At 41.5% G+C, this 55,025-nt stretch overlaps 1 protein-coding gene across 1 annotated transcript; it reads left to right on the top strand.

Moving 5' to 3' along the window:
- Nucleotides 1–5,371: 5,371 nt before the first annotated feature.
- LOC308265951 (adhesion G protein-coupled receptor F4-like) lies at nt 5,372–19,596 on the top strand (the record flags this gene model as incomplete). The annotated part of the gene is made up of 8 exons (XM_080699979.1): nt 5,372–5,458; nt 6,313–6,367; nt 8,127–8,278; nt 10,801–11,046; nt 13,272–14,657; nt 16,869–16,910; nt 17,346–17,405; nt 19,549–19,596. The coding sequence occupies 8 exons, from the start codon at nt 5,372–5,374 to the stop codon at nt 19,594–19,596; spliced, it is 2,076 nt and encodes a 691-aa protein (XP_080556105.1).
- Nucleotides 19,597–55,025: the final 35,429 nt, after the last annotated feature.

Consider the following 55,025-nt stretch of genomic DNA (forward strand, 5'->3'; position numbering starts at 1 on the left):
GCCACGCCTGACTCTCTTCCCAAGCTTTTGTAAGTGACTTAAGAAGATCTTCTAGGAACATATTGGCACAGGGGTTGGCCTTGGGTGGCCACCAGCTGATGCCTGGAAGCCTGAGTCTGATGGATGAATTTCTTTCCCTCCAATGTGACACGTTTTCGTCGAACAGAAGCTTTAAATTCCCCAAAACATTTTGGATGATGAAGTAATTTTGTTTAATCCTGGTGAATAGTCTTTTAACTATAAGAATTCTGAATTCTTAGCCGGGCATGGTGGCACACGCTTGTAATCCCAGCATTAGGGAGGCTGAGCCTGGAGGATCGTGGGTCGTAGACAGCCTCAGCTACTTAGTGAGGCCCTCTGCAACTCAGTGAGACCCGGTTTCAAAATAAAGAATAAAAAATTGGGCAGGGGGTGTAGCTCGGAGGTCGAATGCCTCTGGGTTCCAGCCCCAGCTCCGAAAAAAAAAAAAAAAAAAAGAAAGAAAAAGATTTCTGAATTCTTAGGACCTTTGGTGTGTGTGTGTGTGTGTGTGTGTGTGTGTGTGTGTGTGTGTGTGTTGGGGGCAGAATGGAGTTTGCAGTGGTGGTGGTGATACACCTTGTTCTCCTCTTCCAGTATAAATGGTCTCAGAATATTTTTGTTTTTCATGAGAACAATACTCCATACAATCCTAGTTTAAAAATGCAAGGTCTTAGTTGAATAGCATAAATACCTAAGACTTCCATTGTTTGCCTACTAAGAGTAGAGTGGGCAGAATTTCTGAATTGTAAGACCTCTTTTTTTTCCCCACAAACCATGTGTGTATTTCAAACATGTTTTCTAGAGTAGGAGACCAGATTTACACTCAGTGTCAGTTCAATTATTTCGTCATGAATGTAGGTGTTTTTTCTCTCTGATCATGGATACCTTGGGATGAAGATTTCTCTAAAATTATAAAGAAGAGCAAGGAGAAAGGATCAAAATTTCTATGTTAACAAAATGAATGAATAGTTTCCAACTTGACAATGAAAATGAACCTTTTAAAGCCGGGCGTGGTGGCACACGCTTGTAATCCCAGCATTTGGGAGGCTAAGACTGGATCTCGTTCACGGACAGCCTCAGCTACTTAGTGAGACCCTGTTTCAAAGTAAACAATAAAAAATAAGGCTGGGGTATATCTCAGAGGTAGACTGCCACTGGGTTCATCCCTAGTATGACAAAATAAATAAATAAATAAATAAAGAAAGAAAGAAAGAAAGAAAAGAAAAAAAGAAAGAAAATGAACCTTATAGCCCGTATTGCTGTCTTTCAAATTGTAGGCTACAGTCCATTCAAAGCTCAAGAATTTAATGCAGTGGCTGTCAGCCAGTCTTTGAGAGAATATTAAATGGAATAGGGTGACATCTAAGATAAAAATATTGGATCTACCAGAATAGCTTGCTTGCAGGTAGAAAGGATACATATTTTTACTTTTATTTTTGTTTATTTTGGTTAATTTATTCTTCTATTGGTGCACTGTAGTCATACATCTTAATGGGGTGTGAGCTGGTAGAAGCATACATGCACACATCACTCCTTTAGACCTTCCCCAGTTCCCACCCTGTTCCTTCTCCCCTCCTTTCTCATGTTTGGCTTAGAGATTGGCTTTGATATGTTTGTGAATGAAAATCATGTACATTGGGGAGTTTTCCTCTTCCTCTCTCCCATCTCACGCAGTTAGGTTGCCTTATTTGCTCATCTATGATTTCTCCTCCCTTTTCTTGAGTTCTGCCTATGGCCCTTTTTCTCCTTACTGTAACATTGAACTTGAGCTGGGGAGTTGTGAAGGAGGTAAACACCAGCCAAGTTATCAAAAAAGCTGCTTTAATTAAATCCAGGGACTTTGGGCGAGGTCTGCCGACCGTGGGGAAAGGGACCAATGAGCCATGCAGTCAGCAGAGTTGTGCAGTAGAGTGGAAGCACTGATGTTTAAAGAAGGGGTTTGGGGTGGGGCTAGCAGTGTGGGAACGCTTCTCTCGACATCCAGAGTCTCGCGATGCCTGGAGTCTGTCTCGCGATGTTTGGAGTCTCGGGACACCTGCAGTATCATGACAGCTCTGCTCTGGCTCCTGGGGTTCCACCTCCTGTCCCCACTGCGGGGTCCCATGGGGGAAAGGAGGGACCTGACCTATCACCTACCTTCTGCATATTAGGAAGAGCACCAGCTTTTCTTAGTTTTTGTGACTGACTAATCCCAGTTAGCATAATGTCCTCCAGTTCCAATAATTTCCCTGCAAATGATGTAATTTTGTTCTTCTATGTGGCTGAGTAAAATTCCACTGTGTACATATTTCATTGTTTTGTAATCTGTTCATCTGTTAATGAACATCTTGGCTGGTTCCATAGTTTGGCAATTGTGAATTGTGTGGAGATCGCTATATGCATGCATCTGGACAGCTTACTGAGTAGGATGTGTATGTACATAACTCAAGATCTTTTTATTTTATGGTGCTGGGGATTAAACCCAGGGGCATTCTACCTCCAAGATACACCCCCAGCCTTATTTTTTATTCTTTATTTTGAAACAGAGTCTCATTAAATTGTGGAGGGTCTCACTAAGAAGTTGAGGCTGTCTGGAAACCGGATCCTCCTGTCTCAGTCTCCCAAGTACTGGGATTACTAGTGCACACCACAATGCCCAGCTTAGATCTGTTTCTTATTGTGCCATAGTAAAAAAAAATATTTAAAAGTATGGCCAGATGTGGTGGCGCATGCTTATAATCCCAGCATTTGGGAGGTTGAGACAGGAGGATCACAGTTCACAGACAGCCTCAGCTACTACTTAGTGAGGCTCTTTGCAACTCAGTGAGACCCTGTTTTAAAATAAAGAGTAAAAAATAAGGCTGAGGGTGTAGCTCGGAGGTAGAATGCCTTTGGTTCCATCCCCAGTACTGCAAAAAAAAACCAAACAAACAAATAAAAAAAAAAACGTGTGTGTGTGTGTGTGTGTGTGTGTGTGTGTATGTGTGTGTGTGTGTGTGCAAAACTCATGGATACTTTGAAGACAATTTATACTGGCTTTTAAATTCATTTCTTTCATAAGGATGGGTTAAATATCTACCTTTGATAATATTCATATTCCAAATTTCTTAGAGGGCCCACCCACCACTTTACTACAGACATGAGAATTTCTGTCCACCCACCAGGTAAGATCATGAATTCTGTATATACAATGCCCACATCTATGCAAATTCATTACAACATTTTACCTGCCATTCTACCATGGTGTCTTTTCTCTGCTCAGACTTGCTCTACAAGGTGATGTTGTAAATAAAAATTCTAGGAACTTTAAACTCAAAGACAATTCCAAGCCTTCCCGTAAGTGCCTGTGGCTCACCATTTCGCCCATGGGCTCCCTGGCTTTGTGAACGTCCATCTTTGAATTTCTCTTAGGAAAGGTGATTAGACCCTTAGGGAGGGCCCAATGCCAGATCAGTGAGTTTTGCCTGCTTGCTGGCCACAGATAGCCTCGTGAGTATTGATAGATCATAGTTAGATCACTGCCCCCCGCCCTTAAAGCACAAGGGAGTTGAGGGTTGCTTAGGGCTTATACTCTGCCTGGCTTGTTCCAGGCAAGGTGCAGATGATCCCTCTTCTCACTGTTGGCTGGCATTGTGTGTGGTCCCCACTGAATACCCTTTGTGGAAAGGACAGCATCTTTTCTTTTGTATCCCCAAGATCTGGTACAGTTTCAGGCAAATAAAAGGTACCTGGTAAGTGTGAATGGGGAGAAAGAATCAACACCCATAATCTTAGGAAATGAAAGAAAAAGGCGGAGTAAAGACCAAATAGTTTATAAGTGGTGGAGAAGTGGTTTTAATCTAGCTCTAAGTCCAAAATCCTGATATTTTCATTTGGCTACTTCTGTACTTCCCAGAAACCATTCAAACCATTCAAGAGAAATTTGTGACCAATAAGGGGTCTAAACTGCTACTATCTGTGGGACATGGTGATGATCAGGGTGATATGTGGACAAATGTCAACTGTGGTAATGACACTTTCTTGGAGATTTGGCTTTGGGAGATGTTAAGGGAAAGGCAAGAAACAAAATCATGGCAATAGGACAGAGAGTTATCTTCCTGTTCCTCTCCTTCACCTGTGCAGTCATTTATTTATCTATTACAAGGAGTCTTAAAGATGCTCTAGTAATAGACAATCATGTATATTAACTTTGCTTTAAGTTACTTACCTTAATCTTCAAACCCTAGGGGGAAAGTTCATGATTCTCAGTAGGGGTGAGGGGTGGTGGATTTTCTCCTTTAGGGCTTATTTAACGAAGGTTTGGCTGTCAAGCCTGGGGAAGATGCTACTGGCATCTATTGGGTTGAGGCCACCGATGATGCTAAACACTGGGCAACTCACAGGACAGCCTCAGCAACAAAAAAACTTCTCCATCCAAAATGTCAATAGTATCACTGAGAGGCTCTGCTAGAGAAATTAAGAATAGCTCCCCAGCTGGACCATCTGGGTTGAACTCTTGGGTCTACCACTTTTTACCTGCGTGACCTTGGACTCACAATTGCCAAACTCTTTGTGCCTTGATTTTTCCCATTAATTAAATGAAAATAGCAATAGGATTTTCATTATACACTTAAATGAATTAATGCATAAAGAGTGCTGAGACTAGTGATTGGAAAACATACATTTTTGATAAACGTTACTATTTAAAAAACTTGTGGAAGCCAGGCATGGTGATGTACTGCTGTTATCCCAGTACTTGGGAGGCTTAGACAAGAGGAATGTAGGCTGGAGGACAGCCTTAGCAACATAGTGAAGCCCTCAGTAACCTAGCAAGAGCCTGTTTCAAATTAAAAAATAAAAAGAACTGGGAGTGTAGATGGGAGATAGGATGCCTTTGCATTCAATATCCAGTAACACACACACACACACACACACACACACACACACACACACACAAATACATAACTAAAAATAAAAGCAAACAAAACCCCCACTACCAACAACAACCACCATCACAATTTGTGGATCAAATAATAAAGAACCACACTTTATTGACCATACATCTCTCCTGGTGTTTCCACCTTTTGTAGATAAGTCAAGAGTGGAGAGTAAGTCTTTCTCTTTCTCTCTCTCTATAACATAAACATATAAACACACACACACACACACACACACACACATACACACACACATATATGTATTTACTGGGTTGAAAGAGGACACAGTTGTCCTTCCCAATGGCCGATTGTTTTGGTGTGGGTATCTTACAGCATCCTCACTATTCAGTTGGTTGTTGGCTAAGTATTGTGTTATTTATTAGTTAGGTAAAGTTATCACCTTTAGCTGGACTCTCTTCTTTCTCTGTTGCAGGTTAAGATCCTGACATGTAAAAATGAAGTCCCAGGCCACCATGGTTTGCTGTTTAGTGTTTTTTCTGTCCACAGAGTGTTCCCACTATCGACCCAAGGTGCACATAAAAGTAAGTTTGATCCAACCCTTTGTGATCCCAAGAGAAATCTCTCAGATCCCCTAGGTGGCTGGATTCCTGGCCAAAAAAACCTGTAGTTTTAATTACATTTTAAAAAATTAAAATTTTAATTTGTTAGTAGTAACTTTCTAAAGAAAGAGTCAGAGTTAAGAGGTGGCAGAGACTTGCACAGGGAGCGGCAGTACAGTAGAATTATCACTTTGCAAGCCTTGGACAACACAGACAGGCAGCTGTGAAGAGGAGAAAGTACTAGGCGGGCAGGAGAATAATTTAGATCTAGATCTTAATTTTGCTTCTCACTAGTTACACAAGCTCTTGCACTTATCTGAGTTTTAATTTTCTTATCTGTAATATGAGGTTTGTTTTTTAAGATAATAATTATTGCCCTTTATAGATATACAGGACCTGTGATTCCATCATTGCAACAAATTCTAGGACGAGTATCTATTTCTTCCTTCTAAGGATAAAAGGCTGGTGGTTGGAAGATCACATCAGCTGCATTTCACCTTTACAGCTAATATAGGCAGAGAACAGCTTGGTGGTGTAACTGTAGTTTTGATGTTCTCCCTGTACACTTTCTAAAGAGATGTACCCAATCCACTAACTAGATCTTCAGAGCACAGGAGACCACAGCGAGGCTCTAGCCTTCTTTGGAGGCAGTGTGTTCTCTGTCTGTGCTTGAATCTATGCATCTATGCTTTCTTCAGCAGGCGTCTGGGATCCCATCACATGGATCTGCTGCCGTTTTCTCCCCAGTCCTGGGCCATTTTATCTTATTTACCATTTTTCTCATATTCAAGAGAAGAGTCTTGCAGTATGGGACTTATGGGAATTATGTCTTTTAGGATGAAGATACACTTCAAAACTCTGAAGGGAAACTAAAGACTGGAAGGGTTCAAGGTATGTGCTCGTAGAATGATCTTCATTTGTTTGGAGACAGGGCAGGATAAAGGAAGGGCTCTGGAGTAGAAGGAATTACTTTGCAAAATTGATAGGTTTGGTAGATGTCATGCATGTCCTCGGACCATAGACCTTCCAACTAAATCACAATTTCTAATAAGTTCTCCCTGTTTACCAGTAGTGGTGTTTTACAATGGCACCATTATCAATGGTATAGACAATGAAGGCAGGTGAGCAAAATCTATGTGTTTTCTAGAGTAGCAGAGGAATGTCCATTTTCAAACCCAAAGGAGAAATAAACTTGTTCAAATTAAGAGCTAGCAGAAGGCAGAACAGGAAAAGATTCCTTCCTTCCTTCCTTCCTTCCTTCCTTCCTTCCTTCCTTCCTTCCTTCCTTCCTTCTTTCCTTCCTTCCTTCCCTGTACTTCCATGCAACACTGGTACTGCAAGGTCTTAGTTAGGATGGTAAGACTGGTCACTCCTAATAACTGAGAAGGAAACCGAGGAGGTGCTTACTAGTGGTAATAAGGCTCACATCCAAATACCGGGATAACTGGATTCCACACAGCCAAAACCAGGTATAATTTTGGTGGCAAATACATCTCTAAATAGATATAGACTTGGGAAGGGAAAAAGAGAGAAAGACAGTTACCATTTATTGGGCATTTATGATCACACTGATCTAGGTGATGGACCAGATGCTGCCTCGTCCATCTCTAATCAATGGATGGAGAAACAAGAGCTACTTCCCTTAACTACTTTGCAAAATTGGTAGATTTGGTAGATGTCAAGGAAAAATGGGGACTCACTTGACTCCTTCCCAGGAAACGGAGCCGTTTATTGGGCTGTCCGAGCCAATAAATGTGGGTGCAGCCCGTGACTCTCAGCCAACTGGTCACCTCATTTTTCTGACTTCAACACTTGAATAGTCCTCAGCATTGCCTACTACTTGCAATTAGACTATCACTATCTTAAAGCAAATTTTCTAGAAATAATTAAATAGCCCCATTCTTAGACTCTGTCTCAAACTTATCCACTCCATTCCTGGTCCAAATTTGACCTGCCACTGCTTTTTGTAAACATGAAGTCTTATTGGAGCATAGCCATGCCCATGAACTTACATGTTACCTTTGTCTTTTTGAGCAGAAGTTTGCAGAAACCTAACTAGACACCCCCAGGAGCACCGGTTTAGCCTTTGCCAAGTTAGTAGTATTCATGGTGACTTTATAAAACCAGATTCCCTTGAACAATGGGAATTGACAGTGTCTGAACATAACATTAACATTTTCATCTGGCAACTCCATTTATATAGTTCTGTGTAGAAAAGCCCTCTGTGCCCTGCTCCATGCTCTCAACTATCCTTCCAATAGGAAGGGCTAAATGACTGATGTGTATCATTAAGATGTATGACTGCAGCGCACCAATAAAAAAAAAGGAAAAGAAATGCAAAAAAGCAAACAAAAAACAAACCCCTCTTGTTTTCTGGTAGTTTCCACACTCACACAGCATTCGAAGACCCTTGTGACTTTCCTTCCTGTCCTCCTATCTTGCTGCAGGGCTCCTGCTAAGCCCTGCGACTCCTCTCCCTGCCTCTGTGGGCCCGGTGCACCTGTCCTGACACCACGGTCTGTTCTGTGGTCAGTTCTGCAGCTCTTCCTCGTGGGCCGGGGCCGGGTGGCCCCTGGATGGGGGAGCTGCACCTACCGAAGTGTGGAAATGCTCGCCTGGTCTCTCACTCACTTTTATTTCCCCTTTTCAGAGAAATGTCATGGGCCTTGCACCTCATCTTCCAACTGCAGCCAGCCCTGCGCTAGGCCCTTTCGTGGAGAAATAGGATTTACGTGTAATCAGAAGCAGTGGCAAAAATCAACGGAAACATGTACAAGTCTGTCTGTGAAAACACTCTTTGAGGTGATGCTTTTGCATATTGTTGGCGGTAGGAGGTGGTGGGACAGTTTTAATGATGTTTAGCATGGCATGGAGTCTCAGACCTGGATTTAGGAAAACCTATAAGAGTGGGTGGTAGAATTTGTCTCTTTATCTTTCCCTTCTTACACAAACTCAGGTATTCTCCTCCCTCCTTCCCCTCCACCTCCTCTTCCTCCTCTTCCTCCTCCTCCTCCTCCCTCCTCCTCCTCCTCCTCTTCTTCTTCTTCTTCTTCTTCTTCTTCTTCCACCTCCTCCTCCTCCTCCTCCTCCTCCTCCTCCTCCTCCTCTTCTTCTTCCTCCTCCTCCTCTTCTTCCTCCTCCTCCTCTTGTTCTTCTCCCTCCTCCTCTTCTTTCTACTTTTCCTCCTTCTCCCTCTCTTCCGTATTTATCTCCTCTCCCCTTCTTTCTTTTTATGGTACTGGGGACTGAACTCAGGGCATTCTACCTTTGAGCTCACCTCCAGCCCTTTTTATTTTTTGTTTCAAAATAAGGTCTCACTAGGTTTGTGAAGGTCTCACTACTTGCTGGGGCGGTCCTTGAACCTGTGATCCTCCTGTCTCAGCCTCCCAAGCTTTGGAATCATCGGCCCGCACAACCTTGCCCAGCTCAGCCACTCTTACTTCTCTCAACTCTCTTTCTCCCTCTCAGGATTCCCTCCCCCACCCCCCAAAATATTTGAAACGCATTCACACCGTGGGGTAAATGGCTTCTTAGAGGTTAAGTTTAAGTTTTAAAGGTAGATTTGTACACTTTTCATGTTAATCAGTTAATCAAATAAATACACTCAGAATTAAATTTGATATCTTTTAAAAAGTTTCCAATCCCTTGACTAAAGAATAAAAAAGAAAAAAGAAAGAAAACAAAAAGGAAGGGGAGGAAATGTGTAATTCAGAGGGAGAAAAATTTAATATCAGTGAAATGAGAATATCTTATTTTATTTTATTTTATTTATTTTCCTTGTGGCCCTAGGGATTGAATGCAGGGCATTCTACACCTGAGGTACATCCCAGTCCTATTTTTAACTTTTTATTTGGAAACATCATCTCACTAGTTGCTGAGGCTGTCTTCAAACACGCGATCTCCTTGTCTCAGCCTCCCAAGTACTGGTGACAGGCATGCACCACTGCGCCAAGTTTGAGAATCTCCTATTTTATATTCTTCCCTGTGGCAACTTCTTTCTGTATTCTCTCCAGTCTTACTGAAGCACGAGAATCGCTGTATCTCCTACAATGTTGACAGAGGTTTTATACGGAGATTGCAGGTGGAGTCTGTTACTTAGCCTGGACAATCACATAATAGTCCTTGCAACTACAAAGACCTTCAAAAGTGAATTAAAGAAGATCGATTATTGCTTTGCTTTATGCAAAGTCACATTTGGAGGAAAAAGCACCAGGAAATGAGCTAATAATTTCATCCCTCTGAATTGTAAACCTTTTGAAATTGTAATTCCTTGGCATTTGGTGTTTGAACTGTCAACTTCCAAACACCCTTTTAAATGAATTCCATTCACCTTATCTTCCCACATCTCTACAGACAGTTTTTTTTTTCTTCCAGTACTGGGGATGAAACCAGAGACATTCTACATCTGAACTACACCTCCAGTCCTATATTATTATTATTATTATTATTATTATTATTATTATTAATTTTGTGTGTATGTGTGTGTGTGAAATTGTGAGGGTGGAATCTAGGGGCATTCTACCTCTGAGCTACACCCCCAGCCCTATTTTTTATTTTTACTCTTTTTCTTGAAACAGGGTCTCACTGAGTTGCAAAGGGCCTCACTAAGTAGCTGAGGCTGTCTGTGAACCACAATCCTCCTGTTTCAGCCTTCCAAATGGTGGATTACAAGTATGCACCATCATGCCTGCCTCAATTTTTTATTCTTATTATTTTTTATTGGTGGTACTGGGGTTCCTGGAAACCTTTCTACCTCCGGGTTACACTCCCAGATCTTTTTTTTTTTAATATTTTTTATTTGGAAACAGAGTCTCTTAAGCCAGCAAGGCTGGCTTCGAACCAGCGCGATCCTCCTGTCTCCACCTCCCAAGCGCAGGGATTACAGGCGTGCACCACCACGGCCGGCATTTTTTTATTCTTATTTTGAAACGGGGTCTGACTAAGTTATAGAGGGTCTCACTAAGTAGCTGAGCCTAGCCACGAACCTGCTATCCTCCTGTCTCCGCCTCCCAAGTACTGAGATTGGGAGGGTGTACCACTATGCCTGGCTGACAGTTGTTTTGTTATAACAATACTTGAATTAAAACCACTGTCCCCAAAGCAAATTCCAGCAGGAAGGGTCAGAATCCGACTTCTGTGGAATGGGGTTGGCACTCCCTGCCTGCCTGTGACCACATCACCTTCTCTACTTCTCAGCACTGAAGCCCTTTTTAGAACCCTTTGCTTTTCTAGGTTTTCTCATGAGGATTGCTTGTATTTTCATTCCTTTAGTTGGACACATGTTACTGAGTCATTCTTTAATGGAACATTTTTTTTTAAACCAGGACCCAACTGGTGTCTCGCGTCTTTCTGTGGCATCTTCTATGCCTCTGGCCGTTCTTGACTTCCGAGCGCCCGAGCCTAAGAGCGTGGCTCAAGGAATCCTCAGGACCTGCCCCCTGGATTATGCCTGCATTATCGATGCTGTGAAAGCCTCAGAAGCCACATCTGGAAATATTGCATTTATAGTTGGGTTGTTAAAAAATATTTCTATGGACTTGTCTGACCATGTTACCCGAGAGAAAATGAAGGTATTCTTTATAATTTTTTTTTTCTTACGTGGTACTGGGGACTGGACCCAGGGGGATTCTACTACTCAGATACACACCTGGCCATTTTAATTTTTTTTTATTTTGAGATAGGGTCTCACCAAAGTGCCACACACTGGCCTCAAACTTTTGATTCCCAGGTCTCAGCCTCCCAAGTATTGTGATTACAGATGTGCACCATCACACCCGGCTTCTTTATTAATTTCATTAAACACTGGCCATAGTTTTCTTAAAATCTTGTACTTTAAGAGTTTCAAATGTAATTTTCAGGGTAAAAAGTACAGCCACAATAAAGGCAGGCATTTTATGTCAGTTTTACATATTGACTCATTCTACTGTATGGAAATTTTCAAGAAGTTAGAGGATCATGTGGTGTGTGTGTGTGTGTGTGTGTGTGTGTGTGTGTGTGTGTCTGGAGATTCAACCCAGGGGCATTCTACCTCTGAGTTACACCCCCAATTCCTTTTATATTTTATTTTGAAATTGAGTCTTGCAAAGTTGCTAAGAGTCTCACTAAGGTTCTGATCAAATCTGTCATCCCCCATCTCAACCTCCTAAATACTGTGATTATAAGCATACACCAGTACACCTGGCTTAGAGGATCATTTATGCATTGTGATTACCGTGAGCAGCACTGAGTTTACTTTGTTTACAAAATTATGTTCTAAAAGAACACAACTATTCTGAGAAATGTTAATGGGGTTTCTTTTTCTCTTTTCTTTCTTTTTTTCTGGTACTGGGGATTGAACTCAGGGGTGTTCTACCTCTGACCTAAACTCCCAGCCCTATTTTTTTATTTTATTTTTTATTTTGAAACAGGTCTCAGTAAGTTGCTGAGGCTGGCCTTGAATCTCCAATCTTCTCCCCAAGTACTGGGATTAAAGGTGCGTGTCACCATGCTCAGCTTGGAAGTCTCATTTTTAATTTTATTTATTTTTTTTGTGGTCTTGGGGCAAGGACCCAGGGGGATTCTACCTCTGATCTACACCACCAGCCCTATTTTTATTTTTAAACAGGGTCTTGCTAAGCTTCTGGGGCCTTGCTAGGTTTCTGAGGCTGGCTTCCAAACTGTGATCCTCGTATTTCAGCCTCTCAAGTACTGGGGGTTACAGGTATGCACCATCATGTCTGGCTTATTTATTTATTTATTTATTTATTTATTTATTTATTTATTTATTTATTTATTTATTTATGGTGGTGCTGAGGTTCCTGGAAATCCTTATACCTCCGGGCTACACTCCCAGACCTATTTTTTATACTTTTTGAAAATTTGGAAACAGGGTCTCTTAAGCCAGTGGGGCTGTTTTCAAACCTGCGAGATCCTCCTGTCTCCGCCTCCCAAGCGTGAGGATTACAAAGCGTGCGCCACCACGCCCGGCTTGTTTTGTTTTTAACATGTAATAATTGCACATATTTAGGGGATACCGTGTAATATTTTGATACATCTATACATCATGCAATGATCAAATCAGGGTACTTAACATATCTATCGCCTCAAACATTTATCATTTCTTTGTGGAGAGAACATTCAAAACTCTCTTTTCTAGTGAAGGTCTCGTTTTTAAAAGGAAAATCTGCAGGGCAGCAGTCATAGAAGTTCTGAGTCCAACGAAGTTAAGTTTCCCATGGCAGGATTTTCAGGGCCTTTCCTGAGCTGATAAACATTAGTACTTATTATTTAAAGATAGAGATGGCATGCCTGTATTATTTCTGTATATTATGGTGTACCTATGCATTATTTCTTGGCTTGGATTATTATAACATCTACCATGTTTGTGAAACAATGATTTATATCTCATGGGAAACCTAGTTTCAATGCCCTGTAGTTTAGGAATACTGCCTTGGGTACAGCAAAAAAGCAGGGAAACTTAGATGTATATTATCACTATCAATATTTACACACACACACACACACACACACACACACACACACACACACACACACGCACTTTTAATTCTTTGTCCTGTGTGAAGCCTTACTAACATGAGGTTCTAGTGTCTGTATACAGAGAATTTGAAAAGAAATACATTAAATAAGACCAGATAGATCTTTAGAATTCTAAGCCTTACTAATATGAGGTTCTAATACCCAACACCTGGGGAGTTTGAAGGACAAGATGTTGACTAAGATCAGAGGGTTAGGTCTTTAGAAATCTCTGATTTGGGGGGTAGATTCTGCAGAGTAATGGGCCTTTTCTCCATTGCAGAGCTATGGCGAGGTGGCCAACCACATCTTAGACACGGCAGCCCTTTCCAACTGGGCTTTTATTCCTGATAAAAACGTCAGCGCAGATTTCTTGCAGTCAGTGACCTGGTTTGCAGGGCGACTCCGTGTCCACAGTGAGTCGGAGGACGTGGTGGATGAACTCTTCATCCAGACGAAAGGCTTTCACCTCACCCACAACACCACGGAGAAGAGCTTTAATTTCTCCACGGGCACGAGGAAGAATACAACAGAGAATATCTCAGGAATCATAGAAATCCCCAGGCGGGAGCTGCGGAAGCTGCCCCCGCGGGGCACCTCCCAGGCCGTCAGCCTGGCTTTTCCCACCTTGGGGGCCATTCTGAACGAAGCCCACCTGCCAAATGCGAGTCTCTCCAGGCTCATCAATGGTCTGGTCCTTTCCGTGCTTTTGCCAGAAAGCCTGAAAGAGATCTTACTCACCTTTGAAAAAATCAATAAGTCCCGACATGCCAGGGCCCAGTGCGTGGGCTGGCACTCCAGGAAAAGGCGATGGGAGGAATCAGCGTGTGAGACAACGTTGGACGTCACCAACAGAGCTAAGTGTCGCTGCAACTACACCAATGCGGTGATGTCTTTCTCCATCCTGATGTCCCCCCAGTCCGCGATGGACAGAGTCCTGGACTACATCACCTGCATCGGGCTCAGCGTCTCCATCCTCAGCTTGGTCCTTTGCCTGATCGTGGAAGCCACGGTTTGGTCGCGCGTGGTGGTGACGGAGATATCCTACATGCGCCACGTGTGCATCGTGAACATCGCGACGTCCCTGCTGATCGCTGACGTGTGGTTCATCGTAGGCTCCAACTTTAACAGGAAGGGCCAGGACTACAGATGGTGTGTGGCAGTGACCTTCTTCTGTCACTTTTTCTACCTCTCTCTGTTTTTCTGGATGCTCTTCAAAGCCCTGCTCATCATCTATGGGATCCTGGTCATTTTCCAGAGGATGGTGAAGTCCCGCATGATGGCCATTGGCTTTGTCATTGGCTACGGGTGTCCGCTGGTTATTGCCGTCACCACGGTGGCTGTCACGGAGCCAGAGAAAGGCTACGTGAGGCCCGATGCCTGCTGGCTCAACTGGGACAACAGCAAAGCCCTCTTTGCATTTGCCGTCCCGGCCTTGGTCATTGTGGCCGTGAATATTCTGGTGGTTTTGGTTGTGGCCCTCAACACACAGAGGCCCTCGATTGGCAGTTCCAAGTCTCAGGATATGGCCATAATTATGAGGATCATCAAAAATGTCGCCATTCTCACCCCACTGCTGGGACTGACCTGGGGCTTTGGGATAATGACTCTCATGGAAGGCACGGCCTTCGTATACCACGTCATCTTTGCCCTGCTCAACGCTTTCCAGGTAAGTCTCAAGAGGGCGTCTCCATGTAATTCTGGCTAGACCATAACAAAAATAGCTATGCTTTTAAATTATAGGACACAAAATGTTCTTAGGGGTATTTGGCTGTGGCTTCTCTCAACCCGATTGATTGTCAGGTTGGATTTAGCTAATCAGGCCAAAGAGGTGGGGATCTCCTTTTCTCTCTCCTCACTGATCCACCTGTCTCCAGGTCTTCTAAAATTTCAATGTCAGAAGTTAACCTTCTCAGCCGGGCGTGGTGGCGCACTCTTGTAATCCCCGCGCTTGGGAGGCGGAGACGGGAGGATCGCGCACGTTGGAAGCCAGCCGCACTGGCTTAAGAGACCCTGTTTCCGCATAAAAAAAAGTATAAAATAGGTCTGGGAGTGTATCCTGGAGGTAGAAGGGCTTCCAGGAGCCCCAGTACCACCAAAAAAAAAAAAAAAAAAAGTTAACCTTCTCTGAAAGAGGACCCTTCTTTGGACAGGGATATGCAAAGGTGCGATCACATCACGCCTCATTTTTTTCCCTTTTCCAGTGGCTTGGGAACTTGGGAGCTAGTGATTTTTCAGTAGTGACAGACTTGGACACTCACTTGGGGACAGTCACCGAGTCTAATACCGAGTCCCTGCTCTTCCCTGTGAGATAAACGCAAATTGTAATTCGTGACTTGCTCTTGAGAAGGTTACTCTTTTCTCGATCTCAATTTTCCCATCTGTAAAATAAAGAGATGTGTTTGAGAAGGATCCTGTCCTCCTCACCCATCCTAAGATGCTTGGATTGGCAAGACTGTCTTTCTAAAAGTTGTTTTACTCCCTATTTCTACTAAATTTGCACTTTTAGAAGGCTTCCATTAGCCAGATTGTTTCCCATACCTATGACTAACAGAGAAGCTGGCAACCCCACGGTCTTACTACACTTTCATTTGGGGATTGGCAAACTATGTCCGCTGCCTGTTTGTGTCAATAGGGTTTTGCTGGAACACAGTCCTGAGTGTGTTTATGTTTCCTTGTGGCTACCTTTGAGCCACAGTGGCACATCTGAACACTTTGTGGCAGAGCCAGTAAAGGCTGCAAAGCCTAAATTACTATCTGGCTTTTTGCAGGAAAAAGTTTCAACTCCTGCTTTAAGTGATATAAATTTACCTATTTAATAAGGTGGCTAAGTATTTCTATTACCATGTCACTGTTACTCTATTTGACTTCAAGATACAAAAGACAGAATAGACTTTAAAGATATTCCAATGTAGATCTCGCATGTATTTTATTCAGAATTCTTTAATAACTGTAGAGTACATTTATTTCACTCTTCCTATTGCATAACTTTAAAGAGAAATCTGTTATTTAAAGGTCTTTTGTTTTCTTGGAAATAAAAACCTTTTAGATTCACATAAATTTCCCCACTCTTGAAGTTACTCTAGTAACCAATGATCTCATCCTCTTTCTTACTTCACAATTTAATTAAACCCCAGAAAGTTTTGCTCTTTTCCTTTTTCAGATAATTTATATTTTTTATATAAAAATATGCAACACTTTCAGTTATATGCAATCCTCTTTTCTCAGACTCACATTTAACATACATTTTTTGTCATCCAATAAGTGTTTTTTAGTGTGTGTGTATCAGTGTTTTTGTGTGTGTGGGTGTGTGCTATTGGGGATTGAACTCAGGGGCATTCTAAACTCTGAGGTATGTGTTTATTTGTTTATTTATTTATTTATTTATTTAGAAATAGGGTCTTGTTAAGTTGCTAAGGACCTTGCTAAATTGCCAAAGGTGGCCTCAAATCTGTAATCCTCCTATCTCAGCCTCCCAAGTACTGGGATGGCAAGTGTGCGCCACCATGCCTGGATCCTTCAATGCATTATCTGCACCAGTGGAAACACGTTTCTAATGTCTAATTCCTGCTCTAGAAGTTATCTAGAACCACGAAGTCGCAGTTGAGATGGGCGCGGTGGTGCACGTTTGTAATCCCAATAGTTGGGAGGCTGAAGCGGGAGGATCCCAAGTTACGACCAGCCTCAGCTACTTAGTGAGGCCCTCCCCAATATAGTGAAACTTTGTTCCAAAATATAGAGTAAAGTGTAGGGCTGAGGGTATAGCTGGGAGGTAGAATAGCCCTGGGCTCAATCCCCCCCAAATAAGAAAAAAATGGTTATGGCTGGGATACTGTTTTGAAAAAGAGGTTCCTCACAGTTCTGTTGAATTTTACCCCAGGGTTTCTTCATCTTGCTGTTCGGAACCATTATGGATCATAAGGTAATTTGAATTTGCTTCTTTCATTGCAAATGAGTTCCATGGAAGCCTAGAGGCGAGCCATTTTCATGGGGCGTAGTCCAGGGTGGTGAGTCTGTGAGGTTGGTTCAGGGGTATCTGCCACGGGGGGCAGGGTGGGAAAGAACTGTATTCGTTTCCTTTTCATCTTTATCACAGCAGCAGGAGGCTGTGTGTGAGTATTGTTGCTGAAAGAGTAGAAACCAGGGCTTCAGTTTTAATCTTAATCCTAAATATAACCACTTTTCAACTCTTATCCACATCCCAAGTCCCATTACTTGCCAGACGCCTGCGCTGAACCACCTAATGTTGGTTTTGCCAAGGTGACTGGTCTCAAAGTTGCAGGGCACGAGCCTGGGTCTTGGGAAGGCTGTGTCCTCCGGCATCTGTGAGGCATTTCTCCCTGCCATTGTTTTGTAGATAAGAGATGCTCTGAGGATGAGGATGTCTTCACTCAAGGGGAAATCGAGGGCAGCAGAGGTAAGACTCTCCTTTTTAGTCCACACACACACACACACACACACACACACACACACATGCTGGATGGTCTCTGTCCTGCTCAGTCATGCAGGGACCAATAGTATAGCTCAGAATTTAGTATTGTGAGTGGAAATAATCAGCAGAACACGTTTCATTCGACTCATTTCTCCATTTTGACAAATTCAGCGTATACTGCTAAAACCAAAGGTCAGCAGGATATACCCTGTGGAAGAATTTTGCACACTGGATGTATTTAAGCTTGGCATTTGGGTTTATTGAGAGAGGGCTAGGTGAATCCAGGATTATGGATATATAGAAGGCAAAAGCTGGAATGTTGAGTTAAAAAGCATAGTCTAGTCCAATCTACTGTGTGTGTGTGTGTGTGTGTGTGTGTGTGTGTGTGTCTGTGTGAGATACTGGGGATTGAATCCAGAAATGTTCTATCTCAGAGCTATATTCTCAGCCCTTTTAATTTTTCTTTTTGAAACCAGGTCTCACTAGGTTGCTGAGTCTTGCTAAGTTGCAGAGCCTGGCCTGGAACCTGCTAACCTTCCTCTCTCAGCCTCCCAAGTACTGTTACTGCAGGAATGCACCCCCATGCCTGACCCAATCCACTCAGCTTATAGGAAGGAAGTTGAGGCCCAGAGTAGAGATGGAGTGTGCACAAGGTCACCCAGTTAATGTGTCTGTTCCAGCATAAGCAGAGTCACAGGTGAACCCAATTGTCTTAAAAATAGCTTCCCAGTCTCCTTGTCCAGGGCTTATTTTAGTAGGCCTGATTCCTTGGAGAATTGATGTACTGATAGATCTTAAGACTTCTGATCTGGCCATCTGTTTTTTTAAGGCACCAACTAAAGTTGCCAACATTGCTATATTAATTAGAAGTTATTTGTTCAACCAATAGATCCTCACAAGAGCTACTTCCTTGAAAACAGACAGACTTTCTGGATGCACCAAGAACTAGCATATATGTTTAGCTGGTACTGAGTGTGCTGTTCAGTACCACATTTCATTAGTTTAAAAGGCCATCAGCCGGGAGTGGTGGCGCACGCTTATAATCCCAGCATTTGGGAGGCTGAGACGGGAGGATCAGGGTTCACGGAAGGAAAGCCTTAGCTACTTAGTGAGGCCCTCTGCAATTCAGTGAGACCCTGTTTCAAAATAAAGAATAAAAAATAGGCTGGGGTGTAGCTCAGAGGTAGAATGTCCTGGGTTCCATCCCCAGTACCACCAAAAAAAAAAAAAAAAAAAAAAAAAGGGCATTTTTGGCACCTTTAAAATTTTTTTTATTGGTGCATACATCTTAATGGGGTACGAGATGGTAGAGATAGTAGAGGCAGGCTTGCACACACCACCCATTCAGCTCTTCCCCAGTTCCTATCCTCCCCTCCCCCTTCCTCCTTCTCATGTTTGGCTTAGTGATTGGCTTTGGTATGTTTGTGAATGCACATCATGTACATTAGAAAGTTTTCTTCTTCCCCCTCCCATTCCTCTCAGTTAGGTCGCCTTATTTGCCTACCTATGGTTTCTCCTTCTTCATTTAGAGTTCCTCCTATGACCCATTTTTATCACCTTTTTTTTTGTGGTCCTGGGGATTGAACCCAGGGGCATTCTACCTTCAAGGTACACCCCGAGCCCTATTTTTTATTCTTTATTTTGAATCAGGGTCTCACTGAGTTGCAAAGGATCTCACTAAGTAGCTGAGGCTGTCTGTGAACCTGCGATCCTCCTGTCTCAGCCTCCCAAATGCTGGGATTATAAGCGTGCTCCACCACGCCAGGCTCTTTTTTTTTTTTAATCACCTTTTAACATGTCTTAAATTGGAACTTTTCTTCTGACCGATTAAACATGTCATAGCTTTATTAGTAAGTTTCATTTCTTTTTACATTTAGCAAATCATAAAATAATATTTTATATATTATTTATTTATAATAATATTATTATAAATAAATATAAAAATATTTTATATTTTATTCACTTGTAATATTTAATTCAGGAAAATATGACAATTTAATTCTTTGCAGCTGTACCACTTTGAGGATTTTGCTTTATGTCGTCATTTTCACGTGTTTACCTCGGGGCAGGCTCTACATAGACAAGCATCATTACTTATTCTCACTTCTATTACTTTCCCTCCATTTAGATTGCATCGTTAAGTCCAAACAATGGATCTAAGTTAATGAATCGTTGAGGATGAAAATGTGAGTATTAAAAACTCAAGAAGAAACTTCACCTGCAAGTTGACCTGAGCCACTCGGCGTCTCTTGGGAGTGCTCTCCCCTGCTGCATGGGGCTAGAGTGAGGAGGAGCGGGAGCAGGGAACACGTGCTTCAGCAAGTAGACACTTTCTTTATTGTCCGGCACATAAATAAATAAGATTGCATATGTTTTCCTTCAAAACGGCATTAGCATCATCTGAGTTTACATGATCAGATCTTTTCCTTTTTCTTTCCTTCCCTCCCTCTCTCCCTCCCCTCCTCCTCCTCCTCCTCCTTCTTCTTCTTTCTCTCTCTCCTCTCTCCTCTCTCCTCCCTCCTCCTCCTCCTCCTCCTCCCCCTCCTCCTCCTCCTCCTCCTTCTTCTCTCTCCTCTCTCCCCCTCTCCCCCTCCTCTCCTCTCCTCTCCTCTCCTCTCCTCTTCCTCTTCCCCTCCCCCCCCCCTCTCTCTCCCTTGCTGGGGATGGAACCCAGGAGCATTCTACCTCGGAGCTACACCCCCAGCCCTATTTTGTATTCTTTATTTTGAAACAGGGTCTCACTAAGTTGCAGAGGGCCTCACTAAGTAGCTGAGGCTGGCCGCGAACCCTGATCTTCCTGTCTCAGCCTCCCGAATGCTGGAATTACCAGAGTGAGCTACTATGCCCAGCTAATTTTTTGAATTTTGAAACAGGGCCTCACTAGGTTGCTGAGCACCTTGCATAGTCGCTGAGGCTGTCCTTGAACCTGCAATCCTGCAGTCTCTGTCTCCCAAGTACGCACCCCACTCACTTGACCAGATCTTAAGCGCACTTGTATTTTCTGCCCTCCGTGAGAGGGTGATGTCTCTGAACCTATGCTGAGGCGGGGCCTCCTTTGCTGTCCACTGTGCTCTGATACCTTAATTCCACTTTATTAGCAGATGAGGATACTTCTAATCGTGTGGAGAAGGAAGACTTTATAGGACTGGGGGTATAGCTTGGAGGTAGAATGCCCCTCGGTTCCATCCCCAGTACAGGAAAAAATAAAAAAGAGTTTAGGAGGTCAGACCTGGACTTGAAATTAGAACCCAGGCTTCCACTGTGCTTGGAAGCTCCTTTTAGCCCAGTAATCTCAGGTCAAGATTGTTTTTCTAGACCTGAGACGGTCATGAGACAGTGCCGATGGCGGACGGGGAAGGATGCCAGGTCTCAGAGGCATGATTGCAGGCTCAGGACTCTGCAAAAGTGTGGCAGCCCAGAGAAAACCGGATTGCAGATTTCCTACACAAGACTGGTTTTTTAGACCTGAGACAGGCGAGGAAGGGATGGCTGCAGAGATGTCAGCAACACACAGTTTGTTTCCGGTGAGAATTCTGATTGGGAGAGCCCATCCTGGAAAGCAGAGGAGCTAGGGCCACCTCCTTCCTTCCGAGGCTACTTTGGCACTGTGATCTCCGCTGTTTACATGGAAGGCAGGTTTTTAATTAGATTCCAATAGAGGCTGTTTGCCCAGTGTGATTCCAGGGATACCCGAAAGGTTCCTAGTTCCCCCAAGACAGCTTTCACTTCTTTTTGGTACTGGGGATTGAACCCAGGGATGTTCTGTCTCAGAGCTACACGCTCAGCCCTATTTTAATTTTTTTTTTTTTTTTAAATTTTGAAACAGGGTCTTGCTATGTTGCTGAAGCTGGCCTCAAACCTGCGAGCCTAGGTGGGCAGCACCATGCCCAGCTCGTCTACCCGTTTGCTTTTGGCCTGAAATTCACATCAAAGAATGCAGGGCTCATTCCACAATGAAAAAGGAGATGGCTTAACAAATACCGAGAGGGAAGCAACGTGGTTTATGAAGTCAAGTAGTAAATTCAGAGCGGCAGAGTCGCTCCAGAGACCAAGTTCAGGCAGAGCAAGAAGAGAAAGGCCCTGAGCACCCAGTCTAGGGCCGAGGAAGCGGTGGGGAGACGGCAAAGGACACAGAACAGGGGCTGGGAGAACACACTTCTTTCTCTTCCTCTCCTCCTGTGGAAAGTGAGGCTAATAACAGCATATACCTCTCAGGCTGGTTTCAGGATTAAGTGAGCGAACACATCAACGTCCCCCTAGCATGATACTTGTTCAAACTACGTTATCAAGAAGTATCAGCTGTTGTTCTTGCTAGTAACAAGTGTTCCAATCATTTTACCTAGGTGGTCCCATTCCCCACTGATGTCCTGGGTCCTGGGACTGAGATCCAGGAGGAGGATGTGGAAACCCAGCTGGGATGAGGAGAGACAGCCATGTTTCCGTGGGGGACTTTCTTCTCCTGCCAGGAGTGACAATTAAGAGGAGAAAATAAATTGATGATAACATTTGATGACCAGGTTTTAAAGAGGCCGATGCTCTCCTTACCCTGTGACTGGACCGAGATGTGCAGAAGACTGGCTTCTTGTTAACACTGGCAAGATTGAACACCAACCTGCAAGCTGACCATTGCCTTTGCCAGCCTGGGCTGGCGGGGCTTAGCTGGGCTAGGTCCCCAAGTTCACTGTGGAGGCCTGCTCTGTGGCTCCCTGGCTCCCGCATCCCTCCCTCTGCACGGATCCTGACTGCTCTGGGGATGGGGAGGTCCAGTTTCAAGCGTAGGGTTGTGGGAGAAATTTGAAGGTGGGTGGACAAAAGAAATGCTAAATCTACTTTGGAGACAGTTTATTCGTGGTAGATTTCCTATAGGGAATAGAAGAGGGCTATACAGTGTGTGCATCAGTTTAGTCTACTTAAGGATTTTCGTTTTCTCATTTGTAAAACTGGCAAAATGTTATTATAGGTATTACTCTTTATGTACCCACACACAGGTGTGTGTGTGTGTGTGTGTGTGTGTGTGTGTGTGTATGTGTTTCAACCACTCTATGTACAAAAAAATTCTGGTGGTTATTTTAGAAATAAACAATGAATCCATTTCAACCACTATATGTACAAAAAAATTCTGGTGGTTATTTTAGAAATAAACAATGAATCCGTTTGCCTTCCGTGACTTTCTCACGTGTGAGTTGTTCAGGGTGGACCTCTCTGTTGTTTCCACGATGTCCTTCGGTACCAATCATGCCATCAGCCCAGCTCTGCGCCTTCCCAGGAGGCCTGGGAATGTGATTTGGCCACGAGCCACGAGCCATGAGTGGCAACATGGAAGTGTTTGGCAAAGAAAACTATGCTGAGCTGTCTTGGGATACTCAAAGGAATCACTCTCACCGGTTTGGGTTTAATAGCAAGGCATTCGGTAGGGCCCAAGATGGCTTTATGGATGGAGGTAGAGTGATTTGTTCAAAGGAAAAGTCATAATAGTCACCTAGTCACTGTTTCACAAAACAAATAAATAAAAAACCCAGCCCCCCACCCCCCCAGCTGTCTCCTGGCAAGGCTGCAGTCAAAACATTTAGTATTGATTTTGAAGACAAGGACAGGTTTCAAACCAAATAATAATTATTCAAAGGATAAAAAGTTTTCCGTCACAATTTATTCCCTACTCGTGTTATTAAAATAAAATGTTCACGGGAGAGATATGAATTTAACTTCTAGGATTATAAACTTTACTATGCACTAATTTATTGGTTTACATTTCCTTCCTGATGCTTGGTACTATGAAAACAACTTTTACTTCTCTCAATCCAGAAGTTGCAGAGCAATATGTAATTTCAAGCCAAATAGTTACCTTTTGTTTGACTTTCACAAGGTCAGATTTATAATTTCCTTATGCTAAAATCATGTAGTCTCCTTTCTTTTAATATTTTCCTAAACTCTCCATCTTTTTAGCATATAGTAAGAGAAATACGGTGCTGAGCACAGCTGATTCTGTAGTTACAACACATATGTGTTTCTAAAAATCACCTCCATATACTAAATTTGTCATAGAAATTACAGAGTAATTTGATTGAGTAAAATGAATCAGGGACATAGCATGCCAAAACGTTGTGAGAGACACATTAAAAATAAAAAATAACTAATAAAAATGGCATTGCAGTTTTACTCTTGTTAAGTGGTTAAGAAATTCATAGATAAGCTGGGTGTGGTGATGCAGGCCTGCAATCCCAGTACTTGGGAGGCTGAGACAGGAGGATCACAGGTTCACAGCCATCTGCAGCAACTTAGTGAAACCCTATTTCAAAATAAGAAATAAAATCGGGCTAGAGGAGTAGCTCAGAGGCACAATGCCCCTGGAGGAGGGAGGAGAACGAGAGCACGTCACAAGAAAAGTGAGGACAGAAAAGGCACTGGGTGGACACTGTTGGTCACAGAAGGAGAAGATGTCAGACAGCTAGAGCTCTAGAATGCCTGGTGTTTGGGCTTGACCAGTATAAATACAATAAGCAGTAGAGCACAACTTTCTCTTTCGGAGAAACATAAGTTCACTTAAAACCAAGCAGAGAAATGGGCCGGGACAGCAGGTGGTGTGGCGGGGACATTAGTTAGGATGGTGCTGGCACAGACCCTTCCATAACTATCTTGCTCTGACTCCAGCATTCAGGCCTGAGCATTAGGCTGAACAGTAGAACTGTCCTTTCAGGAGTTTTACCTTCCTGGAAATTGTCATCTCTGCACAACTCAGTGACTCCAGGGGTGCGATCCCATTCTGGTCCTTGACAAAAAAGTCTATTTTTTTTTTAAGCTGAAGATTGTGGCCAAGCGGTATGTTGTCATCTTGTCCCGTCTTTTTGCATTCCATTCACATAGAGGCATGGCGGAAAGTCTGTCTGTATTCCTGACAGAAGGAGCAGCGTTGACCTTGTGGTTGGTTTCTCAACCTAGCGTTGCAAGAGAAAGAGAACAATATAGAGGGAGCGTAGAACTGGTTTCCAAAGCGTTAGAGAACCTTTGGGAATAGCCAGCCAGCAGCACCCCATCCTCTCTGTTCCTGGAAACTTCCTCTGCTAGGGGGGCTTGCTAAGGTGAACGTGTTCTCCTTGTAACCTATGATGGGCTAACAAAGAAAGGCTTTAGCTGATAAAAAACAGATGGAGAATGTTGAAATCATCAAACAGACAATGATTGGGAGTGTACAGAAGAGTGTCCTGCTGCGTTATGAGGCAAAGATACCCCGGGACAGTGGTGTCACGGTCTGAGATGTCTCCGTGTGTTCTTGTTTATAGCTAGAGCTGCTGCAAGCTTAAGTAAAGTTTTTATTATTGCAGATAGAAAAAGAGGACAGAACAATTAAAACCCCAGCTCAGAGATGGCACAGCGGTGCTTTGAAAGTGAGATACTGGTGTCCTTGAAATAGTCTTGTTTTGGATTTTATGACTTTGTTTTTTCTATTCTGCTTAGGACAGTAGAGGCCCAACAGGCTCTGGGGTCAGGTCCGCATGTCTTTGGAGCAGCTGTGGGCTCTACACCAGGCAGGACAACGGTGGGGTCTAGCGAGGAGGAGTCAAGGGACTTCTGTATCAGGACTTCTCTTATGCTCCAGAGCGAGAGCTGGAGAGGCCTCTGAACGTCCATGTAGAGGCCTGGCCCAGTCATAGCATAGGAGCGGGCACAGAGTTCCAGAGCAAGGAATCTCCTTTAGGAATAAAAATGAAAACTGGAGCTGGACCCTGGTGTAAGGTAATGGCTCCTAAGTGGGACATTTATTTTCAGAGGGACAAATTGTGGAGAAGACAATTTCTATTCGTAAATGACTGTAGCTACTCAACTCCACAATCTAAAGCAACCTTCAGGGAAGATTAACATTCAGGCTTTCTGTCTCTCTGTACGCTAACATTAATAAAGGTGAACAAGGGATTCCCGGGGCAGGATGTGCCCATTGTCACATTAGAGTTAAGAGGATAAAATCTTGGGATAAGAAACGAGCCATGCCTCAACACACAAAGGAGAACGCAGAGGACACTAACCCTGCCCACACCTTGATCTTGGCCTCTAGAAGGTTGAGAAATATATTTCTGTTGTTGAAGCCATTTAATCTGTGGCGGCCTTACCAAACTAATATATGCGTCCAGAGCTGTTTTTAGATGACTGCAATGCTTCACAAAAATGCAAACTTATTTTTTAGAACAAAAGACATTTTATGGCTGTGACACATTATTATCATTCGAATTTTGTTGTCACCCTCAATGAATAGATAAATAAATATTTATTTATTTTTGGTGGCAATGGGGGTTGAATCTACAGGTATTCTACCTCTGAGCTCTATCCCCAGCCCTATTTTACTTTTACTTTGAAGCAGTGTCTCACTAAATTTTCACACTCTGGCCGCGAACCTGAGATCCTCCTGTACTAGGATTATAGGTATGTAGCAGGCATCAATAAGCTTGCTCTTAATTTTTTTTATTAATTTATTTATTTAGGTGGTACTGGGGTTCCTGAAAACCCTTCTATCTCCAGACACCTATTTTTTATATTTTTATTTGGAAACAGGGTCTCTTAAGCCAGCGAGGCTGGCTTTGATCCTGCGAGATCCTCCTGTCTCCGCCTCCCAAGTGTGGGGATTACAAGCGTGCGCCACCATGCCTGGTATTTGTTTTTTTTTTCTTTAATTTAATCTCAGCTTTACTGTAGATTCTTTTATACATATTTTTTAAATCATGTGTCAATAATGGGACAGACTTTGATGAAGACAAACTGAATCCCTATTATGTTTAATCACCATGTTTATTATCTCTAAGAGTATCACGGCTCCCTACTAGAACAGACACAAAGACAGATGGGCGCAGCGCTGTGCTGCAAAGGTAACAAAGGCAGATGGTGCACTAAGGAATTGTGAAAATAACACATCTACTTGGTAAAGTAATCTAGGCTCCCAGGTGAAATAAAATTCTGAACTGTATTTTTTTATAATGTGAGATAGATGTATTCTAACCAATGCATACTAACAGCCTTATTAGACCAATAATCCAGTAAATCTAATTTTAATAGTTTTATATAAAATTACGAGGTGCTGAGACAGGAGGATCGCACAGGTTCGAAGCCAGCCTCAGCTACTTAGTGAGGCTCTCAGCAACTTAGTGAGACCCCGTTTCCAAATAAAATATAAAATAGGTCTGGGAGTATAGCCCGGAGATAGAAAGCCTCTGGGTTCTACTCCCAGTACCACCAATAATAAAAACAAATAAATAAATAACATAAAATTATGACATGATTTTTGCATTCATTCATTTTAGGATTAGCACAAATAGTAAGAGAATTGACCTTCATTTTTATCAAAACCGACCAATGAATTAAAAAAAACCCTCCTGCTCAGAAGGCAATATTAAACACCACCCCAATTTTTATCTGCTTTGCTTCTACAATTTGCATGTTCATCTTATCACAGCGCATTTTTTCAGAATCAAACATTGTAGCAGCTTCAGATTCTGCCCAAGTGTTTTTACAAGTAAACTAGTGGATTACATTTATTTACATTGTTTGAAAAATTGCTGATTCACAAATGCAAAACTGCATAGATAGATGCCTATCTACACCAGCAAAATAAAATACTCTGAGCCTCAGTCCTTTAACTGCCATGTCTCTTGGCCTAGGATTTCTGGGGTACAGGCTTAGGTAAAAGATCATGGCTCCTGGCGGGGCCATTACAATGCCATCCCGCCCAATTTAGAGACACACACTACCATTAATCTTAGTAAATACTCGAAATTATTTATGGCTGAGCATCTAATGCTGATACCCCTTCCTAAATGACAATCTTCATCATCACCTTTTTATGGTTATCTTTTTATATTTTATTAGTGGAACAGTTGTGGAAACATGCAAAAACAAGACTTTTCTACAGTATAAGGTTGATATAAGTTCAGATTAGACATACATATCCCAAGATAATTCTTCACTTCATGGCTGGCTATTTATTGTCCAGGAATCATATGAAAAAAATGTACTTGAACATCAACACTTCCTTCCACATGGAAGAGTGTAAAGATTATAGATAGAAACTCAGTGGAGTGAGCGTCTGAGGATCAATATTCAGGTTTTTCTAATAAGTTTAAAGCTTTCTCCAATAAAGCACTTTTCACCTAACATGCCAATATGATTGCATAGTTTAGAGCAAAACTTGAGATATATCAGTTCATAGTTCTATGTATTTGTCTACTAGTTATAGATACTCTGTAGACCTCAATAGTCTAGTCTACTCTAATCCTAGCCAGAGTTAGAAGTGGGTGGTGCCCACAGATGCTCGAGTTAGGTCTGTGTAACTTGCCAATATGACCCATTTATTAGAAAGGGTTTCATTCTATTCTCTAAAGCTAGATATAGAGCATCTATATCTAGTAGCTGTATAGTTTCAAATCACGTCTTCCAGCCATATAATAAGTAGATTTTTAAAAATATTATTAACTTGATCTTCGTTTTAAGCATCACTTCATTTTTGCAAGATATTATTATATGGCATATGTATATACATCATATACGCAGTATATATTACACATTAACCAAGTCCTTTCAAAATAAGCTTGTTCTGCTTAGGTCAATTTCAATCCTCCTCACCCTATTCCACTTCTGTCTTCCTGAAATGCCATTTAAGCTAGGGGGGATTCCATGAGTCCCATGCGTCTGTGGAAAGGAGTACTAGAATCAGTGGTCCTGACGTGTTATGTATCAGCATCTGCCTTGGTGATGTACTATCAGGTCTTTGGGCCCCAGCATCCCTCTGTGCTTCTACCTGCCGGGATTTCTGTGAACATGCTCTGTCCTTTGCCGACTGGTTCATCCCACTTGGGGAACTTCGTTCTCCTTTCTCTCTTCTCCTTACTTCCACATCCTTCTTTCAGCTGGTGTCCTATGTCTCTAGAGCCCTGGGGAACATAGTGAGGTTGTTTGTTCCTCTCTGCTCTTGACAATCTCCATAGCCATTTCCAGCCTGCACTCTCCGCCCCCATGGCAGATTGAGCATTTGTGAGTTTGCCACCACTCCAAACTGTAGGTAGGAGTGTGGAAAGATTCTCTTTTTACTTGAATCTCTCACATGTATCTGTTTTCTGCTTACGGCCTGACGACCTGGAATCTAACCTCAGGGTACCGGACTTTTCTCTGACCCTTCACCAGTAGCAAATGGTGTTCTTGACCCTCTATCTCTTCTCTTTCCTACACGCAGAAGAATTCTATCCTATTTTGTGGATGGAATGACCCATTTTGAAACCAGAGAAAAAGTTCTTCACGTCCTATTTTAAGCCTTTCCACTTTGTTCATGGATTAAGGTAGTCAAAACCAAAAAGATAGGAAGTTTATGTTTTGTTCCTTGCTAATAATTCTAGATGGAACTAATATTCATTTTATGTCTACAGACTTAACTGCGGTGAGGGAGAAGGTCCCTATAAAAAGGGTTTGTATATATAAAACACACAGATTAATGCATCGCATCCATTTGACCACCCATCCATTTACCCATTCATTCTTTGGGATTGGTACTTGCAACGCAGCATGCAGAGAAATATCGCAGAAAATATAAATCAGACGCTTCTCTTAATCAGCAATAACTAGGAGGAAAAGGGCAACAGGAAGAGGTTGAGCTATAGAAAGGGCCCTATAGTGAAGCAACTAATGTGACCAATCAGAGGGTATGTAATACTGGAGGACGGAGCCTCTTTAAAACGCAGGAGGTACATAAACAAATGTATCAAAGTAAATCACCAAAGAAGTGTGGGATGGAGGGAGGGGGAGGGAATGGGATGGGGGCTGGAGGAGGGCTAATTGGATGATGTGTGCTTGTATATCCTCTCAAGTCTTGTACTCCAATGTGATTGATATATGACTACAATGCACCAATTAAAAAAATAAATTAATTAAAAAAATAAAAATAAAATACTCTAGGAAAAAAACGTTAAGGATGTTGCTTTGACCTGGGTATTTTAATAAAAATATTAAAATCAAGACACATAAAAAGTTCCAGAATAGTCGGGCATGGTGGCACACGCTTGTAATCCCAGGATTCTGGAGGCTGAGACAGAAGGATAATGGATTTCCGGACAGCCTCAGCTACTTAGTGAGGCCCTTTGCAACTCAGTGAGACCCTGTTTCAAAATAAAGAATAAGAAAATAGGGCAGGGGGTGTAGCTTGGAGGTAGAATGACCACATAATATAACAGAGAAAGAAGCTCAACTTGTAAGTATGCAGGAAATAGCATTTTATTGGAAGGACATAGGACATAAATAGGATGCCAGAACCATTATTGACAGCACCAACAGCCAACAGGGACAACGTTTACCCCACCCAAACCGGAGCCGAGAAAGCGTATTGGGCCCCTATTCTCTCAGGGTTATCAGGAACAACAAATATGTGCTCAGACTCCCACAAAGTTTTAACCCTTTACCACTTTTCTATACAGAGAATCTGTGCCCCTTTCTGGATCCCATGCGCTCAAAAGTGTGGGGGTATTTTACACGCAAAAGGATGGCTAGTATGAAAACAAACAGAGAGTAACCCTGCTGGCGAGGATGTGGCGAAGTCAGAAGCCCTGTGCTCTGTTGGTGGGATGGCAAAATAGTGAAGTGACTATGGAAAACAGGATGGAAGTTCCCCCAAAGTAAAAATGGAACTCCCATAAGATCCAGCCATGTCTGGGTGTATAGCCTAAAGAGCCCAAAACAGAGTCTCAAAGAGATACTGCACAGTCTTACTCATCAAAACTCTGTTCACAATAGCCAGGAGATGGAAGCAACTCAAATGTCCACTGATAGATGAACGGGTAAGGAAAAGGTGGCCTGGGTATCAATGAGAAATCATTCATCCTTGAAAAGGAAGGGCATCTTGACACAGGCTACAGTATCAACGGATCCTCAGGAACTTATCCTATGTGAAGCAAACTAGTCCTGAAAGACAAACTGTATATTCACGCTTATATGGAGTGTCCAAAGTACAGGCATACCGTGAACTTTGCCTGTTACACTCGGCAGATACAGCAGTACTTACAAATTGAAAATCTGTGGCAATTCGGCAGTCGGTGAATCTACTGGCCCATTTGTCCAATAGCAAGAGGTTACTGCGTGTCTCCGTGTCACATTTTTGTAGCTTTCACAACACTTTAAACTTTTTCATTATTTGTTGTATCTGTTGTGGTGATGTGTGATTAGTGACTTTTGATGTTACTATTGCAATAGTTTGGGAGCATCATGAAATGTATCCAAAAGAGATAGAAACTTGACTGATGTATGTTGTGCGCATTCTGCGGACTAGTTTTCCCCCCATTCTTTTCTCTTCTGAGGCCTCCCTATTTCCTGAAGCACAGCAGTATCAAAATTAGGCCAGTTGGCAACCTTTTGATGGTGCAGTTTTCAAGTGAAAGGAGAAGTCCGACATCTCTCACCTAGAATTGAAAGCTGGAAATGGTTAAACTTAGTGAGGAATGACTTCGGGCCAGTAGGTGATAGTCACAGCGAAGCTCAGAGTCGAAGGAGGGAGAATGTGCTGTGAGCAGCCATGGAGGCTGGGGGAGAGCGGGGAGGACAGCTCCTTCCCTCCACAGCCATGGAGGCTGGGGGAGAGCGGGGAGCACGACTTCTTCCCTCCAGGAGCCATGGTGACAGCTGACGTGGTGCTCTCCCAAGGACCATGCTTCTGTATGATCAACAAGGAGGTGGGGGGATATTCAAGGAAGATACTGGTAATAGGAGAGATTTGTCCTCTGTGTTCACCGTGGATCCAGACTCCACAGTGGGAAGACCTCAAGATTAGGGAACGGTGGGAGAGATGGGCAGATTCTCAGGGAACCACATTGTGGAAAACGACCTTGGAGCTTTTGAGTTAATTTTCATAAACAGAAAAAGAGTGGCTACTGTGGATCCCGGGGACAGAATCAAGGTGAGACTCTGACTACAGGGTGTTAGAGTGGGTGGTGTTTCTGGAGTTCCTTTTTATCTCAGGCAATGGGGCAGGGAGTTAGAAGGTCAAGGGGACACATGTTTTTAGGCCCCCTATACCAGTTCTCCCTTATCCCGAGGAGGTCTGTTCCACCCAATTACTTTACTGATGTCTTGGAAGATTTTTGGAGAAGATATCTGAGAAGCAGAGGTAATGTCAATTTCATTTCTCTTCATTCACAATTATAGGAGTTTCCACACCGGCAAACTCTAAGGCCGGGCACGGTGGCACACACTCGTAATCCCAGCATTCGAGAGGCAGGGACCGGAGGATAGCGGTGTGTGGACAGCCTCAGCTACTTCATTGAGGCCCTTTGCAAAAAAGGACCAAAAAAAAGGGGGGGAGCTTGGGGTGTAGCTCGGAGGTAGAATGCCCCTGAGTTCCATCCCCAGTACAAAAAAAAAAAAGAAAGAAAGAAAGCCAGCAAACTGCAGTTTAAATAGCAACAGTCCAGAAAACAGTTACCTTCCCTTAGAGAGGGCAGACCTAACCCATTGTACTTAAAAAAGAAAGAAGTGTTCATCACCATCTGTTAGAGTTAGATATCAAATGTCCCCTAAGGAGCTCATTGATTAATATTCAAGGTTGATATATATGGAAACTTGAGGGTTGTAATCCCAGAAGTGGATAAGTTCATTGTGATGGATTTGCCTGGGTGGTTCCCAGTAGGCTGGTAGCGTGTAACTGGAGAAGGTGGGTCCCTGGGGGTGCAGCGTTGGAGGCTATATATGGTTCTTTCTCCTCCTGCTCCGTCTCTTGCTTCCAGCGTCCATGATGTGAGGAGAGCAGCCCATGTGCTCTTTCTCTGCCTCCCGTCACCTGGCTCTGAGATCCACGGTCCCTGGCCTCACACGGACTGAACCCAGGACCATAAGAAAATAAATCTTCTTTCCTCTAAGTTAAGTGGTCAGTTCTATAGATTGTAACTGTAAGAATGCTGGCCAAAACACCATCCTCGAAATCATTCAGATGCACAGAGAATGACAGAATTCCAAGTTCTTTCTCTTCAGTTAATATTCTTTGAATACCACCTATGTCCCTGTCACTATTTGGGATGCCATAGGACACACCACCAAGCAGAGACGCAGCCTGTGTGCCCTTAGAACGGGCTCCGTAGGAAAGTAAGGCAAAGTGTTAGGGGTACAGACAGTGCCATCCGAGGGGGGGGGGCAAAGCTATGGTGGAGAATATTGAAATTTACCTTCTATTAATATAGAATTTGACTTGAATTGAACCGAAATATAAGAAACCAAAATCAATATCCAAAATAGAGTGGTTCCTTTCCTTGTATTGTATTGTTTTCATTTGGGCTTTGATGTGTGTGTGTGTGTGTGTGTGTGTGTGTGTGTGTGTTACTGGGGATCAAACTCAGAGAAATTCTCCCTCCCAGCTACACCCAGAGATCTATTTTTTTTTTTTAACAAGCTTTTGCTAGGTTGCTGAGAGCCTCGTTAAGTTGCTGAGGCTGGTCTCAAACCTAGATTCCTCCTGTCTCAGCCTCCCAAGTACCGGGATTATAAACATGTGCCACCATACATGGCTTAAAGTATTTTAAAAAATGCAGATTCTGTGTGTAAGGTGCATAACCCGAAATAGCACTGGTCTGCAATGGAAGGTTTTTTCCCCCCTGAATTTTGAAGAGAAATATATTGAGAATTGAGTATCTGCAATTTTCATGTTCACTGATACTTGTAAATAGCTAAGAAATGATAGATTAGGGATTGCATTCATTGATTCCAAAGACACTTTGGCCTATTTTGCCTTTTCAATATATATATATATATATATATATATATATATATATATATATATTATATTTTGTATATTTTATATATAAAATGTATTTTATAAATATATAAAATAAATATATGAAAACATGTTTTATACATTTTATATATTTTTATATATATATATTTTATATATATATATATATATATATATATATATATATTTAAAATCCATTTAGACCTGGCCCTATTCTACCATCTCTTCTGATACCAATTAGACTGCTGACTGGCTGTCAATGATACCGACTCCTGTGAGTGGGCCATCTAGAAATGTGTGTCCTATTTTAAGAACAAATTAAAAGTTGCCTCAGTTGGTGGTGTCTAACTCTTCAACTTAGAAGAGAGCAAATATTAATAAGAATCAACTCTGCTCATTTAACAGGTCAGGCTGGTCTCTGGTGTCCATGGGGACGCTGGAGGAGAAGCCGATTACGTTGAGATGTGTGGACAGAGAATCAATAGCTTTCAGTAACTGAGGAAGATTACCAGAAGTCAACGGAGCCCTGCGCGGAGCCCATGGGGCTCCGAGCCCGGGACTGGGGAGCGCTTGGCGGGCGCTGGAGAAAGTCTAATTGTGGCTGATGATGAGTCATCTTACACGACTGTCACAGCTCTTTGCACTTCCATTTTAGGAACAGGATAACTTGCCCTGCTACAGACTGTCTAATTTAAACCCTGACTTACCTGTGTGAATCAAAATGATTCAGAACGTGTAAATAAAAGAGCTGTGAGGAGTCCAGGGCTACTTCTTTTCCTCGTAGATTCTCTTCTTGGAACAGAGTCCTGGATCTTCCATGTGTGGACGAGAAGTAGTGCCAGAGAGCAGAAGCTCGTCACTCTATGGCACAACGTTTGCCCTTCCAGGAGGATAAAGGAAGGAGTATTTTAAAATGAGGATAAAAGTTTTAATTGTAAAAAAAAAAAAAATAGAGTACTGATTCTTTAAAAAGAACTGCTTTGTATGTGTGAGTGTGAATCAGACTAGAGATTGAACCCAGGGGCGTTCTAACTCCGAGCCACCCTCAAGCCCTATTTTATTTTTTTATTTTGAAAGAGAGTCTCACTGAGCTACCTCGGGCCGGCCTCAAACCTATGATCTCCCTGTCTCAGCCTCCCAAGTACTGGAATTATAGGTGTGCACTTTTCTGGCTTAACGGCTGTTTTTTTTTTTTAATAAAAAACACACTTTTATGGGTGCATCACCCAGTGATGGTGACATACACACACACAACACTTGGTGGGCTTCCCCTGGCTTCTCTCTCACTACCCCTTCTCCATGTAGGATATTGAGATTGGTTTTGGCATCTCACATAGGTACATAGGGTCAGTGGAAATATTGTAAGCACTGATAACAAAAATAGGTGTGCATACATGTACACACACACACCTCTTAGTCTTGTATGTTCAGCTTCTATCCCTACTCATTTCTTTCTTAAATAACCACAGCCAAGATTCTGAAAAGCCAAGAACTCACAGAAGCATGACATATTGGCCTGTGAAGTGGTGCTCAGTAGTTAGATAATCCACAAGGCCTCATTTATTCCAGCACCCAACAAATATCGATGTCTACAACAAAGGCCTTGAGTCGCCTGGAATGTCATAAACATCTTATTTTTGTCTAATTCTTTCCAGTTCTCAAGATGCCTTAAGAAATATGATCTCAACTGGCCTTCACAAACACCTCAGATGGTAGCCATATATAAAATTTTATTTCACTTTATAGATGAAGAGTCAGAAATACAGAAAGCTTAGGCAGTGTGCCCAAGATCTACAGATTCCACAAATCAGGTGTGCCGACTCCTAATATTATATGTTTCTACTCAATATAATCGTATAATAGTATTAATATAATAGTATTAAGATAATTGGCATGGTGAGGAGGTAGAGGAAATGCTTCAATTATCTAGACAAGTTTTGTAGGTGAAACACATAATTTCCTATGACTTATAAGGTATTTCTATATTTTAAAAATATATTGAGACTGGTTGTGGTGGTGCATGCCTGTACTTCCAGTACTTAGTAGGCTGAGACAGGAGGATTGCAGGTTTGAGGCCAGTCTCCGCAATTAAGACCTGCAGCAACTTAGCAAGACCCTGTTTCAAAATAAAAAATAAAGTTGGATTGGGGGCCTACCTCAGAGGTTGTATGCCCCTGGGTTTGATCCCCAGTTCCTAAAATAAAAATATATTAAAGTTCCTATATGCCTAGATTATTTTCCTTTGATTATTTTCCTTAGATTGGCTTTTCCTTGTTGTATAAAAGGGTTTTTTTTTGCATATTGAATGTGGCATTTGTTATTAACATAGTATAACATTTTAAATTAATTTTCTATGTGCTCATTGTAGAAAATTTGGGAAATACACAAAGATATCAGTTTAAAAAATCAAAATTATTCATCATCTAGAGGATGATTCTTCATATCTTGTATATTTTTTATTAACTGTCATTGTTTTTCTATCCAGACACTTTTAAAAAGTGCAATGGAGAAAGTATTGTACATACTTTTGTTATTTCATTAATTATGTGATTATTTTCCTGTCCTAAACATTAAATGTTGAATTCATTCATTCATTCATTCATTCATTCATTCATTTTTTGTGATGCTAGGGATGGAAGCCAGGGGCATTCTACCTCCAAGCTATACCTCCAGACCTATTTTATTATTCCTTTTTAAAAATCTGAAACAGGGTCTCAGTAAGTTGCAGAGGTCCTCACTAAGTTGCTGAAGCTGGCTGTGAACCTGCGATCCTCCTGTCTCAGCCTCCCAAGAACTGGGAATTATAAGCATGCACCTCCATGCCTCCTGGCTTGAATACATTTTAAATTGCTACATAGTATTTCATACGTGCTTTACATGTTATGAAGCCATGCCTCTATTATTAGACATGTATGCTGTTACTTCCAATTTTGTGTTATTATATGGTCGAGCATTGTCCAAGTTTGTTTCCTTGGCTCTGAGTCTTGTAACCGATATGACTGGGTCAAATAATGTGAATATTTTCAGTCTTTGAACATCCACTACCAATGTTTTTTCAAAAGAACTTATCACGAGCTATGTAGAATACTGCAGCAAAGTAAAATTATTTGTGTGAAGTTAGTGCCATAACAGATAATCTCCAACGTACTAGATTAAAACTGCACAAATGTGTTACCTTATAGTTTGGACATCATTGTGTCCTAAAACCTGGGTTTTAGCTGGGCTGCATTTCCTTGGGTTGCTCAAGAGAGGAATAGCTCCTTGCTTTTCCAGCTCTAGAGGCTGCCTGCAGTCCTTGCTAGTGAGCAGCTCTTCTTTAATCTCCAGAGCTAGCTGTGTAGCATCTCCAGCCCCTCTTTCTTATGACTCCCTCTCAGCACATTTCCTCTGCCTCTGACCCTCTTGAGTCTCTCTTCTTGTAAGGATTCTGTAATCACAGAACCTTGCGGTCACATGCACTTTACCTTGATAATCCAGAATACTCTTTTAATCTCAAGATCCTTAATGATATCTACAAAGTTTTCTTTAGCCACGTAAGGTAACATATCCATAGGTTCTCAGGACCAGAACATGGACATCTTTGGGAAGCCGTTATTCAGCCTAAGATATCATTTTTTTTTTTTTTTGGTGGTACTGGGGTTCCTGGAAGCCCTTCTACCTCCGGGCTACACTCCCAGACCTATTTTTACATTTTTATTTGGAAACAGGGTCTCCTAAGCCAGCACACGCGGCTGGCTTCGAACCTACGTGATCCTCCTGTCTCTGCCTCCCAAGCGAGGGGATTACACGCGTGCGCCACCACGCCTGGCCTAAGACATCATTTGACTTTGTTTTCTGACGTGTAGTTTGAAAACTGCTCGTTATTGAACTGATCTCTGTGTTCTGGTCTTTCAGAAAAATTTTCATGAGTTTTCCCATATGGTTGAAGGAAGAAGGCAGACTAGATTAAATTTATTGAACACCTGTTGAAGAAACTGAGGCCCATGGTATTGATGAAACTTCTCCAGAATTAATTGGCTGAAAGGAACAGGCCTGTCAGACTTCCAAGTTTAGTATCGTTTCTGTTGTTTCAACAGATAAATGGATTACAAAACTATGGGCTATGTATACAATAGAATTTTACTCGGTCATGAAGAAGAACAAAATTATGTCATTTGTGGGGGAAATGGATAGAACTGGAGAACATTATGTGAAGTGAGATTAGTCAGAGGTAAGCAGAAGAGAGAGTCAGAACTGCCCCTGGAGGTGTTTCATTATGCAAGGAAGTGCCAGACGTTTTACTACTAGTACTTACCACATTCTTTCTGGTATTGCAGCAAGCCAGGGATGTTCACGAAATATTCAAGATATTCAAATGATATTCTCACTTTCTTTCCTGGAACATCACTTTCCAATAATTACATTAGGATTCAAAGTCAAGCAGTCATCTGTGCCTCCACTTTGATTTTTTCCCTCTTTAAAAAAAAATTATTGGTGCATTGTAAACATACCTCTTATTTCACTGGAAATTTGTTTTGTCCTGGGATCTGTTTCCATGCATATGAACGCTCTATGCTTTGCTAACTCTTTTAACTATGATTTTTAAGCGCTCTAGTCTCTCTGTGGTGACTGGTCATTCACTAAGAATGATCCAGATGCTGACTTTATCATCTGTCACCTGTTCCCCAGACCCCGGAGCAGGAGGCGTAAGCAATGGGTATGCAGAGCCCATAGACCCGGGTGCTTGCGCTCTTCCAGGTAGGAGACCAGTGCACCTCGGCAGCTCCATGGTTTTCAGCTAGACCTCCTGTGTTTGTGAATAAAAAAGAAATAAATCCGAGGTAACAGACACTAAGGCAAGGGCAACCATTTTCATCAACACACCATACATACTGGTCATTGCATATGAAGATATATGCCACCCCAGTAAGCTGGGTAAGAAGAAAAGAGCCAGGCACATGCCTGCAATCCCAGTGTTTGGGAGGGCCAGATGGGAGAACCACAAATTTGAGGCCCGTCTGGGCAACTTAGCAGGACCCTGTTTCAAAATATAAGTATAAAATGGGACTGGGGCTAGGGGCATAGCTCAGAGGTAAAATGCCTCTGAGTTCAATCCTCAGTATTAAAAAAACAAAACAAAACAAAACAAAACAAAACAACAAAAAAAAAACACGAAGGGTTGTCAACCGAGAAACAGAGTTAATAAGATAAACTAGCAATTTTAATATTTATTATTTAACCTATTTATTGTGACATTGTTATGGCCAATGATCAGGTTATTTCACAAGGCTTGAGACAGCTTAAAAGCAAAGATAATAAACACATTAAGTAAAAAAAAAAATGAGACTGATAAAATAGAAAGCCCAAATGGGAGGAAATTTAGAAAATAGAGGAATCCATGTTTTTCACCATCCTGAAGTTATTGGAAGCGAAGCCATTTTGGAGGGAAAAGCATTCTGGGGCTGCTTTTACTAATAACCCTCTTGCAACACATTTCTTGGGAGCGTGGTGCTCTGTGGAAGTTTACTGGTGGTTCACTTTACTCTCCCTAGTAAGCCAATTTAGTCTTTTCTCTTTTAATAAACATAGCTTTTTGAAGGCTCCTTGCTTATTATCTTTTTACTTATAATATTGAACTTTCTGATTACTGTGAGTGCTTTTTTTCTTTAGCAGCCAATTAAAAGTTCAGGCTACTAGGGACCTTTAGAGCACAGTACTTCTAAATCAGCCAACAGGTGGACAATATTCACACATTCTTGGCCTTTGCAAAACAAGTACTGAACGTGCAAATATAACGCAAATTGTCAGTTTCTATAATGGCTTGTTTCCTACCCTATTTCTTCATGTATTGAACCCAAATAACCTGAACGGCTCATTTTTATTCTAAAATTAGCTTCTGTTTTATTTTCTAAATAAAAAAGAAAGAGAGGAGAAGAGCAAGAAGGAAAGAAAATGAACAAAAAAGAGGAAATCACTTTGAATTACCCAGCAACTATCCTACTAATTAAAGAAAATATATGTATTTACTAATCTTAGTTGCTACTTAATGATAAATGATAGTTTACAAGATAAATTCTTGTGTTATATTTCAGTAAAAGAAAGTGATGGTTTTTTGTGGATAAATACTCAGTTATAATTTCAGAAGCTTAAGCTGAGCCTTAAAAAAATATCCAATTGGAAAGTGCAAATGGCTCTACCGAGCATCAAACAATAGTGCCTGCCTATTTTTGTAATTTAAGAATATATATAAAAATGAAGTATCATTTTCCTGCATTAATAAAAAGTGCAATTAAAAGAAGTATTTAAGGCTGAGACAGGAGGATCATAGATTCTTGGTCATCCTCAACTTAGTGATGCCCTGTTTCAAAATAAAAAAATAATAAAGAAGGTAAGGCTTGGGGTGTAGCTCAGAAGTAGAATGTCCTTGGGTTCGATTCTCAGTACCACCAAAAAAAGTATTTAATCATTTTACTGAAAGTAACACCTAAAGTGTCTTATATGATCTTTTTGTATATATAACACTCGTTATAAAAATACATATTGCTAGCTGGGTGTGGTAGCGAACGCTTGTAATTCCAGCATTCTGGAGGCTGAGACAGGAGGATCATGATACAAAAACAGCCTCAGCTACTTTTGATAATAAAATTTACGGCTAAATATGTAGACTTATAGCCTCATAGACCTCAGGTTGCTCCAATAAAACTCAATAATTTTAATACCTGAATCAAGTGTCAAAAAACAATTTTCCTGAAAGCCATGGTGTCTAATGCCTGTAACCCTAGTATTTGGGAGGCTGAGACAGCAGAATCACAGGTTTGAGGCCAGCCTCAGCAACTTAGCAAGGTCTTCAGCAACTTAATGAAACGTAATTTCAAAATAAAGAATAAAATAGGGCTGGGGATGTAACTCAGAGGTACAATGCCCTTGTGGGGGGGGTTCAATCACTTGTTTTTTTGTTTTTTGTTTTGGTGGTACTGGGGTTTCTGGAAGCCCTTCTACCTCCAGGCTACACTCCCAGAACTATTTTATATTTTTTAAAATTTGGAAACAGCGTCTCTTAAGCCAGCGAGGCTGGCTCCCATCCATCACGATCCTCCTGTCTCCGCCTCCCAAGCGCAGGGATTACAAGCGTGTGCCACCACACCCAGTGGGTTCAACCACTTGTAAATCTCTCTCTCTCTCTCTCTCTCTCTCTCTCTCTCTCTCTCTCTCTCTCTCTCTCTCTCTCCTCTCTCTCATATTCAATTTTAATTCCTTTTTGCCTACCAAAAGTTAACTTTTATAATACCCAAAGTCTCAACATTCACTTCATCCTGAATTTTTTTACACAACAAACAGCTTTTTTGCTTTCTTCTGTCACAGAAAAGTATAATTGGTATTGGCCACAAAATTTGCAGGATTTCTTCCCCCAGCATTTTAAAAAAGTTATACTCTCAGTTATAATACTGTTTTTTCATCTTTACTTACTTCTAAATCTGTAGGTTGTATAATTAAAAAAATGATCTTCACTTACTTTTTAAATTTTGAAAACAAGAACTGAATTTATCTGTTTGCAGATGACATGATCCTATATTTAGAAGACCCAAAATTCAACCAAAAGACTTCTGGAGCTGATTAACAAATTCAGCAAAGTAGCAGGGTGCAAAACCAATCTAAAAAGTAATCAGTAGCTTTTCTATATGCCAACCATGAATCCACTGAAAGAGAAATCCAGAAAACGATTCCATTCACAATGACCTCAAAACCAATAAACTACCTAGGAATAAATCTAACCAAAAAGGTGAAAGACCTTTACAAAGAAAATGATAAAGCTCTAAAGAAAGAAATTGAAGATTTTAGAAGATGAAAATAAATAGTATCAAATAAATAAATAGTATCAAAATAAATAGTATCAAAATGGCGAAACAATTTAATTGTATTGCACTTAAAATATTTTTAAAATTAAATACTCGTTATCTGCATCATACTCATTATTGTAATACTTGTCTGTATAATATATTCAAACACATGAAAATGTATATAGGAGTGTAGCAAGATAAATAATTCCCACTTCATCCTGCTGATTCCAACTAAACTGATGCTAGTGGATTACAAAACTATGGGATAGGTACACAATGGAATTTTAACTCAGCCACAAAGAAGAACAAAATTACATCATTGGCAGGGAAATGGATGGAACTGGAGGACATTATGCTAAGTGGAATTAGTCACAAAAAGTAAGAAAGTCGAATGCTCTTACTAATACGCGGAAGGTAGGGAGAAAAAGGTTCATAGGAGGAACTCTAGACAAGGAAGGAGAAACCACAGATGAGCAAATAAGGCGACTAACTGAGGGGATGGAGGGGGAAGAGGGCAAGTCCCTAATGTACATGATGACCATTCACGAATGTATCAAAGTCCATCACGAAGCTGAACTGGAGGAGGAGGGGAAGGGAATGGGGTGGGACCTGCATCGTGACTCTACCATCACCCTATTAAGATGTATGACTAGGCTGGGCGTGGTGCCCACTCTTGTAATCCCAGTGCTTGGGAGGCGGAGACAGGAGGATCGCGCATGTTGGAAGCCAGCCTCCCTGGCTTAAGAGACCCTGTTTCCAAAAAAAAAAAAGTAAAAATTAGGTGTCTGGGAGTGTAGCCCAGAATTTGAATGGTTTCCAGGAACCCCAGTACCACACACACAAAAAGAAAAAAATGTATGACTAGAATGTGCCAATTAAAAAAAAAAAAACCCACCAAGCCTGGCTAAATTTTTTTTTTTACCCAAATTATAGTCAGGCTACATTTGTTTAACCCCAATTCTAGCTCATGAATCCCCTCTCTAGCTGTGTGTAATTTGCTCCTTAACTTATCTAGTGCATTTCTAAGTTCCGTTATTTTATTCTTCAGATTTAAATTTTTCATTTTAAGCCGGGCGGTGCACACTTGTAATCCCAGCATTCGGGAGGCTAAGACTGGAGGATTGCGGTTCGCTGACAGCTACTTAGCAAAGCCCTCCACAATTTAGTGAGACCCTGTTTCAAATTATTATTTTTATTTATTTATTTATTTATCTATTTATTTATTGGTACTGGGGGTGGAACCCAGAGTCTTTCTACCTCCGGGCTATACTCCCAGACCTTTTTTTATATTTTATTTGGAAACAGGGTCTCACTAAGTTGCCGAGAGCCTCACTAAGTAGCTGAGGCTGGCTTTGAACCTGTGCAATCCTCCTGTCTCAGCCTCCCAAGCGCGGGGATTACAAGCGTGCGCCACCACGCCCGGCCCCTGTTTCAAATAAAAGAATAAAAAATAGGGCAGGGGATGTAGCTCACTCAGAGGTCGAATTAATGCCTCTGGGTTCCATCCCCCGACCTGCAAAATTTTTTTTTTCATTTTATACATACTGATTCTACTTGTCTGATGAAATTTTCTTTTATTAAATTTTGAAAGAGGAAATTACTGTTTGTAAAATGACTTTGATTATTGTTTTAAAATCTGCATCACTGTGCATTTATTTTTATCATCTGCCTATGCCTTATTTTTTTCTCCTGATATTTGTGCTTGATAGTTTTTAATTGAATACCAGACATTACATAGGAATATGACAGAGGCTTTGGAAGATTAGTTCTCTCCAGAGAAAAGAAGATTATCTCAGTTCAATGGGAACTTAAGCTGATTCTAATAATTAGTTGCTAGGGTGCAGCTTAATTTCGGAGGCCTTGGGTATTTTATCAGTATAAGCAGATATTTACCTCCAGCTCTTCTCTGCTCAGCGCCAAGATCTTGCCGGTAGTTGGCTTAGGAGTTTCAGCCTCTCAGCAGGCCCTCTGTTGACCATAGGTATCAGGTGCACTTTTCTGAGCTTTCCTGCTGTATGAGATCTTGGAGCTGCAAATCCTGACCGTGTCAGGAGCTCTAAACTCCAGAGATGTGCTTCCAGCTTCTGAGATTTGGGAAGTCTACTGAGATTTCTCCTATGACCCAATTTTTGCTCAGAATCTAAGCATTCCTGTTCACATCATTTAAATGAGTTACCTTTGAAGGAAAAAGTGTTGACGAATGTCACAATTGCACCGTGAGCTGCCTTTCTGTGATCTTGGCCTCTCTGGGCCTGGCTGTCTTGGTATTTTTATCTTTCTTCAGACTTTTCTCCCATATTTTCCAAACTATCTTTGTTATTTTCAGTGAGAAAACTGCTGTTCTCCAAGTTAATTCGTTTCAGCTGTGAGCAGAATTCTTTCTGAACATAGACATTGTGCATGTCCTCCCTAGATTACATAAAGAATATATATTTATTATAAAAGATCCAGACATATCAGAAGAAATAATTTATTTATTATGGATATATTTTATGGGCTAAATGTTTGTGCTCTCAGAAAACTCACATGTTGGAGCACTAACTCCAAGTGTAGTAGTGTTTGGAGGGGACCTTTTGGAGAAAATTGGGTCATGAGTGTGGGACCCTCTTGATGGGATGCTCTTATAGGAAGAGACACCAAAAGATGTACCGACTCTCACTCCTTGTGAGGACACAGTGTCAAGGTGGTGGCCATCCGCATGTCAGAAAGAGGCCCTCACCAGAGCTCGGCCATGTTGGTACCCTGGTCCTCTACTTCCAGCTTCTAGACATGCAAGAAACAGACATCTATTCTATGGTATTTTGTTAAGGCAACCCACGGTGACTAAACAAAATTATATAAAAAGTGTGCATTTTTAGTTTTCAATAATTATCAATGTGCAAAGTTCACACCTGTGTTACAAACAGCCTTGCATGATAATGGGGGGTAAATTTACACTGTTGCACAGGAACTTTGAGATAGCACAGCAGGACCTGAGATATTTTACTTTTCTCTGGGGTCTATAAACAGGGTCGAGAGAAGAAAAAGAAAACATAGAAAGCGTCCTTGAGCTCAGTCAAATTTCTAGAAGTTAGAAGGATTAACACTTGTAAGAAAGGAGAAGAAAGATGTCCCTTGAAAAGTAGGGCCTTAAGGGCTAATCAAGGGATACATGTGTTTTCCTTTGGAAAGTGAGTCTAAAGCTCATAGAACAAGGCAACCAGCAAATGCACTATGAAAATCCAGAGTCAGATTCTGTGGGACTTGGGCATTGGACCTTAAAGGTCTGAAGCAAATGTCAACTGAAGGCTGTTTCTTCGGGAAAAAATCCTTCAGAGCCTAAGTGGTTTCCAATTGGCTGAAAGAGCTGGGCATGCGACGGTAAGTTTTTTGTATGGACGTGGACTTCCATAAGGAAGGGACTGAGGCTTCTGGGGTCATAAACGGGGATGAAGAGGAGTCAGAGACAGGTCAGAGATGAAGCAGATACTAGAAAATTCATCAGTACTCAGAGCAGAACTGATGGGGAAGGAGGGATAACATGATACGTGGCATGTCAGGGTGACATGTGTTCATGAAACTGGACACTGAGAACTTGAGGTGTGGGTCAAAGTGTGGCTCAAGCCAGATACTTCTTAGTTTATTGCATGGATTCATTCTCTCTCTCTCTCTCTCTCTCTCTCTCTCTCTCTCTCTCTCTTTCTTTTTAGTGCTGGGGATGGAACACAGAGGTATTCTACCTCTGAGCTACAGCCCTGGCTCTTTTTATTTTTTACTTTGAATAATCTTATCACATTGCTGAGATTGCCCTTGAACCTGTGACCATCCTGTCACAGCCTCCCACACACTGGGATTAGAGATATGCACCATCACACCCAGCTAGCCTGGACTCTTAATTTTTCCTCAGACAAAGTATAACTTGAAAGCATCCTTTCATTTTTGCTAATATCATTTTCTTCCATGTGACTTCAACTTATTTTTTTCCATGTGGGAACACAAACATGTTAACCCTCGACCAAGTAGGGCCATCCTAGTTAGTAACAAAGAAATCCCATTGCCAAACCACCCTAAGTGACTTTCCTCCAGGAAAACTCATTGCCCCATAACAGAGCATAAATGTTTGTGTTGACGTGTGTGTGTGTGTGTGTGTGTGTGTGTGTGTGTGTGTGTTGAAAACATATTCAATTGGTTAAGCTGAAAGGATTTCATGAGAGAAATGGCTGTTGAAACGAACATTAACGTCATGTGTTAAAGGTTAGAGCACCAAACCATGCCCATGGTCAACAAACAGTGAGATACCTGTTTGGTTGCCCATCAGTTTCCTGTGGGAAGCAAGAATCATCGGAAAGGGATATGTGAAGGCAGAAGACTGTTCACGCCAGGCTGGGAAGACAGCAAGAACTGGGGGTGTTGGCCAAATAATTTTGGGAAAATTGCTTTATTTTTCATTTTTCTCAATAATAATTTCAAATCTCCATCTTCATTAAAAAAATAGGTATATATTTTTAGCCTGGCATGTTCCCCCTATATGCAGGAGCTAGGGAGAGAATGGGTCATCAGAAGGACTCTAGAGAAAAGGAGGAAATCTTAGATGAGCAAACAAGGCGACCTAATTGAGGGTGGTGGGAGGGGGAAGAGGGAAGCGCCCTAATGCACCTGATGTACATTCACAAACACGTCAAAGTCAGTCACTAAGCTGAAGACGAGAAGGAGGGAGGGAAGAAGGAATGGGGTGGGCGTTGGGGAAGGTCCAGGTAAATGATGTGGGCACGGATGCCTCTACCATCTTGTACTCCATTAAGATATATGATCACAATGCACCAATAAAACAAATAAAATATGAAGCCTTTTGTTCTTTAATACTGAGTAGAATTCTATTGTGTGTATTTACCATAATTTTGCAATGCATTCATCTGTTGATGGAGACCTAGGTTGGTTCCATATTTTGACTATTATGAACTGTGCCTCTATGAACATGGGTCTGCATATGTTACTGTAGTTCTCTGATTTCAGTCCCTTTGGACAAATACCCAGAAGTGGTACAGCCAGATCTAATGGTGCCTAACCAGTCAGGTCTTTGAAGTTCTTAATGGAGTCATGAATTTATGTATATAAAAGATGTACACCCCAATGATAAGGGTTCAGAGATTGGGTATTTGGGTAAAAGCAAAGACAGTGGTGTAATGCCTCCTCCTCCTCCTCCTCCTCCTCTTCCTCCCTCTCCTCCTCCTCCTCCTCCTTCTTCCTCTTCTTCTTCTTCTTCTTCTTCTTCTTCTTCTTCTTCTTCTTCTTCTTCTTCTTCTTCTTCTTCTCCTTCTCCTTCTCCTCCTCCTCCTCCTCCTCCTCCTCCTCCTCCTCCTCCTCCTCCTCCTCCTCCTCCTCCTCCTCCTCCTCCTCCTTCTTCTTCTTCTTCTTCTTCTTCTTCTTCTTCTTCTTCTTCTTCTTCTTCTTCCTCTTCTTCTTCTTCTACTGGGGATGGAACCCAGGGGCTTTTCTACCTCCAGGCTACACTCCCAGACCTATTTTGTACTTTATTTGGAAACAGGGTAACAGGGTCTCACAAAGTAGCTGACGCTGGCTTCAAACCTGTGCAATCCTCCTGTCTCAGCCTCCCAAGTGCGGGGATTACAAGCATGTGCCACCTCGCCCGGCCTTAAAATTTTTATTTTGAAACAGGCCCTTGCTAGGTTGCTGAGGGTCCTGTTGCATCCTTGAGGCTCTCCTTGAAACTGCAATCCTCCTGTCTCAGCCTCCCAAGTCCTGGGATTACAGGTGTGTGCCACCCACACCCTACTAGAAAAATGCATTTTGCTCTATAAGTAATTCTAATGCCCGTTGAAGTTTTGACTCATGGACCTAAGTTTACTAAATTATAAACATACATATTCCTACTGTTTGTTCAATTACTTACTGATATACAAACTCCATTGGATCCTAATTCCATGGACTGTGCTTTTGTTCAGAAAATATTTTAATGACTATTATTAGTTGGAATGATTTCCCCTGTTTATTTCATTGATTCTTTTTACATGTAGAATCTCCTTTCCTCTCCTTATATGTGCTCATTTCTCTTTCTCTTCTGACTCTAGTTTCTCAAGATGTAATCATAGGTCACTGACCCAAATTTTCTTCTTTCTATGTTATTTGTTCTTGTCCATTTAATGAATTGACCCATTTATTATCATGGAAATAACCATGATCATGATAAATTTCTTCACTCTACAACCCACTCTTTCGGATATTTTTGTTGTTGTTTGGTCTGGAGATAGAACCCAGAGGCATTCTACCTCCAAGTTAAACTCTCCCAGCCTTATTTTACTTTTTAATTTGAAATAGAGACTTGTTAAGTTGCTGAGCCTGGCTTTAAACATACGATCCTCCTGTATCCGCCTCCCATATACTGGGATTCCGGATCTGCACTACCACGCATGGCTCTTTTTCTGTTACTGATAGGGCCACTTCAGCTTTTTTTGATTAGTCATGGCATGATGATTTTTTTTTTAATCCTTCATTTCTAAACTGACTTAAAATTAAAGTGCATGTCTTATAGGCAGTATGTAATTAGGTCTTATTTTTTAACACAATTCGACAACATCTCCCTTTTAATTTTAGTGCTTAGAGCATTTATATTTAATGTGATTATTTATATGACTAAATTTATTTATTTATTTTTAATTTTATATTAGTCTTTTATTGGTACATTATAATTGTCCATGCTACAGAGTCATAGTGACACATTGATATATGCACACAACCTCACTTGGTCCATTTTCCTCCCAGCACTTGTCTTTAAGGTTAACTTTAACTCTCTTATTTTAGTTGGGGGTGGTGGTACACACTTGTAACCCCAGTACTTGGGAGGCTGAGACAGGAGGATCTCAGGTCTGCGGCCAGCCTCAGCTACTTAGTGAGGCCCTTTGCAACTTAGTGAGACCCTGTTTCAAAATAAAGAATAAAAAATAAGGCTGGGGGGTATAGCCCAGAGGTAGAATGCCCCTCTGTTCAATCCTGACACCAAAATAAATAAATAAATAAATAAATAAATAAATAAACCAAAACTCTTCTTTTCTGTTTGTTTTCTACTTATTCCAATTGGGGTGGTTAATTTTATGTGCTAACTGACCAAGACACAGGATGCCTCAATATTTCTCCACCATTTTTCTGGGTGTGTCTCGGAGAGTGAGATTAACATTTGGATGTAGACTGGGTGAAGCAAACTGCCTTCTTTAACATGCTGGGACTCGGGAAGTGAGAGCAGGATGAAGTAACAGGTCTTTCTATGTGTAGAGGAAGACTGTCTCTGTCTGACTGTCTTTGAGCTGAAACTTCAGTCTTCTCTTGTCTAGATCTAGATCTGGTCTTAAATTGGCATTTACATCTTTGGGCTTCTGAGTCTCCAGCTTGCCGACTGGAATTTTGGGGTGACTCAGCCTCACTGAACACGAGTCAATTCTTTGTAATTTACCAAGCCCCCTTCCCCTCACCTGGAACCTGGAGCCAGTTGAGGCTGTTTACAAGCCCAGGGCATGGCCCTGGGAGTGAGTTGTTAAAGTTTGTGGGAGCTAAAACAATAAATGAATTTGGGGTTAAATTTATTAATTCAGTGTTGTTGATCCTGACACTTGAGTCTGCTAACTCCACAGTTAAAGGTTTCATTTTGAGGCATTCATGAATCCATATACAGGGCAGCATTTGACCTTATAGAGAACCACATGTAAATTAAGGCAGTCAGTGTTTTATGTCCTGTTTCCTGTCTACCTTCTCCCTTATTTAAGCACCTTTCCATTATAGTTCTCATCCTAACATCTTATTTTGGGCAGTCAATGATTTTTAACTTTTTTTTTTTAAAGAAATCACCCCCTCCACACATATCAAATCTGTCCTCTAAATTGAGTTTTTGAAAACAAAGTATATTGTCTCTAATTGGAGGGTGGGTAAAGAGAATATTAGTTGAGGCATGGCTTGGGAGAATCTCTTAAAAGTTGAAAAGCATAACCCTAGTGTTTGTGGAATAGAGAAATATCCAGGGACATTATACCTCTGAGCTATATGCCCAGTCTTTTTATTTCATTTCATTTTTAAATAAGGTTTTGCTAAATTATTGCTCACAGACCTCAAAACTGTGACCTTCCTGTCACAGCCTCCCAGGCATGCACCACCACGGCTCGCTGAGACAGGATAGTGAAAGCTGAATTCACATTGGAAACTCTGGGTACATTTCCTTTGAAGGAGGAAGGTTTGAAATAATCTTAGATTTAAGGGGCATTGCCTAAAATGTTTGCTTAATGATACAGTATTTTTTTTGTAACAGAAAAATAACGTATCCCCTTTGCTTCATGAAAAATGTTAACTAACACAGCTTATATGTTGGCTAAAGTTTTTTATTGATTCAGTCAGCAAACCTATAATGACAGACTATTATGAGCTGAGTAACTTTTTCTGGTGGTTCAAGCTCTTTAACCTCTCTAACTCTTATAAAATACACGAATATTTGGCTGATCACTAGTTTTCTCTGTGGCTGTGAACATTCTTAGCAACGAAATACAATAAGAGCAACCTGCTTTACAGCATTATTGTTCAGCCAATGTAAAAGACTAGGAATGGAACTATCACAGGACTCAGTTATATCCCTCCTTGGCAACTCTCCCAAAGAATCAAAGTCAGAAGACTGCAGTGATACATGCATGCCCACTTTTACAACAGCACAGCTTCCAGTAGCCACGTTACGGAACCAACCCAAGTGTTCACCGGTAGGTGAATGGCTAGCAAAAATGTGATCTCCACACACAATGGAATTTTACTCAGCCTTAAAGAGCAATGAAATTATGTAGAAAAGTAGATGAAACTAGACAAAATCATGCTAAGCGAGATCAGCCAGTGTCCAAAGGTCAAGGGACATATGTTTGCTCTCATATGTGGAAGCTAGAAAGAAAAGTAGGAAGTGAAAGAGACTTCAGATAAAGGAGGAGACCAGTAGAATAGAAGAAAAGGATTGAAGGAGGGAGGCAGGGAGGGAGAAAAGGAGGCTTGATGAAGGAAACTGTTCAAATAATGTCGTGTTCATGCACGAAGGTGTCACTACCGATCTCACCACCTGTGAGTGAGGGGGTGGGGGAGTGGGTGGATCTGGGGGGAAACACATAAGAGCTGTGCGTATGGACGTCTGCGTCACATTGAACCTCACTATGATACAGAATTACTAGGCATCAATAAAAGTCTATTAATCAGAGCCGGGGCGTGGTGGAGCACACTTGTAATCCCAGCATCAAGGAGGCTGAAACAGGAGGATCGCAGTTTGCGGCCAGCCTCAGCTACTTAGTGAGGCTCTTCGCAACTGAGTGAGACCCTGTTTCAAAATAAAGAATTAAAAAAAGGGCTGGGGGTGTAGCTCAGAGGTAGAATGATCCTGGCTTCCATCACCAGTACCACAAAAAAAAAGTATATTAATCATAAAACAGAACAGTAAATCAGGGCCAGTTGAGGAGAGGGAGCATACCTGTTCAACCGCAGACCCTAAGCTCGTGGGTACCTCATGTCAAAGAACAAAGTCTTCATTTTCAGTCCTGACAGACCTTCAGGATTGTAAACCAGGCCTGGAAAAGCATTAACATCTATGTTTTCAAAATTCTGTGTGAGCTCTCTTCTCTTCTTTTAGTGACTTTTCTCAAGCAGTTATATTCTTAGAAGGTAAATAACTAGGAAAAGACTTAAGATCTGATGTTTGATTGAAGATCAATCTGAGACTTTTAAATATGAAAAGAAAAAAACCAAGCGTATGCTGTTATAAACTGTAGTCAGAAGACAGCATTATTCTGGTTTCTGATCAATAGAAGGGCCACGTTGCCGCTGCTGGTTTTTTTAATCATCGATAAATTAAGCTTCCAAAAATTGCATCTCTCCTCATAATTCAATAAGATGAGATTGTTTTTTCCAAAGATATGATTGGTCCTTTGAGCAAAGGGGGTGGAGAGAGTAGCAAAGTCTAGAAAATGAATACCTTTCACTTGATAATGTTTGAATTCAGCAGAAGTGCAGAGATACTAGAGTGTTGCTTTGGAAGGGACCAATAAAAACAAGTGACAAGATCTGCACAGCCAGAAGCCCAGGAAAGACACAACTTCTTTGGCAGGCCCTTAAATCGGTGAGTCTTAACGAAGGGATAAACAACTAAGCAACCACGAATTCTAATATCTACTGTCTAGAAGGTGTAACTTTGAATTGCATGCTCAAATGAAGGGAATTATGGGGATGGCTGGGCACGATTCGTGGAGTAAGGAAGCAATCGTTTCAATTCAGTTTGGGCTTCCCCACCCTTATTTTTCTTTGTAAGAGGACTAGGAACAAGGTAGAAACTGTTAGACGCTCTAGTCTGCATATTGCTATGCAATCGAGGTAGTTAATTGGATTTTCCCTGTTTAATTTAGGCCCAGACCTATCAACATATGCCTAAGTAAGGAAGACATCTCAGAAAGATAATTTCAGATCAGAAGTAAAAGAAGAAAGGCACCCAGCAGTAAAATTATGAGAGATATAAAATTGCAGTTTCTGTTTTTTTTCTGAATGGCTCTGAGTTTCTTTCACAAAGGCAATGCATATATTTACCTAGCATATGTTTTGCTTCTCTCTTTTTTACAAAACACTTTGTGGTATGGTTTATTTATTTATGAGAAGGAACGAACAGATTTTACTACTGAAAATTCTGCCCGTGTTCTGCATTGACTATTTCTAGCACCAATTCTGCGTGTGATTTGTGGTGACCGTTATTATTACCGACCATTATATACAGATACTTTGTAACTAAATCCAAGCTAACCTGCTCTGTGTCAAGATGTGGGGTCAGCGCTGATCTATTTGAATGTGAGAAAAAAGGGGATCTCTGGCCCTTTCAAAAAAAACTTAAAATTTTATGCTCAAGTTTCTTTTTGCATTGTTTGAGAGCTGAGCAGGAGGTAAGATGTCCATGGTGAGCATGTTGTCACAAGAGGCTTCCAGCTTGAGAAGGATCGGTAGATCCGGCGTTTCTAATGATGCTGATGGAAATTCCCAGACTGCAGGTTTATCTTTGGGTTTCCAGTTGCCCATGTGCTCTTGTGCCAGTCCGAGGCCACATGCTGCCCTGACAGTATGCGGAGGTGCGGGTTATTTGATTGCTTTCCCAGGAAGGGTCAGGGATGTAGGGAAGGTTCCCTGGGACACAAATAAAGGAATGCTCATGCCAGAGGCATGTGTGTTTGGTGTGTGTTTCAGAAAGTACTGAGAATCAGCAATGAAAATAATGGTTGTTATATAATATTTATATTTCATCCCTTTGACTTGGGAAGATTGGGTTGGAGATAATGTGGGCTTAAATGAATCTGAAATTTATTACTCAGAATGTCCAAGGGAGAGGCTGATAAAATAGGTGGTAGTTAAGATGCCAGTTGAAAAGAATTCACGTTAACAAAGCTAAGAAAACATGATAGCAGCTCTCTCTGTTAAATGCACCTCTACCATTACTTAGATTGTCAACGTGCTTCCAGTTGTCTGGTTAGGAATAAACTGGTGTGGACGTTATTATTCTCAACATAGACAAGCCGGCCTCTTTTTATACATGGCTTAAAAATAATGAATTATATCAATTGCTCTCTTGCTGGTTTATTTGTGCAGGAAAAATGTATTCTTTCCTCCCTTCCCCTCTCCCCATGTTTCCCACCATTTTTGGAGCTGAGAGGATTAAAAATGCTCCATTTTTAGTTTCTTCTGCAGTACCATATTGAACCAGGCGGACGAAACCAGACGAATGTGTGCACACTTCTGGTTGAGAACCTGCCCCAACCGACTGCTAGTTTTCTCTGTGGCTGTGAAAGTTTCTCCTGTAGAGAAGACAAGGATTTCATTAGCACTTGTTAATAGATAAAGATTGCTCATCTGGACACCTTGAGTGGGGTGCCTGAGTCCCCCAAATTCTTCTAGTTTTCTGATCGCTACGTTGCATGTCCAGGTGCTTTTAGGTTGTTGTTGTTTTTTTAATGTATAAAAGAAACGTACTATTTCCTTCCATATGGTAACATGAGCCGGTCTTTTCACTGGAATACAGCTCTGATCTACGACGTGCTAGCGCAGTATTAATAGGGCTCGATGCACAATAAGCACTTGTCGCTGCTGACACAGAAGGGAGTCATTAGGAAGAGCATGGCTTAAACGTATTGCGTCGACAGAATACTCAGTGAGCAAGAAGAGACACAATTACTGGGGAGAGCATTTCTAGTGTGCGGCCCGGGGCCTGGACCTGCGGCTGATGCGCTTCCAGAGAGGGCTGATAGGAGGTTAGGAGCGCAGATATGAGCTGCTGCCCAAGCAGTGAGATTTCCAGGCTGTTTTTAGGTTCCTTGCAGAAAAATCTCCAATTGCTGTCCCTGTGAGGCACTGCATTGATGGCAAAGCTTCAAAGGAAGTAACTCACAAACTCAGGAAGGGCCTGCACATAACCTGAAGGGAATGAATATTTCTAGGATAGAATAAGTGGATGGTTGTAATATCTTCCCTGATATAGATAATCAGTAAGAAATTCTTTATTAAAATATGAACAATGAGTATTGCAAACATAATATACCAAGTGGAAAATGCCTGTATCATCAAATATCCTCCTCAAATAAAAAGTAAATAGAGAATTACTTCCAATATAACTATATATATGGTTAACTATGTTATTGCTACACATAATATGAATAAGTTTTAACCCCTTGGTGTACATATTTCTATTTCCATTTATCTGTACCTTTCACTTAAAAGCATTTCATAAATCTGTGGTAATTAGCTTTTTTTTTTTTTAAACTAAGTACATTTTTTTTGTGGCCTTGGGGATTAAAGTAAGGGACATTTTATCTCCAAGCAACACTCAAGCTCTTTTTAATTTTTTATTTGAAAACAGGGTCTCACTAAGTTGTGGAGGGCCTCCTTAAGTTGTCGAAGCTGACCTAGAACCTACTATCCTCCTCCCAGCTCAGCCTCCCAAATACCAGGATTATAGACCTGTGCTACCAGGCCTGGCTCACGAAGTGTGTTTTGAACATCTTATCACATTGACAAAAATTTATCAACTCCTTTATTAATCTTAGTTTAAACCTTTTTTTCTTGGCATATTATAACCATATGTTAACAGTCAAATTTGCTAATACATATTTGTACCTGCACATAACATAATTTGGTCAATTTCATTCACTGGTACCTTCCTTTTCTCTCCCTCCTCCCTTCCTCTGGTCCCTTCCTCTAATCTACTGGTCTCTCTTCTATTTTTGTGTCTATTCATTTTTTTTAAAGAATTTGATAGAAAAGAGAAGGAGGAGATTCATAGACTCACCGTGATACTCAAATGGGGACAGAAAAGCTTGGATTTGAAGGGGACAAGAGAGAGGCCAGAAGAAAGGGACCAGAGAGAAGCTCTATGTCCTGGTGTTTTCTAGGACACCGCCATGGCCCACACTGAGGTCCATTCAGTAACGAGCAAGGAATCCCCTAAAATCGATCTCTCAAACAAACATATCCATGATTGTAAATTGCATTTACTATTTTAAATAGTACAGTTAGGATTATTCTGCAGGAGCATATATGATGCTCACATTGTGTTGGCCTGCTTTAAGTAAAAAAAAAAAAAATCTAAGCCTCTGCTGGATAAAATAGTGTCATAGAAGATGATGATAATGACCCCATACGTTAATCTCTGTCTCTTTAACATCTTTTTTTATGGTAGTAAAGTTATTCCAGGCAGGTGTAGGTAGACAAGAGGAAAAATTAAGTAATTAAGCACAGTTAAATGCCCCATGAGAGCCAGGCATGGTGGCATATGCCTGTCATACCAGTACCTAGGAGGCTGAGACAGGAGGATCACAGGTTCGAGGCCAGTCTCAGCAATGTAGTGAGACCTTCAGTAAGAATCTGTTTCAAAAATAAAAAATAAAAAATAAAAAGGGAGTGTAGCCGGAAGGCAGAATGCTCTTGAGTTCAATCCCCAGTAGCAAAAAATGAAGAAATAAAGAAAGTCCCCAGGAGTACTTTATGGGGTTCAGAGAAGAGATACTGTTTTCTCAAGTAACT

This window comes from Muscardinus avellanarius, assembly GCF_963383645.1.
Source record: "Muscardinus avellanarius genome assembly, chromosome: 8".
Lineage (NCBI taxonomy): Eukaryota > Metazoa > Chordata > Mammalia > Rodentia > Gliridae > Muscardinus > Muscardinus avellanarius.